The following is a 72089-nucleotide window of genomic DNA, read 5'->3' as shown; positions in this document are numbered from 1 at the left end:
ATCATAGCACAACACAGAAAACCACAAAGCAAAAACAACATACAAAATGAATAATATGGCCTGTTATTATTACATGATTGTGAGGTTCAAGTAAAGAATGGTAAAATTTGTGTTCATGTAATTATTAAATTGCTATAATTTTTATTTCTATAAAATTCTGATTAGAGGATTAGAATGGTAATTTTCTGGAGTTTTAGTTGACAACCAGGTTCTATTAATATGTAGTTTATATTTGAACATTTAGTAGAATAGGAAAAAAATCAAATTGACCAATTAATAATAATAAAAGGTATTCCACGACACTTTTATAACAAATTAATTTTTCTCTTCGTGTAATCTATTTAAGGCTACAACATATTTTCAGCTTCCATGTCAAATAGTACACTAAAATAGTGTCGATAAACCAAACAAACATATGCATAGGAGTTGAAATTCAAATTAAAATTCCAAATGTTTGTTCACTTTCCAATAAATTAACCCCTTGAGTTGACGAATTTAATTTGTAATGCCAGCCAATTGGCTCATTACTTCTTGAGAAATGTTAAGAAGACTCTCTTAAAAGTGAGACTATCCATAAACTCTTTGCCACCTCTTGAGAAATGTTGATGAGTTGAATGTGTGGAGGTGGGAGTGGAGAAACATAGTAATAAACCACAAATTGTCAAACTTTTACTAATTGGCAATTATTCGATTGAATGGTTATCATTATTCTACTAATCAAATTCCTCCACCAAAATCTTTTTATTATGGTTACAGAAATTCTATGGTTACAATTTCCTTAGATCATAAGATCTAAAAGAATGGAATTGTTATGCTAAAATACACAAATAGTTTAATTTGAATTGTAAATATAGGAGGTTTCTAAATGTGTTTCAAAGTATTAGATACTCAAGGTCTTTTAATCGTTGGTTGTTCAGTTAAAAACAAACAATTAAGATCTGATGGTTAAAACATCTAAAATACCCTATATTCTGGAGTATTATAGAATTTTTGGTGAATATAATACAAGTAAATATCAATGGTAGTGTTGTATTTTTGTAACTCTACCCGTCAACTAAAACCTTTCTAATTTACTCCTCAACCTCTAAATTCTACTTTTACTTGAAAATAAAAAATTAAAAAATTAAAAAATTAAAAAATTAAAAAAATAAAAACCACTTCCCTAAAAATTCCCCAAATTTAATGCCGTTTCTGTAAACACACAACTAAAAATTATTATTCTTGAAAGTTTCGGGTCGTTCGTTACACTTGATCTGAGAGGCTTCTAATTATTGTAGAAAAAAAGTATATTTTTGGCCATATTTTTTTTAATGAAAATATGAAAACAAAATTGAAGAAGTGCATTTTGTATCTCGGATGAAGTTGTCCTAAATATTTGGGGTTATCGTTTTATTTTCTTTTATTTTTTGCAAGGAAGAGATTTCCTCAACACTCTTTTTTTCTTATGTTCATTTAGCTGAACAAGTCAAATAAAAATCAAGGAACGGAAGTAAAAAACGAACAAATTATGCGTAAAAATCGTTTCTCTTTTGAAGACACGAAGAATGAGAAGAAAATAGGGAACTTTAACGAAAAACTCCCGGTACTGTTCACTTTAACGAAAAACCACATTTTTACACTAAAAAGTCAATCCTAGTACTATTCACTTTACCATTTATTTTGTCCTTATCGTTAAAACTCAAAGTTTTCAAGCATTTTTCATTAGTTTTCCTAAGAAAATATGGTGGAGTGGGGGTGGGCGGAACCATGTTTTGGGCTCCGTTGGGATGTAGCCCATGGAGGTATTTGGAGAAGAAAGTAAATAAAATATGTGTTGTTGTTTGAACTGTCTATTTTTAAGGTCTCACATGGTGTTTGTTAAAGTCAATCCCTTGCTTCTATTTTCTGTCTATTTTTTGTCTTTTATGTAATTTGTAATGTTTTGGATCCCTGATCTTTTGCCAAATGTATGGCTTAGATTTGTGTAAAATGGTTGACTGTTGTCTTTTTTAATTGACCCATTTCCTTATCAGTCGACCTATGTGCTGAGCCATAAATATCAGAAAATATCTCTGAATGAAAAGCACTCTGTTTTACAAAAGCTCTCTACCTTCTTATCTCTCTTGTGCCTTGCTGCCTTCATATAAAGATTTCCATCTTGCTCATTCTTATTCAAGTTTTATTAATGATGAAGATGCTCTAAAATCCAACATGGTATCAGAGCCAATCTGATCAAAGAGTGGGGCGTTTTTTTATTCTCAAAAGGGGGAAAATTCTAAGTGAAACCCTAGAATCAAAATTTTCAAATTCATGGCTAGTTCAAGTAACAGTGGAGAGATTCGAACTCCTATCTTCAGTGGAGAGAATTATGACTTCTGGAGGACAAAGTTGAGAACAATTTTTGTATCTCATGATTTGTGGAGCTTGATTGAAGATGGCTATGTGGTACCTTTAAGTACTGTGGCTTTGACAGAGGCTCAGACAAAGGAACTGAAGGAAAACATCAAGAAAGATGCAAAAGCTCTTGGGGTCATCCAAAATGCTATCTCAGATGAAATTTTTCCGAGAATTTCGAACGAGACATATGCCAAATTAGCTTGGGATGTGCTGGAGAAAGTCTACAAAGGCTCTACTAAGGTAAGTGTTGTCAACCTCCAATCATTGAGAAGAGATTTTGAGTACATAAGAATGAAAGATGATGAATTGCTAGATGATTACCTGAGTATATTGTCTGAGATTATTAATCAAATGAAAAGCTATGGTGAAATCTTGTCTGATGAGAGAATAGTACAAAACTCTCTAATTAGCTTGCCAAGAAGGTACGACAACATATTTTCAATCATAGAGGAGACTAAGGATATGTCAACTTTGAGTGTTGAAGAATTGATTGGTTCTCTCAAAGGTTTTGCTCAGAGACTATCTAGGCATGACAACAATGATGTAGAAAATGCTTTCCAAACACTTACAATGAATCCAAAAACTCAAGCTAGTTCAAGTCAAAGCAAAGCCAAGTCCAACAAGAATTGGAAAGGCAAAAACAAAGTGTGGGAAGGAAAGGGTAATTTTGAAGAGAAGAAAAAGGTTGAGAAGAGTTCATACGTTTCGAAGTGCAAAATTTGTGACAAAGCTCATTCCGTTGAATGTTGGTTCAAAGGAAAAGTGAAATGCCACAAGTGTAGCAGATTTGGGCATATGCAAAAGGATACAACTGTCCAAGAAGAAGCTAAAGTTTGGTTTGTGGATAGCGGCTATAACAATCATATGACGGTGAATAAGAACATTCTCCATAATGTCGACACTACAAACCTAACCCGAGTGAAGATGGGAAATGGGCAGCTAGTCGATACATTGGAAAAATGTACTATTGTCGTGCATACGAAGAATGGAAAGATGTTCATTAAGGATGTTATGTTAGTTCCTAATTTGAAGAAAAATTTGCTAAGTCTTGGACAACTCATTGAGCATGGCTACTACTTGTATTTTGGAGACAATACTTGCAAGATATATGATTGGAGGAATCGTGAACAACTCTTGGCTAAGATTGAGATGAGGAAGAGTAGAAGTTTTCCTCTTACAATTGAGTATGCAACTCAATCTGCACTCAAGATGGAAGTGCAAGAAGATTCAAAGCTATGGCATAAAAGGCTTGGCCACTTGAATTTTCAAAGTCTCAAGAAGCTACAAGAAAAAGAAATGGTGCATGGGTTGCCGAGTATCCAAGAAAATGAAGAAATCTGTGAAGGGTGTGCACTTGGGAAGCATCATAGAGATTCATTTCCACATGGTAAAGCTTGGAGAGCAAAAGCTTCACTGGAATTTATTCATACAGATGTTTGCGGACCCATGAAGATCTCTACTCAAGTAGGAAGCAAGTATTTCCTAATCTTCGTGGATGATTATTCCAGAATGACTTGGGTATACTTTCTAAGACAAAAATTAGAAGTGTTCTCAATCTTCAAGAAGTTTCAAGCTATGGTTGAGCGACAATCTGGTTATCTAATCAAAGTTCTTAGAAGTGACAGAGGAGGAGAGTACACATCCACAGAATCTGATAAGTTTTGTCAAGATATTGGCTTGGAAAGGCAGCTTACTGTCAGCTATACTCCACAACAAAATGGAGTAGCTGAGAGAAAAAACAGAACCATAGTCGAAATGGCTAAGGCAATGTTGCATGACGAGGGAATGCCTCAATATTTGTGGGGTGAGGCAGTTAATACAGCGGTCTACTTAATGAATAGGCATCCAATAGTGGCAGTTGAAGATAAGACACCATTTGAGGCATGGAGTGGAAGAAAGCCTTCCGTGAATCACTTGAGAGTGTTTGGGTCAATTTGCTTTGCTTATGTTCCGAAAGAACTAAGACAAAAACTTGATGAGTCAAGTGAAAGATGCATTTTCGTAGGCTATGCTTCACACACAAAAGGGTACAGACTCTACAATTTAAAAAAGAAGAAAGTTGTGGTTTGTAGAGATGTTCTCTTTAGTGAGAAATCTTCGTGGGATTGGAATTAAGCAACCATCCGAGAGGAGTCTGCACTAATCAGAATTGAAGAAGAAAATCAACCAAATGAAGAGGAAATTGAGCCAGAAATTCCACAATTGTCACCTGAAAACAGTCATCAAGTTCACTCTCCCTTACTTTCGAGCCCAAGTTCAACACTGGTTCAGTTAAGGAGCTTAAATGAAGTCTATGAAAGCTGCAATTTCTGTGTTGTAGAACAGAAAAACTTTGATGATGTAGTGAGAAAAGATACATGGAAAGCTGCAATGCAAGAGGAGATCAATGTCATTGTGAAAAACAAGACATGGGAACTAATGGACAGACCTTGTGACAACTCCGTCATTGGAGTGAAGTGGATTTATGAGACTAAGCTCAATCAAGATGGTTCCGTTCAAAGGAACAAAGCTAGATTGGTAGCAAAGGGTTATTCTCAAAAACCCAGGATTGATTTCCAAGAAACCTTTGCACCAGTAGCTAGGCATGAAACAATCAGAGGCCTTATTTCTGTAGCTGCTCAAAAGGGGTGGTTTCTACCTTGATGTCAAGTTGGCTTTCCTAAATGGAGTTCTATAAGAAGAGGTGTTTGTTGATCAACCTCAAGGATTTGTTCTTAAAGGACAAGAGCACAAGGTGTACAAGCTTAAGAATGCACTTTATGGCCTGAAACAAGCTCAGAGAACATGGTATGGAGAGATCGACTCGTATTTCAATGAAAGGGGTTTTCAAAGAAGTGAGAATGAACCTACCCTCTATGTCAAAACAGAAGGTACTTCAGATATCCTTATTGTTTCCTTATATGTTGATGATTTGGTTTATACTGGAAGTAGTGATAAAATGATCTTGAATTTCAAGAATGACATGATGAGGAAATATGAGATGAGTGATCTAGGCATGTTGCATTATTTTTTGGGAATTAGTATCATTCAATCAAATAATGGTATCTTTATTACTCAAAAGAAATATGCAAAAACACTTATAGAAAAGTTCAAAATGGTTGGTTGCAAGCCTGTTGCAACACCTCTAGTTGTGAATGAAAAGTTTCAAAGAGAAGATGGTAGTGGTTATGCTGATGAATCTGTGTATAGAAGCCTAGTTGGGAGTTTGTTGTATTTGACAGCGACTAGACCCAATATTATGTATGTTGTAAGCTTGTTGTCCAGATTTATGCACAAGCCTACTTGCATTCACTATGGAGCTGCAAAGAGGATCCTAAGATACATACAAGGTACACTTGACTTTGGTATTATGTATGAAAGGAATGTTTAGCCCAAATTGTATGGGTTCTGTGATAGTGATTGGGGAGGTAGTGTGGATAACTTGAAGAGCACATCTGGCTATACTTTTACACTAGGGACTGGTGTATTCTTGATAGGGATTTTTACTACTTATGTGAACGGGCTTAAATCTCCTATTTTACTTGCAAGAATCACAAGGTTATTGTAGTATAAACGGATTTCGCAAGGTCATCTCCACAGGGATTATTAAATAATTCGAACTAATCAGATTCCATTTAATTATTGTAAAGTAGAAATTGAAGTGATTGATTTTATAACCTAATTAAAATAAAAACGAATTTAATGAATTAAAATAAACAATCTGCAATATTAGGACTAGAGAGAAGAAAACAGTTCTGAGAAAATCAAATTAAGAAAGCACTAGGGTTCCACCATCACCTAGCAATCCTATGAATTTTTACCCATTACTTATGATCTATACATGCTACTTTGAAGGTTAGATTTTCCTAATTCATATTCTACTTGGAATCTCCAACATAGAACGTATATCTAACATGCAACCCGTCCAGACGTTCGGATCAAATCTGAACATGAAAGACTCATTATGCTTTATGAAAATCCTTTGAAAAACCATGCAATCCTTAAGACGTTATATTCATCCTAAGTGAAATTACAATTATTAATCACAAGAAGCCAGTGTCAATTTCAGGGAACCTTCCGACCAAAATTGCATCAAATTACTTTTCTAAAAATCCTAATGGTGATCAGGCATTAAAACAATTAGATAGTTTTTATCCCGGTGATTAACAATTCAAAGTACGCATGCAATCAATCATAAGAAATTAAATAAAAATCACATATTCATGCTAAGGCTCAAGGCTTCGCCCTAGCAACAGAAATTAGTTCCGCATATTCATAATTGAAATCATAGAAATATCTCTTAAGAAAAGGATTGAAAACACCTTCAAGTAGAAAATCTTCAAAACCCTAGCACTTCTCTCTGTCTCCAACATTGCATAAAATAAAGCGTCCCGTAATAAGGTAGACGGCCAAGCAATATCTGCCAAGCCTCCTACACAAACCCTCGCCAACTAAAATTAATATAAACCCTAAATAAGAATAGTAAAATTCGTCTAAAATCTGAACAGTTACGTTTTGGCCCATAAGCTGCTCCAAAACTGGCCCAATATAGCTGGATTTAATGTTTGGAATATTCTGAACACTTCTCCAGAAGGCCACAAACCCATCCGAGGTCATCTTGGGCTCCAAAAACGCAATTTAAGCCTAAAAACGTCATTTTCCAGCACTGCGCACTGCTTCTTTATTTCATCGCCAGAAAATAACCGCTTGGTGGAAAAATCCCAAATTTTGATACGATCAAGCTAAGTGACTCACGAACGTCCTCCAACTGGAATTACTCCAAAATTCGTCCATTTGGTCCTGTTTTGCTCCAGAGGAAGTCGAAAGTCCTATATTGAAAATACAATTAAAAGTATTAAAATTCTTCCAATATATTAACCAAAATATACTAAGATTAGGGTAAAATATATAATATAAAATCTACTCATCAATTCTCTAGGGCATCTAAGAAGCAGAAATCAGTTGCACTATCAACGGCAAAGACTGAGTATGTGTCGGCTTCAATTGCAACTTCTCAAGCAGTGTGGCTGAGAAGAATTATGCAAGATTTTGGTGAGAAACAAGAATCAGCAACTCATATCCTTTGTGACAATAAGTTAGCTATTGCCATGAGCAATAATCCTGTCTGTCATGGTAAATCAAAGCATATTGCTCTGAAGCATCACTACATCAGAGGTGCTATGGAAGACAAGGAAGTGGAAGTAGTCTACTGCAAGACAGAAGACCAAGTTGCTGATATCTTCACCAAGGCATTACCAAAGGACAGATCCATCTACCTAAGAGAACTTTTGGGAGTGAAGCAGCAAAGCATTAAGAGGGAGTGTTAAAGTTAATCCTTTGCTTCTCTTTTTTGTCTATTTTTGATGTCTTTTGTGTAATTTGTAATGTTTTGGGTCCCTGATCTTTTGCCACATGTATGGCTTAGATTTGTGTAAAATGGCTGACTGTTGTCTTTTTCAGTCGATCTATTTCCTTATCAATCGACCTATGTGTTGAGTCATAAATATCAGAAAATATCTCTGAATGAAAAGCACTCCGTTTTACAAAAGCTCTCTGCCTTCTTATCTCTCCCGTGCCCTGCTACCTTCATATAAAGATTTCCATCTTTCTCATTCTTATTCAAGTTTTATTAATGATGAAGATGCTCTAAAATCCAACAGTGTTGCCAAAAATGCTCTCATTCTAGAAATGGCAATCCGTTTGATTGTTTAGAAAAAAAAAAAGAAAAAGGCCATCCATTTGGCTCAATTCCTATGATTACGTTCTTGGTTATTTGTCAGAACGTCCCCATTTACTACGAAAACATGACGAAATTGTTGCAGTAAGCATGTTTTACTAACCGTGTATTTAGAACATTGTTCTTGCAAGAAATTTTATCTGCGGTGATCATGTCTCCCTAGACATGATCAAACGAAACCCGTTGTTCTTGGTAGAATTTTTCTATCCAGCCTTCTATCAGCTTAATTTCAGTTTCCCTTTGCTCAATAAACCACTTAGGATCTTCTTTTGTTGGAAAACGCAGATCTAAGTGATGTGCACCTGAGAAACAAAAAACAAAAGAATTTTATTTTTAATAGAAGAATCTGGGCAGTTTCCCGAATGGGCTTTTTTCATATTTGCCCGAATTGGGTTTTTATTTTTATTTTTTATTTTTTTTTATTTGCCTGAATGGGCTTTTTTCTTGTTTGCCGATGGGCTTTTTCCTATTCGACCGACTAGGTTTTTTACTATTTGCCCTGATGGCCTTTAATTGCTTTATGGGATTGTTTTTGTCGGCCGATAGGATTGTAGTCCTGCCCGACGAGACTGTTTAGTCTGAACTGCAATAAAATAATTTTAAAAAAATTATATGTTTTATTTCAACCTACCTTTCTTTCCTATATGCATTAAAAAAAAATTATATGTTTTATTTCTACCTTTCTTTCCTTATATGCATTTTGTCTTTCTTTTCCTTAAAAATTGGACTCCAGGTATGCTGTCCCGGACTCTTATATCTCATTTGTGTCTTTTTTTTATTTTTTGACAAGTGTATCTTACTTGACACCAACATCTAACATTGTTAAGTTTTAATAAAACTAATTAATAAATATATAAAAACTAAAAACCCAGCCAGCGTCCCAAGAAAATTAGGAAAATAGGAACAATCCCAAGAAAAAACGCTCCCACTTTCCCCAGTCAATAAAAGTTAATCCCAGAATCCAAAATCCAAATCAAACCCACCATCGATTTCATCCCCAAAATCCTAACATTACAGTTCCGATTCTTCCAAAAATTCCAAATCCAAAAACAATGGCTCTCAAACCGCTGTTTCTGATCCTCCTAACGGCACAATTCCTACCGTCTTCTCTCTCTCTGATTTCCGCGCCGGAGCTCTGCCCTCCCTACGCCACCCCCAGAGCCATCTATGTACGCCCCCCTCTCTCTCTCTCTCTCTCTCTCTCTCTCTCTCTATCTCTCTCTCTCTCTGTGTGCAATTGGAGTTTTTGGGTTCGATTGGTTGATTGATTGATTGAGATTTGGTTGGTTGATTTGCAGGATTTGAAGGAGGCGATCTTGAAGGGATTAGGGTTTCAAGCGGAGGATCTAAAGGTGTCGGGGTTCGATGTGAGGGACGTGCAGGTGGGGCATTCAGTGGTGTACGAGTTTGACGTGGAGGTCGACAACAAGGTCCTATCTTTCAAGCTTCTGGAGGACGTCAACCGCCTGGGTTTTTAGTTTTTATTTATTTATTAAAACTTAACAGTGTTAGATGTTGGTGTCAAGTAAGAGACACGTGTCAAAAAATTAAAAAAGAGACACAAAGAAGACATAGAGTCCAGGACAGCAAACCTGGAGCCTAAAATTTGACATTTTACCATTGATATTTGTATTTTACCATTTAAACCAATTTTCCTAATATCTTTGTGTATGAGAGAACTCATTTTGAAATGTTGTTACCCAAAAACATTACCTGGCTCTTCGTTTCCCTCTTTATTTCCCCGCCTTCTGTACAATGAAGGTCGAACGGGACAAAAGCTAACATTCCTAGAGATCCATTGATTCCCCAAAGTAAACTCAAACCCCATATCGCTCCTTACTCTCATAGAGACATTTTCAACATCTGAAGCAAATCCGCGCCAGCTTTATAATCCTAGGCCTTTCCTACAACCTATTCACCTTCTTTTAAACATTAATAGGGCTAGCCACCTAGTTAAGGAGGATACTAGTCCCGTCTCCTCCTTTAGGCTCATCAGTGTTTTAAAAAATGCACCTTAAGACGCCCCTAGGCGACTTCCAAGGCGGGGCGAAGATGAAAATGCCTCTGCCCAGCGGGAATAGTCTTAAACTCGCCTAGATGTGGTCGAGGCACACCTAGGCACCTGAGGCATTCAACTGCACGTGTCCTTTTTTTTTTTTTTTTCTAAGTTGCTGAATTTTGACTGAAATCTTTTTAGTTGCAAGGCTAGTTGCACAGCGAAAAAGATGAAGAAGACGGTGTCGTAACGAGTAGTAGTTTTTTTTTTTTTTTTTTGCTGAGTTTTCATTTTCTTTGTAGTTTATTTTCCTCTTTAAACTGACCCCACTTTTTAAGACATTTATTCCCCCACCATCTTCCTTTCTATTAATTTTTTGTTTTAATATTTTTTTTTGCTCATATACAAGATAGATCTCAAAAGATAAGCATAACTGGCTAGCAAGAAAAAAAATATAAGCATCTTTGTGTTTTTATTATTTTTTTGTAACGTTATATTATTCATTTCTTAAAAAAAATGTTTGGCCTATTTGACTGAACTGTATAAAGGACAAAGAGCGAGAGGTGTCGGCGTAACAGAGAGAGAAAAGAGATATGTAATTCTGAGGTGTGTGTTATATTACCCCTTTATGCTTTTATTTATAGTAGTAGGATAGGTTTAATCCTTACCCTAATAGGATTACATCTCTAATAGGAATTAAACTACTAAAGGGAATATACAAGATACTCCTAGATATACTAGGATTTACACAATCACATTCCTAGTCCAATAAGACTGCAACACTCCCCTTTGAGTGTGTAAATACTTCAACAAAACGTCGCATCAGATCTTCAGCAAATAAGGTAAAACAGTTGATGAATTCGTCGGCACAACAGGTGAATGCGAGTCTCAGATATAAGAAAGTAAGTATGCATTGGTAGTAAAACTCACAAAACCTCACTATGGTAAAACCCAAGGCATGGGGAAAACCCATAAACTAAGGAGAAAAGTGAGAAGTATGCATAATGTCTAAAACAAACGTCAAACAGGACAAAAGTAGTGAACTTAACGGAGTATGATCATCCTAGGATGGGTGCCTCGTCAAAACTTCGTTAGGTAGAAAAAACCTAGTGGGAAAAATGCTCCTAATTGTAGGGAAAAAAAAGTACATTAAAATCAAGTGAGTATGCTTCATGATACTCCCTCTGAGTTAGACATAACTTTCAAATAAGAGAACTACAAGCTATTCAACATAGATAATTTACGAAAGCCGATTCCTTGGACAAGCTTTTGAAAAGTAGACTTGGGCAATGACTTGGTAAAAAGATCGGCCAGGTTGTCTTGGGAACGGATTTGCTTGATTTCAATGTTCTAATGTTGTTGTTACTGGTGAGAATAAAAGAACTTTGGCATTATGTGCTTGGTGTAATCTCCCTTGATATATCTCTTCTTTAACTGCTCGATACATGCTGCATTGTCTTCAAAGATCATTGTACAAAGGTCAACAACGGAAGTAAGGCCACTAGTGTTTCGAATGACTACTCTCGACCAAAAGCACTTTCACAAGGCTTCATGCAGGGCAAGAATCTCAGTATGGTTCGAAAAAGTTGCAACTAGTGTTTGCTTAGTAGACCTCCAAGATATAGCGATGTCTCTAACGGTAAAGACATAACCCGTTTGAGAACGTGCCCTATGTGGGTCAAACAGATAACCAGTATCTACGTAACCAATGAGGTGGGAATCAACCCGAAGACCGAGAGGGTGGCTGCTCTTCTCAAGGATTCGTGGGTGTAGAACAAGCCCAAATCCGTCGTACCTTTGAGGTAGCGAAAAATATCTTTAACACCATTCCAGTGTCTGCGTGTAGGCGTATTACTGTATATAGCCAAAAAATTAACAAAAAAATGAGGTGTCGGGTCTAGTGCATTGAGCCAAGTACAATAAAGCACCAATTGCACTTAGGTATGGAACTTTAGGCTCCAAAATCTCTTCCTCATTCTCCTTGGGATGGAAGGGGTCTCGTTTAGCATCTAGAGTTCGAACGACCATAGGAGTACTCGTTTAGCATCTCATTTAGCATCTGAAACCTCCAGAGTTGTAGTAACATCTTTGAGATGTTCACAAAGTTAGTCTCACGACAAGAATGATATTTGGCAATAACCTTGGGGGTAGCTCGGCATACGTGTGACCAATGATCTTTTGATCCACAATGGTAGCACATGTCCATTTCAGTGGAATCCGATTGAACGGTAGATTTTCCCTTATTCTTGAAGTTTGGGGCCTTTGGGGCAAAGGGTTAGCGCTTCTGGGTTAAATTTCCTCCCTTAGATGGGCTTCTGTTTGGCAGAACTTGGGCCCGTGGTGGGCCTTGCTACCCATTACCATCACCATGACATGGTTTCCGTCGGTTGTGGCTGCTAGAATTGCTCACATACATTTCAGGCGGAGCGTTCGAGCCAGTAGGTCAAGATTGATGATTCTTCATCAAAAGCTGGTTCTACTTTTTAGTGAGAAGTAGAATAGATATCAAATCCAAAATTTTGGTGAACTTTTGTGCCCTATATTGTTGATGCAGGACAATATTGGTGGCATTAAAGGTTGAATAGGTCTTCTCTAGGAGATCCTATTTTGTTAAGTCCTCTTTACATAACTTAAGCAGTGATCAGATTCTACAAACTTCAGAGTTGTATTCGTTCAAAGACTTAAAGTCTTGGAAGCATAAACGTTGCCAGTCGTGTCTTGCTTCAAGCAAGTGAATGTCTTTCTGGTGATTGAAATGATCCGCCAAAGCGAGCCAGAAGGTACGTGGATCCTCCTCTGGAAGGTACTCGGTCTGTGGTGCATCATAGATGTGTCTTTGGATGAAGATCATAGCAGTAGCTTTTTTAGCTTCATTGGCGGGTTCATCATCGATTAGTTCCTCGATAGTAGCTCTAAGACTCTTTGCAGTGAAATAGAGTTTCACATCTTGAACCCACTTCAGGTAGTTTCTTCCAGAGACTTCCAGAGTGGTGAAATCGAGCTTGTTCAAGTTCGACATGTCCCTAAACAAAGGGTACAACAAAACGTGGTTAGTCATATGGAAAGCCATAGACATACATTGTAGAACATTCAGGTTCTATAGACATGTATTGGTTTAATTTAAGCATGAAAGCAACGTGGTTTCATGTGGTAAGTTTTGAATAAAAACTTCGGGTTTCAAAGGCACTAAATTCGAAACGACAGGTTCAATTTAATTTATATAAGGGTACCTGCAAGAACCCATAATACAATATACAATAAAGTGTAGTGAATTGGTGGATTGCTTCAGGAACCCAAGTGTAAGTGCGTCAGGATTACGAAAGATAGTCAACGATTTCAAAGAAACAAAATAATTTATTGAATCGTTAATGCCAAAAAGTGGACTTTAGGCAAATAATTTTGGATTAATTGTCAGACTAATTGATTGCTGGTCACTTTAATTAATTCAATAGATTGGACCATATAAGGTCGATCATAGAAGCAAAAATAATTATAACATTTGGGTTAAAATTATAAAGAATACCAAAAATAGCATTGGATTTGAAAAACCATAGCCCAATAGCAGTGGGCTTAGGTGTCATGAGAAGAGCAAAGCCCTAAAGGGCATATTAGGCTCGAGTGGCCATAGAAGCAGCCCAATACATGGCTGCAGGCCACGGGCCGAGAGATGGAAGGCTCAGTAGCAAGGCTGCTGGCAATATAGGCTGAGACCAGTGCATGGGCCAAGCCCAATGATGAGTATATTTTATATTATATATTTTACCCTAATCTTAGTATATTTTGGTTAATATTTTGGAAGAATTTTGATACTTTGAATTGTATTTTCAATATAGGAGTTTCGACTTCCTCTGGAGTAAAACAGGATCAAATGGACGAATTTTGGAGTAATTCTAGTTGGAGGACGTTCGTGAGTCACTTAGCTTGATCGTATCAAAATTTGGGATTTTTCCACCAAGCGGTTATTTTCTGGCGATGAAATAAAGAAGCAGTGCGCAGTGCTGGAAAGTGACGTTTTTGGGCTTAAATGACGTTTTTGGAGCCCAAGATGACCTCGGATGGATTCGTGGCCTTCTGGAAAAGTGTTCAGAATAGTCCAAACATTAAATCCAGCTATATTGGGCCAGTTTTGGAGCAGCTTATGGGCCAAAACGTGGCTGTTCAGATTTTAGACGAATTTTACTATTTTTATTTAGGGTTTTTATTAATTTTAGTGGGCTAGGGTTTGTGTGGTGGCTTAGCAAATATATTGCTTAGCCGTCTACAGTTTTAGACTACGCTTTATTTTATGCAATATTGGAGACAGAGAGAAGTGTTAGGGTTTTGAAGATTTTCTACTTAAAGGTGCTTTCAATCCTTTTCTTGAATATATTTTCTATGATTTCAATTATGAATATGCGGAACTAATTTCTGTTGCTAGGGCGAAGCCTTGAGCCTTAGCATGAATATGTGATTTTTATTTAATTTCTTATGATTGATTGCATGCGTACTTTGAATTGTTAATCACCGGGATAAAAACTATCTAATTGTCTTAATGCCTGATCACTATTAGGATCTTTAGAAAAGTAATTTGATGCAATTTTGGTCGGAAGGTTCCCTGAAATTGACGCTGGCTTCTTGTGATTAATAATTGTAATTTCTCTTAGGATGAATATCACGTCTTAAGGATTGCATGGTTTTTCAAAGGATTTTCATAAAGCATAATGAGTCTTTCATGTTTAGATTTGATCCGAACGTCCGGACGGGTTGCATGTTAGATATACGTTCTATGTTGGAGGTTCCAAGTAGAATATGAATTAGGAAAATCTAACCTTCAAAGTGGCATGTGTAGATCATAAGTAATGGGTAAAAATTCATAGGATTGCTGGGTGATGGTGGAACCCTAGTGTTTTCTTAATTTGATTTTTCTCAAAACTGTTTTCTTTTCTCTCTAGTTTTAATATTGCAGATTCTCTTATCATTAATAGTTAAATTCGTTTTTAATTTAAGTATTTTATAAAATCAATCATCTAAATTTCTACTTTACAATAATTAATTGAAATCTGGTTTGTTTCGGTTTATTTAATAATCCCTGTGGAGAATGACCTTGCGAGATCCGTTTATACTACAATATCCTTGTAATTCTTGCAAGTAAAATAGGAGGTTTTTATCGCATTCACATGAGTTGTAAAAATCCTATCACCCAACCAAAGGCTAGCTTGTGGGTGATGCGAGGAAGCCCCAGCCGAAATTGGGTTTTCGGGTCAACGGGCCGCATGGACAAGCCCAGCAAGCCAAAGGCAAGGCAAAAACCCAGCAAACAGTGATAGGTCATGCTACCGTGGACTCAGGTTGGACCGCAACCTTCAGGCCCGTGTGGTAGTCAACCCAGGCCACACATGGTCCAAGGTGTCAAAATGACAGCGTTCTCCATGCAATTGGTTTGTAGGCCAATGCGGTGGTCCGGCTATGGTTCCACGGTGGTGCAGTAGCAGTGCTGCAAAAAAATCCCAGTTTTTTTTTCCTTTTCTTTTTTTTTCAAATTCTAAGGTTAAAAACCTTAATTGCTTCTAAATTAATTTCGATGCTTTGACTCACAAATTTCACATAGCATAATTGTGTATTGCATGAACAAGTATATATATTGACAAAATATATGAACATATATATAATTGAAAGGAAAATATAAATATAGGGAGTTCATGCATCAAGGTTTTTTTTCAAATATCTTATATGAAGAATTAGATACTGACATATATATGAAAGTCCCAGAAGGACTTAAGTTTTCTAAAACCCACTAATCATCATCTCATCTGGCGCGAAGAAAAAAAGGGGGGCCTTCCTTAACTAACAAACCACGAGATATGTTCTCAATTAAATTAAAGCGATCATTATATGGGCTGAAACAATATGGACTAATGTGGTATAATCGTCTTAGTGAGCATTTGATCAAAGAAGTATAATCGTCTTAATTTATTTTAGAAGAATCTGATTGGTAGAAAACAATTGAAAGCCTTAGATTTTGTAGAAAAGAGCCTCCTCCTACGATCCTTCAGTTCCTTAGCTTCTGGCAAGAGCGTGTTGATAACGTGTTGTAGGCCTATTTGACTGAACTGTATAAAAGACAAAGAGGGAGAGGGGCAGGCGCAATAGAGAAAGAAGAGAGACATGTAATTCTGAGGTGTGTGTTGTATCACCCCCTTATGCCTTTATTTATTGTAGTAGGATAGGTAGAATCCTTACCCTAATAGGACTACATCTCTAATAAGAATTAAACTACCAAAGGGAATATACAAGATACTCCTAGATACACTAGGATTTACAAAATCACATTCCTAATCTAATGGGACTGCAACACTATAATCCTTATTTCTGTCGACTGTACGTATCCCACCAAAGTATTATGTAAAACTCTCGGATACATATAAATAGGCACTTACGTAAGACTCTAATTGTTTAGTTTCGACTCTATTTGTGTGATTGATGATTAATTTGATTGCTTGGTCAATTGATTGATTGTTGATTAATTTGATAGTTTCGTTGATTATTGATTAATTTGAAGTTGAAGAATGCTTGCTTGGTTGAGTAATATGATTGCTTGGTTAAACGTGTTTGTGATGTGAGTTAAACTTGTTTGTGACTTGTGTACTTTTGACTGACAATGGATATTTGTTTTACAAAGTATTATTATACTTAATATATATTTAAAAAATTTAGGTCTATCCATGAAATGCCTTGCCTACACCTTTGCCTTTTAAAACATTGAAGCTCGTACATCCTTCGTCTCATTCCTAGAGGTGTGGAGAAATTGGAGACCATCCCTTTGGGTGGCAAAGAAGAACCAATTGGAGGCCATCATAAATTGTGTTTGTTACTTTGTCAAATTTGAAATTCCATGCTTAAAATCTCTAATATTTCCCTTCAGCATCGTCATTTACAATTCCATGATCAAAGCATATTCCTAATCTGAAACCCCATTTGTTGCTTTGTCGATTTATAACATGATGGGGGTGCAAGAAAATGCCTTGGGCGACAAGTTTACTTACCCTTTTGTGTTGAAGGCTTGGGCAAGGGAATCGGCTATAGACAAAGGGAGGGAGGTTCATGGTGTGGTTGTGAGAGTTGGGTTTATCGTGTAGTTGTGAGAGTTAGGTTTGATTTCAATAGGTTTTTGTGTAGTTCTTTGCTGAACTTGGTTTGTGAAAAAATTGAGAGTGTAAGGCAGGTGTTTGATGGATTCACAATGAAGGATGTTGTTTTCTGGAATACTATGAAAATGGGTTATGCTCGAAACTGGATGGTTTTTGAAGCTTCTGATGGTTTTAGGGAGATGGTGGAAATGGGAGAGGTTAGACTGAATGAAAGTGCAACTTTGGCATTGATATCGACTTGCATATATAGTATCAGAAAACTTGAAATTTGGGAGAGATTCATGAGTTTTTAGGATATATGTGAGTTTTGGGTTGAGTGTGAAAGTGGGAGCTGCATTGGTTGATTTGTATGCAAAATTTGGCTGTTTTGACTATGCATAGAGAGTGCTTGAGGGAAAGCCTAAGAAGAACACTGGTGTGGAACACTTTGATATGTGGCTATTCCTTTAACGAGCCTTCAAATGAAGCAATTGATCTTTTCAGGGAAATGTTTTGTTTGCATGCAAAGCCCCATAATTTCATGATTTTAGGCTTCTTGTCTGCTTGTGCACAAATGGGTGCTATTAATATAGGAAATTTGGGTTCGAATAGTCTGGGATATGTTTATTGGTACATCTTTGGTAGACCTGTATGCAAAATGTGGTTCTATTGAAGCAACTAGAGAAGTGTTTGATCAAAAGGATAAGAAAACTGTTGCGACATGGAACGCTATTCTTTCTGGATAGGCATCATATGGGCAGGCTGGATCTGCAATGAAGCTTTCTGATGAGATGAGAAAATCAACTGCCATCCTAGATACATAACCTTCCTTTCAATTTTACATGCTTGTGCACATGCTGGTTTGGTTGGGAAAGGTAAGCAATACTTTGATTTGATGGTGCAAAATTATAAGATAGCTCATAAAGTTGAGCACCATGGTTGTATGGTTGATCTTCTTAGGCGAGCTGGATTTCTAAAGAAGCAAGGATGCTTATTGAGAGGATGGATAGTGAACCAAATGTAATTGTATGGGGATCACTGTTTAATGCTTGTAGCATTCATGGTGATATTGAGGTAGGAGAGTGGGCGGCTGACCATATATTCGACTTAGAAGCGATAGGCGGGTGCTCCTACGTGCTCTTAGCAAATATGTATGCTGAAACACGAAGGTGTGACAGGGTAAAGCAATTAGAAAGGCAATGGATAATGTGAGTATTTGTAAGCTACATGGATATAGCATAATCGAGATTGGAGATGTAGGTCATGAGTTTCTAGTTCCTGACAAGGCACACCCTAAATCAGAAGAGATCTACTAGGTGTTGGATGGATTAAGCAACAAGCTCAAGATGGCAGGCTTGATGCGATTGTCTGCTCTAGATCAAGGGTATCTGGAAAGCAGCTGAGGGACAATATGTTGGGGGTTAAAAAGACTTCACTACTTTGGAGATGTTTATCTCACAAAGAAGAATGTAATGCAGCGGAATTGATAGGCAAGAGAAAGAAAGAATACTCAAAGTATTACACAAGATTTTTATTCACTCACAAACGTAGTACAAAAGGAAACACTCAAACACTCTTAGAAGCTTTGTTGCTTCTTCTCACTTCTCACTTGCCACTCTCACTTCTCACTACTTGCTCTCTTGGTTGTTACATCACATATCTTAGCACCTCACCTATTTATAGGCAAGGTTTGACTTTGGCATTGCTAGAACTTTCTAGCTAATGCTTAACAACCACACATTTTTACAAGATTCTATATCTTTCTACAAAAAGCCTTAGATATTTATGCATGCATTCCACCAACTTGAACTTTGCTAGAACTCTCTAGCATGTGCATGGATCTTTTTTTGTGTATGGGCCGGATCAATTGTCTTGAGCCAAGACAAGATTACAATTCAACACAATGAACTCCTAGAGAGATTTCCTAAAAATGGGAAGATCGGAAAAGGAGGTAAAGTGATCGGAGCAGTTTCCTTTCTAGGGGCATTTGGATTTGTATGGAACATTCCAGATTCCGGAGATGGACGAGTGATCTCAAAGATTATTTGGAGATTCATTTCAAGGTTCAGTTCTTTCCTTCATTCATGGACATGTTTTGTGAATATCTGTCACCGCATTTTTGTTTTCCTTCTTATGTCTTAATTATTAAACTCATGCAGATGGCCTTCTAATTCTTCATGGAACATGGTGTTATTGCAGAACAATTTTATTATCATTGACATTTCGTTTAAGGTATAAAGTTATATCTCAAATATATCCATGGTTTCTGTCATTTATACTGTCAGATCGTTTCCTGTAGTTCTCATTTTATGTTTTGGATTAGCGTTTCTAATATTTTTGTACTTGTTCATGAATTGTTGCAACAGTGTTGCTGCCGAGGTTAGCATTGTGATTAATGAAAAACTTGAGAAGGACAGGTAACTGAAAGTCCACATATTTAGGCCAATTTAAGAAACTAATTAGGTGTACTGATTAGTTTCTGAATTTTCTGTTTGTTTTGTTTATAAGTGTACTAGTTAGGTCTATTGTGCATTCTTCAATGGCCTGATAATTTTTTCCAGATCACTATCCAAAAGCTCGAAAGAGGTATGTGGACTGGAAACGAAAGGAGTAAAACCATGGTTGATACTAGGTTCTAAATTGTCTGTATGGTTGATAATGAATTGAGAACTCAGAAGCAACCATTGCAATTGCTGTATCTATTAGGGATCATATGCAACCATTTAAATTGGAATTATGGTTTTGAATTGGGGGAATCAGAAGTTGAGGGACCAGATGTGGCAGGCTGGCAGCTATGTTATACTTCATGGGTGGTGCAATCTTTCCTCATAATCCCATTACAGTGATTCTACGACTTGCAGTTTCTTACTCTCTTATTCCCATATTTGTTTTAAGGAGGGAGGGATCGACTCTTCGGAGTCTCCCTTGGGTGTCCTCCCCTTCGACAGATTAACCTGCCAACGATCGCGCCTATCACAAGATATTACGGAGTTTGGTCTGTACCCCCGTTAGCATACATGGGTCTCTCTTATAAATAGTCAAGTTAAATAAGAAGATCAGTTATCACTATTTTCTATTGAAACTCCATCTTATTCGGTTTCTCTCAAACTATTTTTTTACTCGGGCAACGAAGGTCCTTTGGCAGACACCCTTCTCTTTTGACGAAAATTTACATTCACAAAACCAATTATGTGTATCTTGCATGAAATAGTTGTTTTATGATTCACTTGTATTTTTACTAAGGATTGGTTCCAAAAACACTTTTACCAAAAACCTTTCAGTCATTTTAAAAACGTTTTCTTACAAAAATTTTGGAACATCTGTATATTTTAGCTATGTAACTCCTGTGAAACCTTGGAGATGATTCTAACACACAAAAAGACAGAGGGGAAGGAAGAGACACGGTCGACGAGTAAGGGATTTTATCTATTTATTCTTTTATGTAAATGATTGAGGCTTTGTGTGTCACATTCGTCGGCAAACTATATCAAGAAAAATAAAAAATAAAATCCGTAGACACTTGTACAAGAATATCGAATCATGCCTGCAAACGTGCTCGTAAATTTATAAGTTAAACAAAAAAACAAAGCAATCTTAAATTTATAAGTTAGATAAAAAAATAAAAAAAATAATAAAAAATAAAAACCAAGGCAACACCCGCTGCTTTTCAATGTTCTCACTTAATTAACCTTTCTTTCATTTTCTTATACCTTGGACATTTCAACCAGAATATCAAGGGCATCTGAGAATGCATGATTGTGGTGGTTTGACCATAAAATAATATGCCAAATAATTTGAATGCCTTAAAATATAATCCATGTCGACATAAAGGCATGAACATTTGACCTAATACGTCTGTCTTTTTCATTATCTGCAAATTCTCGCGTCATTGTTATAAATTCAGTTGACTTTTCTGTATAATTTACGACATGAGATGCTTAGGCCATTTCTAATCGAAGGGTCCAGAAGGCCAGAAAGTAGAAAATAGTCTAAAAACAATCTCCAACCGAGAGCTAGACCAGAGGGCTCGTGGGCCCCACGGAATCTAAAAGGGCCAAAGGGTTGGCCACAAGCAGCCAACCAGCCAGCTCGAGTTGGGCCAGAGGGATGAGTATTCCTGTTGGTTATAACCGACAAGAATACATTTATATACAACCGACAGGAATGCTTAAACAAAAAGCTAGGCATTGTATTCAAATTTTTTTTTTTTTGGTTTTTTGGGCCAATTTTTTTTTTAATTCTTAAAAATTCAAAAAAAAAATTCCTATAAATACCTAAACCATTCCTTAAATTTAAGTTCTATTTTTGTTTTTTTTTGGGCCAGTTACCGTTGTAGTTTTTAAATTTAAGTTGTTGTTTGATTTGAATTTAAGTTGTTGTAGTTTTTAAATTTAAATAATAAATTATATTTGGCCCTCGGTTGAAGACGGTTTTTTGAGACAGGGCTAAAACAAGCCCTATGGTCATTTGGCCCTCAGTTGGAGACGGAGGCAAATATGGCCATGTACTATTCATTAAAATATTAATATCTTAGAGGGTTAGAGGGCTAAAACGAGCCCTCTAGCCAGCCCTTGGTTGGAGATGGCCTTAGATGCCCAAACCACTTCAAAGCATACGTGGGATCTATGGAGATGATGTAGATGCTTATAGAATTTTTTTTTTTTATAACAAACGATATTATCTATACAAAAAAGTCAAGGAAGTAGGCTAAGTCTCACAATGGGCTAGCAATAATGTGGTTTAAATTCGTCTTTGACAAGAATTGAACATAAGACCTTTCACTTACAAGTGAAGAGGAAAACTAGTAGAACGTAGTCTAATTGACATAGTTATAGTTTATTTGTAATCTTTCAGTCATTTGTTTAGCGGCTATGCCTAAGAGATCAACAAGTATAATTCATTGCTTATTTAGAGGGAAATCTTAACGCCCAAGTTATTGCCCCCATAACCTCCACCACATTACACACTAGCAGAAAAAGGGCAGAGGCCACATATAATTTTGCCACGGTGGGACTTTTAGAAAACTTAAAGCTACTTTTTTATTTTAGTTTTTAAAATTTGGGTTTTAATATTCACTTTTTTTTATTAAAAAATAAAAATAGTTACCATACAATTTTTTATTTTTTATTTTCAAAACATGAAACTAAAAATTAAAAATAAAGTGATTAACAAACGACGTCTTAGTATTTATAATAATTATTTATTAGGACAAATGAGATCAGGATTTTATTATACAAATGAGATTAGGACAAATGAGATTAGTATTTATAATAATTATTTTTTAGGTCTTAAATTAAATTCGATAAGGATCCGGTCCGATCTGATTGGATTTGGATCGACAAATCATATTCAATGATCTGAATAAGTACGAAATTCGTTAATCCAATTATAAATGAATTCAAATATGGATAACGGCTCGATTAGATTCGGATAAACAATGTTGACTTCGTTTATTTGGCTATCTTCTTTATAATTTTTTTTTTAACAAACGGTATAATCTACGAAAAGGGGATAGGCTTAGCCTCATAATGGGCTAACAATAATGTGGTTCAAATTTCACATTTGACGAGAATCGAAACTAAATCTCTCACTTACAAGTTAAAAAAATACCACTAAACCATTGTATTAAGTGGTCTTTTCTTTATAATTAATCAAACCTCAATAATCCAAGACAGGATGGAGCTAACAATTGCCACAATCATTCAAGGCCCGACTGATGGATTCAATCACACACCCTTCATAGGTGTTTATTTGACTCCTGATAACTTTTTCGAGACCTTAGATTTGCTTGAAATAAACCTGTCGGTTAATATTTACATCTCATCCACGGATTTCATACAGAAAGGGATTAGGGATTCCGTTTCAACATGCATTACCACTTAGGCCTATGGCTTAAGGGTTGACGCTGTTTGATTTATGCGATTTTATTATCTTATTTATTTACATTTACTTAGTTAATTTCCATGCATCCTAGTAATTTAAGTTATTTTCGTATCATTGTAGGTTCAGTTGGTAAAGAGGACAATAAATAGTCAAATTGAGCAATTTGGAGCAGTTTTGGACTTGGATTGGATAGCAGGCATGGATAGCATATGGGCTAGACATTTTGGTGTTTAAAAGGTGTTAAACATGTGCTAAAACCTAGAGAAATTAAAGTTGAGGCTTGAAAGGTAAGGAATTACACAAGAAAGAGGAATCCTAGTTGGAGAGAAGTATAGTGACTTGTTTTGAAGTCCAAATAAAGAATCAAAGATGAATCTGGCTTGTTAGAAGACCAGGAACATAATGGGAAATGAATTGGGATATCTAGCCTAATTTGGAGGTGCCAAATAAGGCAAAAAACGTGCAAAATAAAGGCTAAGTTGTTGGGATCACTTTGGAATATCTTGCAACCTCTTTTACCCCATAAAACCTTACCTTTTAGCCACTTTTACTTGCCCTTTTTATTCTGGACGAATTACACAATTCCGATTACCTATTTTTCCTCTCTTTTCATTCACTCTAAAGAAAACCCTAGATGTGCCCTATATATATATGAAGTGTTCTGCAATGTTGAAAGGGGTGCCGCGCCAACCATTCATCCATTGAAGTCGTTGAAATTTTCAGAGTTCTTTCTCTCTTTATTTTAAGTTTCAATGTTTATTTTAGATTGTTTTTCAGTTATGATGAACATATGTAACTAAGTTTATTTTTAGTTAGAGGTGAATTCGAAGCCATGATCATATGTTTTATATAAATTGATTACATCTAGTTAGTGTTTCATAAAACATGAATGTGATTTACTTATCTGCTTTATAGAAAACTTTTTCTTGTATGTTTATTAGGGATGCATACTTAGTTTGTATGCAGGGATTTGATGCTAGAATATAAGGGAATTTCACCAAATCATTATGAACTTATATTTGTAAGTAGTAAAAGTCACTAGTCATGATTGAGTTAAGTAAATCCTTGACAGGAGTATCATACTTTTCATAGTTACAAATGCTTTGTCAATGCTTATTATTTTCACAAAACTTAATGATCTTCGAGATGTATCTCTATCATGCTTTTCATAATTACGGAACTTGAGAAGAATAATTTAGTTGCGTCGCTGAGTCCAATTCAATGAATTTAGGAAAATCTGAGAGTTAATTAGTGTTGTACATAGTTAATTTGGGGCATTGTCATTCATGGTTTTTAGGAAGAATAACTGGAAATTGATTTGTATGCATATGATTCATGTGTGGAGAAGAATCCTTTAGCTATCCTTTCATCCATATTTCATTCACAACTTAATTTACTTGCTGCCATTTACTTTTGTTTTTATTAAATTCGTCCAAAATCCCCCCAGTCATTGTTTTGTTGTTAGTTTAACTTTGTTTTTAGTTTTATAAGTTTAATTTGTGTTGATTAGCATCCCTTCTAATCAGAATAGAACAATCCCTACTTACTCGTACTACAATTGCATAATTTATAGGGTTTAATTTGTGTGTTAGTTTCTACCACATCATTGTTTCACACTTAAGAGGAATCATGCATGCATAAGAATGTCTTCTACTCTCTTTAAATTTTATGTTCTTGCTATATATGAATAGAGTTTAGCACATATTAGAATGCTATTGTGAAAGCAGGGGCAATCATATATATATATATATAAACACCAAACTCAAGAATACTAAGAGAATTTGTCGTACTGAATATTCCTCTTCATTTCATTACACACTTTATCACAATGTATCTTTGGTATATATAGCTTTGTACCAATCATGACAATTACAAAAATACCCTTAACAAATTAACTAATTACAAGATCAATCTAACAAACTAATTTTAACAGTTACATAATCAAACTAACTTTATTCTCTTTAGGTTCCTCTAAAACCACCTACTATACTTAATAGAGAGATACACCAAATCACTATTAAAACAAATTATTCTCCTACCATAATAAGTCTCATCAAATAGATATTATGTAATTAGTTAATCAAAGTTAAGACTTTGTTATTCTATTCACATTGAGTCACAATATCACTTGAATATTGAGTCACTTAAATAATAAGTTACTTGAGAATCAAGTGGCTTAATTGACAAGTCATTAATATTCACAACAATTCTTATAACATATTCCGTTTGCATTCTAGAATCCCATTGGATCTAAGATATAATTTTTAGTCTATAATATATTCTATAAAGATTGAACTGTTCGCTTAATAAAGCAATACGTGAGCTCAGTTTAGAACGTCGATAGTTGATTTTGAAGTCCGTTATCAGACTATGACAACATATCAACCAGCCACATGGCCAACTTAGCAAACCCATTGCTACTGAGTGATAGCATGCATTACAGATAGGACATCTTTATAGAAGCATGCAGTCACATAATCAACTAGCATCCATGCCATGTTTCGTATCTTGGATCGATGGTCGTGGCATGCTGATGACCGATTGACCATGCCCATGTCCATGTGCCTTGCTGGCTTGGATCATGTGTGCTGAGTGCACACACAAACACAGGCAGGCAAGGATGCTCCTCCACCAGCATCAACAACTTTATAACCAATGCGACTACTCCTTCCTATTTGTATAAGAACCTTATAATAGTAGGACCCTGTTGCCTTAATTAACTTTGTGCCCTAAATAGCCGGCATATCAATCCTTCCAACCGTTTTTTGCCCCTTACCCCAACCAGCTAGTCAATTTGGCAATGGCTCCCCACGCCCAAGTGTCCCTTGCGGGACCTTTTCACGTGATTACTTTCCAAACTACTTAGTACTAATAAAAATATTTTTCTAACTGTTATAAACAATTTCTAATAGTCAAAATCGCTTCTAATTATCTTTGGTTGAAAAACCTATAAGCATTTTAGAGTAGCTCATGCTAAACGCTATACTCCCACGTGGTTTTTAGGTTGCACTTGGATTTATTTTATTTTATTTTTTATAATTATAGGTTTTATGGATGATAAAAACATTTATAGTATAAGTGTTTATGAGTAAAAATAATAACGCACAGTTATACGTTTTAACTTTTTAAATAACAATAGTGTTGAACTTGAAATGCAACATTCTCATTGCACACGTGTCTTTCTTTTATATTAGACAGAACTTCTACTAATCAATAATTGCGCTCCATATCTTTTGACAATTTGGTAATTTAAATAGGTATTTTACTTGAGTAACAATTCAAACATGATAAACCATGTTATCAAACAAGTGATAAACCATGTTAACTGACTCACCTCTATCTCTCCAGTTGATTGAAAGCAAAGGTAGTCACCATTAGTGAGGGATGACAGGGTTGTATGCTTTCACAACTTTTCAACTTAAGCATGATGGCTATGTGGGAAAAGGCTCACCCAACAAGTCTTACGAAAGAGAGTTCTAGTTGGGCAAGCCAAAGCTTTTTGCCTTTTGCTTTATCAAAAGTCGGTGCGTTTGTTGATACGATGTCCTCTAAAATCTAATACCTAATAATACATGTTTACTTCAAAATAATATCACATTATTTATAATATATATACATATTATATAATATATATATATATATATATATATAATCCCCTTCAATACAATTAGATTCGGATAATGTTATTTACACATTTATTTTTACCTTACACATACTCTTATTAATTTTTTATCATTAATCTTCTACACTTCACTTGTCTGCACGTCAAAAATTAAGAGATGTATTTACGTGAAAAGTAAAAATAAATGTGTGAATTATACTATCCTTAAATTCAAATCCCTATCTCACGACAAATTAAACATCATGCTCTATTTTATTAAGTAAATGACCCACGAGAGAGTATTCAACTTCTTTTTTTTTTTGTCAAGGTAATATTCTTATTCATCTTAACTCACTTTTTGTGAGTCATGGCACACCTGCTAGACACAAAGACATCGGTATTCCTTTACCGCCATACTTTATATAGAAGTACTAATAGATGATACTGACACATGCACACTTGTTATTAGAAAACAAATACATACATGTATACTATCCACAATTCAAGTTGCCATCAATTTAACTTAATTTAATTTATTTTTCCTTGTATTTTGTGGGGGTGTTAAAGGTGAAGAGAACTTGCCTCACAAGTTAGTACAAATATAATTTCAAATTCTAAACCACCGATTGACGGAGAATGAGAATATTAACCCATTATAACCCTAAAAAAGGATCCCATTTCAAATTCTCACACTTTCTCTAAGAAGATCACAGTCGAAGACTAATGTATTGGCAATTCGATGGTCAAAGAAATATTAAATAGTAAACTAGGAGAAAATTAGTGTTGTGAGCTTATGATTGTTGCACAAATTTAGAAATGTCATATAATGTCATAGAATCGTTGTAGATACAGTTTGCAGATAGTCTGCAACTCATGGATGCAGTGATGAAGCTAGAAAGTTAGTTGATCGGAGATACAATCAAGTAGTGGTGAATGCAAGATTATTTTCGTTGCATTCTCACAATAGTGCACGTCACGCCAATTTTTTTTTTCTTCAACGTTTTCGAGTAAAATTAATTATGTATAAGGCTGGGAGCTCAAATTAACTTCTTAGACGATTGGAAGGAGGGTGAGTTAATGGGTATTTTATTATTTTTTTAAAAAATGACTAAACTTTTAAACTTTACTAAAAAAAGGGTATTATTTCCCTAAAAACATATACATTTTTCTTGGTGATCCTAGATGAGAATTAAATGATAGGGTAAATATTAGTTTACTACCCTCATATTTCGTGGTCTTCAACATTTAGTACATCAAATTTTTTTCGTCCCAGAGTCATACCTAAAGTGTAAATTTTGGGACAGTCTCATACATCTGTTAGTTAAACTGTTAAGTCTCCCGTTAAATGATGACGTGGCACCCATGTGTACAATGATTGGGTGCCATGTGTCATTAAGGGGTCCATGTGGAATTTTTTTTCCTTTCTTTCTTTCTTCTCTTCAAAGGTGACGTGGATATTTTTTTTTTCCTCTCTCTCTTCTTCTTCCCCAAACCCTCACTTCCTTCTTCCCTGCAACTCTCACCCTCCCCCAGCCTTCCTTCACCACCAGTCTCCCCTAACCTTCCCCCACTTTCCTTCTTCCCTCTGTAATTTCTTCCCTATACCCCTCTCTCTAAAATCTAAAATCACTACAAGCCTAACCCATGTGAATATTTCTCCTCCTACCACAATTTCTTCCCCATTCCCCTCTTTAAAATCCCTATCTATTACCTGCAATCTACCATCTCCTCTAACACACTTAAATTATAATTTGTAAAACCCTAATTTCTACCCATTTCTCTCTTAGCTGCTCCAGAAAAAAAAAACGTAATTTCCATTGGTGAAGTGACAAGAAGAATTGAGGTTGCGGAGGAATTGAAGATCGAAGCTGGAGAGGGGTAGATGCATGTCGCAAGAGTGAAAGAAGGAAGGTGAGGGTTCCTGCACTTCATATTGCAAGTTGGCCAGGGATTCGACCCCTTCTTGAAAGCTCCTTCCTTTCTTTCAATCTCTCTCTTGGCTTGCGTCAGCAATGAGAGCTAGATCCCTCTCCCCAAACTACTCTCCGACCGCCTCTCTCTCGAGGAAGACGACCGTCGCGACGATGACAATGACCAACCCGGGTTTTTCGAGTCCGAGTCCATAGCGTACTGATTAGAGAAGGTTTTTCTGGTTTATGCATTGGGATTTTGAAGAGAGTGGGATGGGGAAGAACTTACAGAGGAAAGAAGGAAGGTGGGGGAAGGTTGGGGAAACTGGTGGTGAAGGAAGGCTGGGGGGAGGGTGCGGGTTGCAGGGAAGAAGGAAGGGAGGGTTGGGGGAGGAAGAAAGGAAGAAGAAGAAGAAGAGAGAGAGAGAGAGAGAGAGAGAGAGAGAGAGAGAGAGAGAGAGAGAGAGAGAGAGAGAAAAGAATCCACGTCACCTCTGAAGAGAAGAAAGAAAGAAAAAAAAAATTCACGTGGACCCCTTAATGACACGTGGTGCCCAATCATTGTCCACATGGGCACCATGTCATCATTTAATGGGAGACTTAACAGTTTGACTAACGGATGTATGAGACTGTTCCAAAATTTACACTTTAGGTATGACTCTAGGACGAAAAAAATTGATATACTAAATGTTGAAAACCACAAAACATAAGGGTAGTAAATTGATATTTACCCTAAATGATAAGTTAGTATTGGAGATCTCGATGTTATTTAACTTTTGTTAAACTCTTCTGTTTTATGAAAATGAAAGTATATATTTTTCTAAACAAAAAAAACTTACTGGGGGGCACGTGTCCCCTGGCCTTTCATCATATTGGACAAGGATTGTCTGCCCTCCCACTTCCGGTACCCTCCTGTTTTGTGTGGTCACGGTTAAGCCACATCAACATTTTATATTGTTTTTTTTATAGAGATAATAAGACAAAAATTAATAGTAATATAAAATGTTGACATGGCTTAACCGTGACCACACAAACAGAAGGGCACGGGAGGGCACTGGAAGTGGAAGGACAGACAATCCTTGTCCTATCGTATTCGTCCCTGCATGCATGTTGATTTTCCTGGTAAACAATGCACGACATGTTCTTTAGTTTACCTGTAGCTAGTGCATGAAACATTTTTGCTTAAAAAATTATTGATACATGGATTTGGATCCATTTAAACATTGCCCCATCCATACTCTACGGTTTGTTGGTCAGTGATTGAAAACATTTTGTTATATATATATAAAAAAATAAAAAAATAAAAAATAAAAAAACTATTATTAGCACTTCAAAAATCTCATTCTACACTCCTCTCAAGTGTATTTTTTTTTCTAATTATAGAAAGTTTGGAGTATCAGATGAGATTTTTGGAGTACTAATAACAATACCAAAAAAAAAATAGCATACAATATTAGCTATAATTTCTAAAACAACTTTAGTATAATATCATTTTCTTCATTTTTTTATTTTTTGCCTACTTTCTCTTTAATCGGTTCTATATTGCCACACGTGTACGGTATTCCAGTCCTAGGACCCAATATATGAAACTTTGTACTTAAATTTATCTAGCGATAGTAGATGACACACCCCGATCCCGAATGTCCACATATAAATTTAAAACCTAAAAGTGCCTAGGTATAAGAGTGTGGTATGAGCAGAAATGAACCCATTTCACACGTGATGTCAGAGCATAAGTACAGTACAGTAAGATAGGGTGAGAATTATATCATCGAAGGTAATTGTCTACACCAAGATTTGCCTAGAATCCAAGTCGATATGGAAGCTCAACTACTAAAACCTGGAGGGGCGAAAAACAAGGGTAAGTGGGCCTGAAAATAAAGTTTTATAAAAACCTTTCTGAAAACATTGTAACCCCTTACCGTAAAACAAGTATAGTTTCCAAAATATATTGACTACGTATAGTATAAAAATACTTACCGTAGCCTGTAAAATCTCATAGCATCAAGAGTCCTTCTGATTCGTTTCGCCTAGAAATGAAACCATTTAGACAAATATAACGTGCTAATGAAATTACATGTTTTTGTACAAAATATAGCTAATAAGGAACCATCATACAATGGTCGAACTTCGGAAAACAGATGGCGGATAAGGAATCAGCACATCGAAATACGCTAATGAGGGTCCACAACCCTACACAAGTCAATATAGGACATCCGCCCATGGATTTTTGATCCATAACTTCCCAAAGTCCACACTATGCTTCTAAAACAACATGCTAAAACTTCTTTACGATCCAACGATTGGATCTCAGCCAATCGCAAATTTCAAGTGGCGGTCAAAGTTGGATTTTACAAACTTTAGAAATTCAATTCGAGAAGATTCATAAGTTGGATTTCCTATCTGTAAGTTCCTAATGTCTACAAATATTACTTACTATCATGTATTAAAGTTTGGTGATAATTCAACAGTCGGATTATCCATTCATATAATAACCAAGTGGTGGCCAACTAGGCGGTCCACTACGAAACTATATTAAAACATCAGGATGTCACTAAAAGGATGTCAATTATGGAATCAGGGCATCAAATTAGCCTAGGATGGTCAAGTGGGGTCTCGGCCCACGAACCGATGCAAGCGGCCGGCCGTCTCGACTCGCTGGAGAATTTAACTATTTCCCAAAATTCTCAAATTTTGTAGGAATGAAGATCTCAATGAGTAGAGCAAGTTTTATACCTGAGACCAAGTCTAATTTGGCCAGGAAAAGCTCCAATTTCCCTCAAACTTGCTGGAAACCCTAGAAATTGGTGGCCTCGATCCGTCACCTCCAGCACTTTACCGCCCCTACAACTGATTGGACTTTGTTCCAAGCCTCAAGAGGAATGTTTTGATCGTGGTAGCGGTAGACATACCTTTCATGATTAGTAGATTTCAGCCGTGGCACCCCCTGAATCGAAGGGTTCAGTTTTTCACGATATGAGGCCAAAACCCCAACAATCTTGGTTGTAAACTAAAAAGGGGATGATGGTGATTGATTTCCAGGTGGTGGCAAGCCTTGGATCACCGGAATTGGCGTCGAAACTAAAAAATTTCCTATAGATCTAGGGGTACATCTATGACCTGACCCACTGGGCTTCCTATCCCTCTTCTCTTCTTCCCTCCTTTCTCACATTTCCTCTCTTCCCATTGGCCCATCCTCTTCCTTTCTCCTCTCTTGATTCGGTTAACCTCCCTTATTTTCCCTCATGTTCTCATCCTTCTCTTTCGTCCCTCTCTCTCATTCTCTCAACTAATAATAAAATAAAAATATAATAATTATGAGAAGTATATAAAATAATAAATAGTAATCTTTACAAAAGTACTTTTTCGGATTGTAGTTCCGTAAAACCCCTATCGTAACTCCGGTTTCGATTCAGATTACACTTACGCGATCGTCCCGTCGAGAACTTCAAGAGTACAGTAAAATAGTAACTTGCACACGTTACTAAATGATGGTCAACAAAAATCAACAATCTCACTAGTAGGGGCATTTTTTGTTAATTCACACTTTCAGAATTAATACAAACGTAAAATTAAGGACGGGGTTGTCATAGGAGAAATAGTAAATTGATAATGAGATAAACTAAGATGCTACTACAACACATATATAAAAGTTGTCTAAATAGAAACATAAAACCCTAAAATACTCAAAATATTCCAAAACATTCTTAATTAAAAAAAATCTAATTAAATAAGGTATGATATAATCATATATAAATAAGTCGTTTCATTTCTTTTTTCAAACAAATATTTTGCTTGATTGTATCTTGTAATTGTTTCATGCCCCAACACTAGCTTGATGCCATTTCTTGCGCCCTAATGTGTCACTTAATGATACATCGGAAGTCATGGTTTAAGAATCACGAACGGTCACCCTTAGATAGAATTTGGATTATCAGAGATTGTGAGATAAGCTCTTGTTTTTTTTCTTTCTGAATTTTATTGAATGAAAGATGCCCAATACAAGGCCTAAGAACATATTATAAAGGCTTGCTCACCTAAATGGCACAAGAAAACTAAAAAACAAGCAATAAAACCCTTGAATCCTAAAAGACAAACAACAAAGAGCCCCATTTATTAGTAAATTGCAGATGTTTGCAAAAGATGGCTCAAGCCACTTTTGTGGGAAAAGGGAGAGGATTTTCTACGAAAGATGGTTCAAGCAAGTTTTGACACCTCTCATACGATTGCGCCAGTCTCCCTTTCTTGAAAACAACTCATCCCTGAGTGATCCAAATACAAAGAAACATTATGAGAATGGAAAACATAAAGATTGACAACATTGAAAATGCTTGAATTCCCATAGAGACGGGTTAATCGATGACATAAGCATTTTCGTTGATCTTGTGCATGATGTTTTATTGACTATACTTTCGGGATGTTTTATTGACTATACTTTTGGGGTTGCATCTTGTTGTAGGTCCCTACTGGAAATTCTTTCCTTAGGAACACCATAATCAAGTCACCCACGTTAAACACTTTGGAGCTTTGTTGATCGGCAACAACTTTATACATAGCATTAGTAGCTTCCAAGTGTTTCATGACCTCGTATTTGATAGTTTGAACTCGTTAAGCCATATGTTTGGCATCAATATTCACTTCAGGCCATCTAGTTAGCTTCACAAGGTCAACTACATGCCGAGGAACGGTAGTTGTGGAGTCTAAAATAATTCCAAAAATCCTAGAGGTGACATGTGAAATCTTGCTCGAGAAAGACAAGATTGCTTTCATTAAATGAGCAAGCTTCTCAGATACTCCCAGACGCAGCTTAACACCCCTGAAGGTCCAAGCAGCTGAATACGACTGCCCATAGGTCACCTGCCCATGACAAGGGAAAGTCAAAGGATTAAAGATATGGATTAATTACCCAAATCCTATCTTTAATACATTCCCAATTGAAGATTGACACCATTCAAGTAAGTATTCCATATTTAAATCAATTAGGGATATTGGTTAATAGGATGCCGCCATGTGTAGGGTAAAACCCTAACACTACGGCCGGCCCCTCCTCCTATAAATATTTCCATCTCTACCAAATTTGGTAAGCTTTTGCTACCCTTAAAAGCCCTAAACACTTACTCTTTTCAGGGAAACTAACTTACGCATCGGAGATCCATTGGCTTAACCCCTCCCCCCAACCTTGTGGGTGCGTAAGACTAGGGTCTTTGTTCAAAGGTGTTGATTGTTTTGCAAGTGCATTTTCGTCAAGACTAAAGATGGCGGAAATTTGCCTCAACAATGGTAGAGACAATAGAAAATGTAGACATGTCAGTGGCACTATGCACATCACTGTTATAAGCAAACTCCACATGAGGAAGAACAAATCCCACTGTTTTGGCTTGTCTCCACAAACACTTTGAACCATATAGCCCAATGTCTTGTTTGTGGCCACAGTTTGTCCATCTGTTTGGGGATGCATTGTACAAAGAAGTTCCAAACAACTTTCACAAAAGTGACCCAAAAGTGGTTGAGAAACTTCGAAGCTCTATCAGTAGTTATTGATTAAGGAACACAATGGAGGCGCACAATTTCACAAAAAAACAAATGAGTAATGTGAGCTACATCTAATGTTTTGCAACAAGGAATGAAATGGCAAATCTTGGAATACCTGTCGACCATTACAAACACCAATCCACACCAAGTTGGGTTTTAGGGTCCCAACACAAAATCCATGGACATGTCCAAACAAATATCACTATGAACATGAAGAGGTATATAGAGGCCAGTGTTTTAAGACTGACTTTTGGAAGTTTGATAAACAAAGCACTTACAGACTATTAAAGCAGATACTGAAATAGATAAACAAGCTGTTAGTTAGCTAAAATTGTAAAACTTTAGTTGTGGTTATTGTGTAATTAGTTGTAAGAGCTAAGGGCATTAAGGGCATTAATGCATCAGGTCTCTAGCTATATATACTCTCTTGTACTGATGTAATTATTCAAGTAATGTGAATCATTTCTTACAAAGAGTTTTTTGTTTCTTTATGGTATCAAGTTGCCCACCGCCTCACGGCTCTCATTCACCCACCGCCTCGATCCTCTTCCGCTCTTCGTCTTGATCGAATTCTGGATTGATTTCTTCCGATTTCTTGATCGATCTGTAATTTTTGTCTTAGATCTGTAATTTCCTCTGAATCGTCATCTTCGATGGATTCACCGCCATTACCAAACCCTAATCTCTCTGAAGTTCTCCCTCTCCAAATTCGTATCTCTCTCTTACAATTCAGAACATTGGAAGTATGGTCCCTATCAAGCTCAAGCGCACCAACTATCTCCCATGGCGTGCCTTGTTTGCTCCTATTCTTCGTCACTACAAGCTCATCGGTCTCATTGATGGTACTGAGCCATGTTCGGCTCCTCTTCTCCCTGATCGCTCTATGAATCCAGCATTTGAGCAGTGGTTTGAGAAAGATCAAAATGTGTTAATCTGGTTGAATTCAACGCTCTCTGAAGTCATTCCTTTCACGGTTGGAGTATCTACATCTCGAGAGCTCTGGTAAAAACTTGAACAACATTTTGGCCGAGTCTCTGATGCTCATGTTCATCAACTTCGCTCTCATCTTCACTCTATTTAGAAAGGTCATCAATCGATATCAGAATATCTTCAACAAATCAAGGAAATTTCTGATTCTCTCAGTGCCGCTGGTGCTCCTATCTCTGATCATGACCTCATTGCAGCGATGCTTTATGGCCTACCTAATGAATTTGAGTCGTTCACTGACTCCATCATGCTTCGATTGTCTTCTACCTCTCTTGATGAATTACATGGCTTGCTACTTACTAAAGAATTATCCATGGCTCATGGCAAGCAAACTGGTTCCTCTTCTGTCATTGAGCCATTTCAGGTATTTTCTGCTCAGTCTCAGGCCCCATTGTTGCCTACACCTGCATATCATCCACCACTCCAAAATTCCTTCCGTTACAACTCTAATTGTGGAAGGAAAAATCATACCTTCAACAAAGGCAATCGCAATCGCAATACCAATCGTGGCTCTTTTAATGGCAATCATCGTGGTTCTCAAAATCATTCTCAAGGCTCCAGATCCAATTATCAATGCTTTTCCTCCTCGTCTGGCATCAAAACTCCATGTCAAATTTGTGGTTCCACTAGCCACGAAGCTATTGACTGTTTTGATAGGATGAATCCTGACATCTTTGGAAGAGTACCACCAGCCAAACTTGCTGTTTTATGTGCTCATTATTCTTCCAAACCCTCTCCCTCTTAGCTATTGGACTCGGGAGCTACATCACACATTACCAATGATATTGCAAATCTTTTTGTCTTTTCTCCCTACACTGGTGTAGACAAAGTCTACATAGGCGATGGTAAAGGTTTGTGCATTAAAAATATTGGTTCCTCACATTTACATACTCCTCATACTGCCTTCACGTTGCGTAATGTCCTACATGTTCCACATATGAAACACAATTTACTGTCTGCTTATCAATTTCTCAAAGATAATGATTGTTCTATAACTCTTTACCCTGATGGATCTACTGTAAAGGATCGTGCCTCGGGGAAGACGCTTTTCCGGGGCCGAGTTGAAGATGGGTTTTATCCCTTGCACGGTTTAAAAAACATTGTCATTTCATCACCATCAGCTTTCGTTAGTGTCAAAGCTCCTGTGAAGATTTGGCATCGCAGATTGGGTCATCCATCTTCTTCACAGTTTCGAAAGGTTTTATCCAGGAATAATCTTGCTGTACAAGGCAAGACCACTGCTAATTTCTTCTATTCAGATTGCGCTCTTGGTAAAAACCATAAACTTCCATTTGGCTCTACAAGTTCTACTACAAGTCACAGTCTTCAACTGCTTCACTGTGATCTTTGGGGTCCTACATATGTTCTCTCACCTAGTGGTTTTAAGTATTACATGTTGTTAGTTGATGACTATAGTCGCTATAGTTGGTTGTTTCCTTTAAAGGCCAAATATGATGCCTATTATACTTTTGTTGTATTCAAGCAGTATGTAGAGACCTTACTTGGCAATAAAATCAATTTTGTACACTCTGATTCAAGGGGTGAATTTACTAGTACTCTTTTTCAGTCATTTCTTCGTTCTCATGGTATTGTACACCAATTAAGTTGTCCCCATACCCCTGAACAGAATGGTTGTGCAGAAAGGAAGCATCGACACATTGTGGAGACTGCTCGCACTTTACTTGTTGCATCTAATGTACCTCATCTCTATTGGGTGGAGGCATTCTCCACAGCTGTGTATCTTATCAATAGGTTGCCACTATCTGGACTATCTCAATCTCCTTAGGAACTACTATTTCACAAACCCCTTGATTACTCCAGATTGAAGGTATTTGGCTGCCGTTGTTTCCCATGGCTTAAGCCTTATGTTACTTCCAAGTTGGATCCTAAAAGCAAAAGTTGTATTTTTTTGGGGTATAGTTTACAACACAAAGGCTACAGGTTTCTTAAACTCAAACTGGGCGCGTATATATCTCTCGACATGTGCAGTTTGATGAAACTACATATCCATTTCGTACTATCTCTCAACCAGCTGCTGTAGTCCAAGACTCTAATTCACCTTCTATGGATTTACATTTCTATGTTCCACTTTCGAGAATCTCCTCAGACTCTCCATCTTCAAAAACCATTATTGGCACATCACTCAATCATGATTCTTCTGATCTTATTGGAGCAGCATTAAATCCTGCATCTTCAAGTCTTTCATCCTTTCAAGCACCTCCTAGTAACATTTCATCCCATGGTGACTCGTTCCAAAGCTGGCATCTATAAGCCTAAAGTTTATGTAGCTACCAAGCATCCCCTTCCATTAGATATTAATGTTGTCCCCACTACATATCTACAAGCATCTAAACATGTTCATTGGCGATCTGCTATGCAAGATGAATTTAATGCCTTGCAATCTACATGAACTTGGATCTTAGTACCTCTCTCTCCTACTCAAAATGTTGTCGATTGCAAGTGGGTTTTTAGAGTTAAGAAGAAGTCTGATGGTACTATTGAAAGATTTAAAGCACGCTTGGTTGCTAAGGGGTTTCACCAGCAGGAAGGCATTGATTTTCAAGAGACATTTAGTCTCGTGGCTAAACCAGTCACCATTCGAGTCCTTCTATCACTTGCAGTACAATTTAATTGGTTTTTGAACCAATTAGACATCAGTAACGCTTTTCTTCATGGGGATTTAAAGGAATCTATCTACATGCAGCAACCTACTGGCTTCATTGATCCCAGCAAGCTTCACCATGTCTGTCAATTGTGCAAATCTCTGTATGGCCTCAAACAGGCACCCCGAGCTTGGTTTGACAAACTTTTTCAAGCTCTCATTCAATTTGGATTTGTGCAATCCTCTTCCGATGCTTCATTATTTGTTCTTAAAGGTCTATCTCCAGTCATTGTTCTTGTTTATGTTGATGACATCTTAGTAACTGGCCTTAGTTCCTCTAAGTGTAATTAGTTCATTCAAAAGCTTAGTACTATTTTCCCCGTTAAAGATCTCGGTCCATTGCACTATTTTCTAGGATTAGAAGTTCATCGGTCTGCTGAAGATCTCTTTCTTCACGAAACCAAATATCTACTGGATCTTTTGAGAAAAACTAATATGGATGGTGCTAAGTCTTGCTGTACTCCTCTTGGTTCCACAAAACTTGATCACACAGGCCCTCTTCTTTCCAATCCTACTGAGTACAGATCTATTGTTGGTGGTCTGCAATACTTAACCTGGACCCGTCTTGACCTCTCATTTGTAGTAAATCAAATATACCAGTTCATGCATGCTCCTCGAGAACAACACTTGTAGGCTGCAAAACGAGTTCTTCATTATCTCAAAGGCACCATATCTGAAGGAATTTGGTTCACAAAGGGTTCTCTCAATCTTACTGCTTTTTCAGATGCAGACTGGACAGGATGTCCATTTGATCGACGTTCCACCAGTGGTTATTGTGTCTTTTGGGGTTCCAATCTTATTAGTTGAAGTGCAAAGAAACAATCTACTGTTGCACACTCATCTACTGAAGCTGAATACCGGTCTCACGCCCACACTGCTGCAGAAATTACATGGATCTATAAAATTTTCCGTGATCTTGACTTCTCTCTTTCACAAGTTCCCAATCTGTGGTGTGACAATATTTCTACAATCTCCTTAGCTTTTAATCCAGTATTTCATGCCAGAACAAAACATATTGAAATCGACTATCACTACATTCGCGAATTAGTCTTGGTTAATCTCTTCACAGTTCAGTTTGTCTGTAATCAAGATCAATTGGTTGACATTCATACCAAGTCTTTGTCCAAAAGCCGGTTCAGTTATCTCAAATCCAAGCTTCCACTTGGTTCACTGGTTGATCCTAAGCTCAGCTTGAGGGGGTGTATTAAAGCAGATATTGAAATAGATAAGCAAGTTGTTAGTTAGCTAAAATTGTAAAACTTTAGTTGTGGTTATTGTGTAATTAGTTGTAGGAGCTAAGGGCATTAAAGGCATTAATGCATCAGGTCTCTAGCTATATATACTCTCTTGTACTGATGTAATTATTCAAGTAATGTGAATCATTTCTTACAAAGAGTTTTCTGTTTCTTTACGGACTACATTGACAACATCCCACTTAAGTTGCGGTCAGTAATACGGCTTATCTAAACCTAGCAATGGTCTTGTCACGGCCAAGATGGCCACCTAATCATCCTCCATTTAAAATGGGTGAGTTGCTTCCGCAAGGAACCTAGAGGAATGTATAGTTTGTCACTACGAAAGAGGAAACCATTGGTTATATGGTAGTCCATCGTGGGGTGATTTCTTGCACAAGTGGCCCAGATTTCCCCGCTAGACCTAGCAACCACATTTTGCTTCTTACTTTTCCAAGTCACTGGTTAGATTGGTTAGCTGCAATTTGTACGACGATAGCAGGTTTAAGGTTAGAGAAGAGATAGGTTGAAACCTGCTCTGATGCTAAGATAAAAGTTGATTTAGGATTTTGCATATTTTTCGTCTTATTTTTCTCTAAATATATACAAGTACAAGGTTGTTTGTACATTGAATCCCTATTATGGGAAAATTGATTCGATATTCTAGGTACATTGACTCAAGTCAACATACATTGGATCCTTATGATGCATTGACTCATGCCAATATACCTTGAATCTCTATGGTACATTGACTCACACCAACAAAAGATTTAGCTCTAACCCGAACTTGTCCCAAACTTGTTTAGCAACATGGTAGCCAACAAAGAGAGGATTGAGTAGGGTTGTACTCATGGATTTTCTTTGTAATATTTTCTCAAAGAAAAACAACGTTCTCTTAATAACTGACGTTTGTTAGTTAAACGTCCCACATATTTTGCTTACTCAATACCATGATTTAGAGTTTAGAAACATTACAGTTTTACATAGAGAATCCTCTAGTCTAAAGGAGAAAGCAAGCCTGTACACATGGGTAGTGAGAGCAGTAAGATATACGAAGGAAGATTTTCTCCCTTCCTAATCTCTCTCCTCTTTCCTCTTATCCTACTTGAATGGTTACGATTAAGCAATGTCAACATTTTATATTGATTTTTTTAAGATAAAAAACAAAATATGAGAAGAGGGAAGAGAATGGAAATAAAAGTTGAGTGAAATATGGTCGGCTTGGCTTCAAAGTTTAAAGGGAGAAGAAGAGGAGACATCTCCCTAAAACCTCATCCCAAATTCTCTCCCTCCATCATTGCCAACTTCTACGATCCACAATCATCATCCGCCCCCAATGGAATCAAATGCCCTATCATACCAAATCATTACTGGAGCCTTCGTGTCCTAACCATTATACACATCTACGTGTCGCCCTCTGCCCTCCACACGATACAACAAAATATATTATTTTTAATTTAATTGAGTAAGAAACTGAATAGTATTATAGTTTAAGGATATTTCTCTATACTTATAAGTGAGATGTCTCATAGATCTTAGATTTAATTTCTGTAAATGATAACGACTTCTTATATTTGTATCTGTGAAGATTTGAAGATAAAAGAGTCACATTTTATTTTATCAATAGATCGAAAATCATTTGGTATCTTTTGGTGAAAACTTAACTTGAAATTTAGATGTCAAGACTTATAAAATTATTGTGTGGGCTTGAAAATTTTAATACGTACAAACGGAAGCATTACTCTACACTTTTGGTAGCGTTCATAAAATTAAACTTAAGACTTAAAAAAAAAAGGTTATTGTGAATAATTTTCTTTTCAATATTGGATGAAGGCTTAAGTTAATTTGAATTTCTTTCTTCTATTGATAATAAAACAAAGTTATTGTGAGGGTATTCATAGTGAAACTCACATCGAGAAAAGAATGGACTTTTCATGTGTTTATATGTAGTTGGGTTACGTTTCATACTGTTAACTGGTATTATGGTTGTTTTTTTTTTTAATACATCGATATTTTTAAACTAAGGGGAGGAGGGTTCGGCTAAACCACACAATGGGTAGCCTAATTTGGTATAGAATTCGTTATCCACGAGATTCGATCCTAAGACCTCTCACTTTCAAGTGAAGAGGAATATTACCGGACCATAGTACTGAGTGGCAACTAGTATTACGGTTGAACATCAACTTTTTTCATGGTATCTATCTCACGCATGAGACCCAGCGCCACATGTTCTCTATGTCATCCTATTTTATTGTTCTCGTATTAGGCTTGAAAATTCATCACTTTGTGGGATGTGTTGAGAATTCATGGAATAAGAGACCATGCATGGACAACTAAGTTAGACTACTTTTCGTATTGCTTAATTAGTTTAATGGTGAAACTACAATTTTTTTTCAGTGTCTCCTAGCCTCATCCCCACCCCTTAGGTATATAATATTTTTGTAAAAAAAAAAAATGAAAGAGGAAGGGCCGGGCAAGTGTAGTGTGGCACATGATCGACAGCCATCGCAAGTTTATTTGGTTTTATATCATTTCTGTACGAATTAATTAACTAATCAAATCAATTCAAAATTTGTTTTTGTTAACGGGTTTTATCACAAATGATCCCTGAAATTGATTCTCACCATCAAGATAATCCCTGAAATTAAAAATCAATCAATGTAGTCCCTGAAAATATGTCGCAAATCAATATGGTCATTCCGTTAGAATTCTGTTAAAAATTCTGTTAGGTGCTGATGTGGCACACAAATGAGTCTCATAAGTCCTTTTTTTCTTCTCACAAATGGTCCTTAAAATTGACCCGCGACATCAAAATTGTCACTGAAATTGACCCACAACATCAAAATTGTCCTTGAAATTTAAAATCAATGAATGTAGTCCCGCAAGTAAGTGTCCCACATCAATGTAGTCGTTCTATCACAATTCTGTCAAAAAATCTATTATGTGTACATATAAATGGGTCACACAAGTCTTATTAAATTTTAAAAAAATTACAAATAGGTTTAATAATTTAATAGTTAATAAGAAGATGTCAACCCAAAAACCTAGTCCTGTAATCACCTCCTATCCCATTCCACATTCCTCAACCTCCTTCGTTGTCTATTCTCTAAAAAAATAAAAAAACTCAATACAGGCCTCTTTATACACTTTGACACCCTTCACCGAATTAAACCTAGATTGAGATCACCTTTGATGACAACTTGGCTGATTGGCAACGATTTCTAAGACATCATCGTAATCTTGGAGAGTTTGTTCGACGTGCCCTACTATAAGAAAAAAAATACCATTGTGCAAAAACATATTTATACAACTATTTTAATTAATTATTAAACCCACATCAGAACATAACAATAGTTTTTTTACAAAATTGTGGCGGAATGATCAATTGATTTGCGACACCTATTTTCAAGGATTACATTCATCGATTTTTAATTTTAGAGATCATCTTGATGTTGTGGGTCAATTTCAGGGACCATCTTGATGGTGTGGTTCAATTTCAGTGACTATTTGTGACAAAAATCCGTAAATTTTGTGGGCCCTATTTATATGCCACATCAGCACTTAACAAAATTTTTAACATAATTGTGACAGAATGACTATATTGATTTGCGACACCTATTTTCAGGAACTACATTGTTTGATTTTCAATTTCAAGGACTATCTTGTGACACCTATTTTCAAGGATTACATTCATCTATTTTTAATTTTAGAGATCATCTTGATGTTGTGGGTCAATTTCAGGGACCATCTTGATGGTGTAGGTCAATTTCAGTGACTATTTGTGACAAAAATCCGTAAATCTTGTGGGGCCTATTTATATGCCACATCAGCACTTAACAAATTTTTTAACATAATTGTGACGGAAGGACTATATTGATTTGCGACACCTATTTTCAGGAACTACATTGTTTGATTTTCAATTTCAGGGACTATCTTGATGATGATAGTGAATTTCAAGGACCATTGGTGATAAAAACCCTTTTTATTAATTTAATTATTTTAAAGAATTTGTGAATGTGCCCCCAATCATGCATTTAAAGTGAAAGTTATAAAATACATACGTTAATTTATCTTTATCATTGGATGCATATATAAATTAATGGTTTAATCTCAGTTTACTACCTTAAAGTTTCTTGGTTTTCAACATTTGGTACATGAAGTTTTTTTCATCCCAGTTTGGTACCTAAAGTTATAATTATGGGACACTTTCATACATCCATTAAGTTTTCCATCAGAACCTCTGTTCATTGATGACGTGGCATCCACATGGACAATGACTGGACACCACGTGTTAATATGGGCCCACGTGAATATTAAAAAATTAAAAATTAAAAATTAAAAAAAAATAGTTCTTTTTCCTACAAACCCGATCCGTCTCCTACCTCACCCCCATCTCCCCCAACCCCTACCTCTCTTCTCCCTCCCTTCTCTCCTTTGCACCCACCCATCCGCTCTATCCCTTCTCACCTTATCTGCACCCACCTATCCACTCCCTTCCCTTCTCTCTCCTCCACCCTCTTCACCTTCATCCTTTGCAAAACCCAACCCTAAAATCTGAGGAACCTAAATCTGAAATTGATTTGGAGCAGCTCCTGTTCGCGAGCCACCCGAGGAGAGAGAAGAATCGAAGCACTGAAGCAAATGAGCCACCATGTGTTGGTGCCACCGTCGCCAAAACCCAAAAGCAGACCATAGACGTTCTCTCCTTCGAGGTCGCCAATGTCGTGTCCAAGACCGTTCACCTTCACAAGTCCATCACTGACTCTAAGATCTCGAAGCTCTAAAATGAGATCTTGAAGTTCAGGAAGAAGATTGCAGGAAATGGAGTGGGCGACGACAACGAGGAGTTCGGATGAGAGGAACACAAGGTTAGAGAACATGTGTTGGCGGATTTGGTGGAGTTTGAGGGTATTGATGTGGGATTGAGCTTCTTCAATTGATATTCTTGGTGGAATTAGTGGTGGATTTTGGTTTGGTCCTTGGAAGAAGACAGATTGAGTTTGCAGAGAAAAAGAAATTTTCTTTTTTCTTATTTTTTTTTAATTTTTTAATATTCACGTGGGCCCATATTGACACGTGGCATCCGATCATTGTCCACGTGGATGTCACATCATCAATTAGTGGATGTGTGGACGGAAAGCTTAATGGATGCATGAAAGTGTCCCATAATTATAACTTTAGGTACCAAACTGGGACTAAAAAAACTTCATGTACCAAATGTTAAAAACCAAGAACCTTTAAGGTAGTAAACTGAGATTAATCCTAAATTAATTTGATATTCTCAAATATGACAAAGTCATTGGCTATCAACTTCAAGTCCAAGTATTTAGCCACTCGGTAGATGATGAAAGTTTTTTGGCCTTTGGATAATCTTTTCTTAAATATCCTTCCTTACGTTTCTCAAGCACAACCAAAATAATAATAATAATGTTATAAACTTCTTATTTAAGTGTGATTGTGTAAATCATAGATTAGATTTGATTTTAGTTATTCTTCCCTATTAGGATTTGTGTTTCTTGGAGAAGAAGGATTTCCTATCTCTCTTATTACTGTAAATAAAGGCACTGCGTAAGAGCAATACACATCATCTACACAACCCTACAAACACATCTCTCTCTATATTTTCTTTGTGCCCTTTTTCATTAAATATAAGTCACAACAAATAATTATATTTTCTAGCAGAAAATAATAATAATAGTTTTGACATTGACAAAACGACCATGCTACTCAATTATAAATTCTTTTGTAGAAAAAATTAAAATATAAAATAAATAAAATAATACATGAAATTAAGGGAGAAGTTGAATGACACACCCCGACCCATAATGTCCACCTGGACTCCGAATCTAGCTGTGTTGGCCAACACCAGGAGAGTGACAAAGCCATAAATGTAGTGATGTGGAAAATGTAAGTAAGTTTAAACCTAAAAGTGCCAAAATATAAGAGTGCGCTAGTGAGCAGAAATGACTCATTTCACAGTGATGTCAGAGCATAAGTACAGTACAATAAGATAGGGTGAGAATTATACCCTCGAAGGAAATCATCTACACCAAGATTTACCAAGAATCCTCGTCGATACAAAAACTCAGCAATAAAACCTGGAGGGGAAAAAAATAAGGGTCAGTGAGCCTAAAAACAAAGCTTTATAAAAATCTTTTTGAAAATGTTATAACCCCTCGCCGTAAAGCAAGTATAGTTCCCAAATATACATACTACGTATAGTATAAAAATACTTGCCATAGCCAGCAATTTTTTAAGGATACCATATGCCACAACTTTTGTAACCAAATACAAGATGTCCGTAATCACATATTTTTGCCTAAATAAACATATCACATCGAATGCTCATCAATAGATGCTGACACACGAGTTCATGCAGAGGTATTCTGACATGAACATAGGCTTTAGTACTACAAGCACATGAAAACTGGGGCTATGCGCAGCACATACGAGTCGGAATTTCTTATTGCAACCTGTACGACAGGACTAGCACCTACAATGGATCCAAGGTGAGCATACGGTGCGATGTGTACATACACATGAAAGCCTAGCCTTGGCCCAGGTGAGTACTAACACCGGTGCAACAATGATGAGCAAATAACTTAAATATAATCATGCCATAGTAATTTCAACAATTCTAGTCAATACAATTCTATTCATGACTGTAGATATAATTAAGGCATCCCCAATAATAATAAGCTTACATGTGCATCCCGTAGGATTATTTCATCATTTCCCGACAATAAGGCATTTCTTATAAACGTTAATTTAATCATGGCAATATGTATAGAATTTATTAATAATTGTATATATTGAAACTAAATAAATATATGTATATATATATATATATAAGACCCACTCACAATTCATGTCGTCGAGTCAAACCCGCTTCGCAGCATCGAGAGTCCTTGCGATGCGTTTCACCTAAAAACGAAACCATTTATGTAAATACGTAATGTACTAACGTATAAACGTGTTTTCATACAAAATATGGCTAATAAAGAAACTATTTTAAAATGGTTGAATTTTGGAAAACGGAAGGCGGATTCGGGTCCGGCACGTTGAGAAACCTACAAAGGCTCCACAAGCAGCCACGAGCCGCACTCGCCGACCATCCCACCCATCCATAAGGGCCTACGCGAGTTTTTACAATTTTGCAGGTTTTTGGTCCAACTTCCAGAGTTAATCAAGCTCGATTCTCTACCAAAATCAATGATTCAAAAGCTATTTTGAAGTTAGAAATGTAGGGAACAAAACCATACCAAATTAGGGCTGAGTTAAGGTCGGTGTTGGCCAGAAAAATGGCCTGAAAGTGGCCAAATGACCACGAATTGTAGTTTTCCAGAAATCTGGGAAATTTCATCCCAAATTTCATAGCTATTTTTAGCTCGCTACCTAACCATTTTCAGTGTTCAACCTATTATTTGAAACTCGTAATGAAGGGAACAGGATCATACCATGAGGTCAAAACACGGTCGGAGCCGACCAGAAAAGTGATCTGAAAGTGGGCCAATGGCCACTGTTCATTTCTTCCAAAAATCTAGGGAAAAACTCCCCCAACTTGTTTTTTGCACTCAATCACCCCCAATCAACATTTTAAGGTCAAAAGCACAATATAAGGCTTTAGAATATGAAGGATGTGAAGGTCTTGAGGCTCACCATGGTCAGGGAAAAAGGATGAACAGTGCCATGGCCACTGTTCATTGCAAATTCCATGATTGGGTTGCCTTCAATGTCTGAGCTTAACATAAGTAAGGAAGGACAAAGCACAGTGATGATTTGATGGTCTGATTCGCCTAAGTAGTTAGGTAGTGGTGGTGTGGTGCTACTGTGCACAAAGAGTGCAGAGAGAGAGTTTTTAGAGAGTTTGAGGGAGGGATGCAGAGCAAAAGAGAGACAGAGAGGGACATGCCATGGTGGTTTGGTGTGGTAGGGATCGCCAGAGGGTTTTGTTGGCTGTTGTACAGAGAGGGTAGGACGAGAAAAATAGTGAAAATGAGAGATGAGGGATGATAAATGAGGAGGAAGGAGAGAGTTCTAGAAAAATGAAGGGGACACGGGAGCATGGGAGAAATGAAGTGTGGGCCCCAACGGCTTACAAAACAACACACATAAAAAATCTCCTAACCTAAAGTTACCAAATTGCCCTTCACGTTCATAAAATCTTCACCATATCTCCAAATCTAATTCCGTTTGAGTCCACATGTTCATCTCGCTAACTACTACCCAAATATGTTAAAAGAATGGGTCGTATGTCTCATTAAACGATGGTCAACAAAAGTCAACTATCCTCACATCAAGGGCATTTCCGTTAATTTACTCTTTTTAAATTTATAAAATTGTAGAACTAAGGACGGTTTGTCACATTGAAACATACCAAAGACATATCTGTCATGACCAAACTTTATGCACTCATGAGCCATGGTGCAATGATTTTATTTTACTAGACTATTTCCAACTCAAGAGTGGGAAATCTCAAAATTTAGTCTCGTATATTAAATTATTCACCTCTTCATATGAGGTTAGTCAGAGTTTGGTTGAAAAACAGGGCTAAAAGCAAGAACCTATGTACTCACAAAAGGAGAGCTTGAACCTATGTACTTGTGTAAACCCTTCACAATTAATGAGAACTCCTCTACTCCGTGGACGTAGCCAATCTGGGTGAACCACGTACATCTTGTGTTTGCTTCCCTGTCTCTATCCATTTACATACTTATCCACACTAGTGACCGGAGCAATCTAGCGAAAATCACAAACTTAACACTTTCTGTTGCACCGACGTTCTCGCTGATTTTGTGCACCAACATTTGGCGCCGTCTGTGGGAACAACACTTATTCCCACTCTCTTCAGCTTTGCTAAGCTAGTTTCCATCATTTGTACACTCTCTTTTGACCAGGCATCCCTTTCCAACATGGGGAGCGAAGAAAGCCACAACACACAGAATGACACCCCTCTTGCACCTAGTGCGAAGAAACGAAAGAATGAAGGAAAGAGGGTTGCTCTTCAAGCTAAAGTCGATGAGCTAGAAGCTCAGAACAACAAGATAGTAATGAAGAATGAGGTCATCCAGGAGTAGTATGAGAAGCTCTTTGAGACGCTCCACAAAACTAGGTGTACTCAAACAGTTAGTTCGTTGCCCATGTGGACATCGACCATCATCTGGGTGCCCCCCCAACACGGAGGGTCACCTCCATTCGACATGGGTATCCCTGATGAAGAGCGAGCTAATCATCAAAACATTGATCAACATGAGACTTCTCTCAACCCAGATGCTTCGACCCAAAGTAAAAGAAGTGGAGGAAGACACCTCCTTGCAGAAGGGTTGGAAAGATCGAAAGCCATTTATCGTGACTTCCAAGACTTCCTAAAGTAACGTCGAGAAAATCCCCTCCACATATGCTCGAAAATCAATGACCCAAGGGTTTCTGAAAGACTTGGTCCCCTCCCACACCCAGTCCAGCTGCGAATCTAGGGAAAGAACGTGAAGGTACGAGGGACTCTGAGGTATTCCGATAGACTCGCCCTAGAAGTCAGTACGACGAGTCCAAAAAAAAACCACACGCCCATGCTCAAACTTTCCTACTTCCAAGAGGCAATGGAGACTTACGAAAGAAAATTCCAGTGGTATATAACTCTACTCATGACCCCCTTATCCTACAGCTTCTTGGGGAAGTAAACAAGTTGAAGGACGAACGTCAGGCCAAGATAGCTGACTGGAACCAACCCAAGCCTGGCCCTCTCACAAGAAGGATCCTCGACACCCTCCTTCAAGCGAAGACAAAGCAAAAGCTTGGTTTACAACTCTATACTGGAAGGGAGGACCTAATTGAACAACTTAACCTCTTTGAGTCCACCATGGCATATCGGATGTATACCAACGAAGAGCGATGTCTTCTCTTCCCCTCCACCCTCTCTGGCGGAGCTCTAAACAGGTATTGCCATCCTCCACCTGAGATAGTAGACTCATTTGAGGAATTGAGGAAACTGTTTGTCTCTCAACACATCTTCCAGACCGATCACTTACATTCTGCAGATGACTTGTACACTATTCGCCAGAAGCCGAACGAGTCACTATGAGAGTATACCGATCGCTTCAGCCATGAGTATTCTTACTACGCTGAGGCATATGACAAGACCGCCCTCAAAGCCTTCACAGCAGGCCTACATGATTGTTTCTTCAAGTACTTGATCAATGCCAACACTTGGAAGACTTACTCTGAGGTGATGGCACATGCTTACAACCACGCCTCCGCCGAAGCAGAGACATACCAAGGGAACCCCCATATGGTTAATCCCTATCAACAAATGGGAAGTGGAAGTCAAGTTCTACCAAGTGTGGAGATATTGGCCATTCAGACACCCATTACATCATTTCCTGCCTCATTTAGCTACTCGCTAAGTCACCAAACGTATATATCTCTTCGTAAGAGGAAGGATTTTTACTCTCAGCAAGCCCATTACAACAAAAGGGATAAAAGTTCGCATCAAGATAACCAGGGGTGAACGTACCTTCGACTATTATGACTATGGGGCCAAGCCTCACTTTTTCAAAGTGGAGGACTAGGTACTGAAGGAAATGCTATTATACGAAGGCATACACATTACAAATGTTTTGACTCTCAACTGCTTGAGATCTTTTGTCACACAAGCCATTCGGTAAATATTTAAAGAAGAAGGAATTCAGACAATTTCTTCTGAGTCTTTTGCGTTCCTAGCACTGGAACACTTGGTCTACGCTGACCTACCCTTATACTCTAACTCAGAGCTTCAATATGCGTACTTTGACACAAAGTATGTGATACTAAGAGTTACAACCAACATGGTTCACATATCAAAAGCATGGATCCTTTAATGCATAGCAAAACATTCATAAGCATCACTCATATCAATCAACATAAACATTATACATTCCAACACATTCATACATAAACATCATACATTCCAACACATCCATACATAAGCCAACTGTGCTTCGAAAGGGTTCAACATACTTTGTGTCTTCGACACTTACCACAATGTGCCTCGACACCTTGCCCTTATTCTCACCAACTAGGTGATGAAATGTAAAGAAGAAACTCATCTTCATGACACCAACCAGGTGATGAAATGTACAACCCGTACTCTCCTTCATGCCACCAACCAGGTGATGAAATGTACAACCTGTACTCTAATATCATTTGGCAAGTTGCCACTCATGCCACCAACCAGGTGAAGAAAGAACTCATCTTTATGCCACCAACCAGGTGATGAAATGTACAACCCGTACTCTCCTTCATGCCACCAACCAGGTGGTGAAATGTACAACCCGTACTCTAATATCATTTGGCAACTTGCCACTCATGCCACCGACCAGGTGAAGAAGGAACTCATCTTCATGCCACCAACCAGGTGATGAAATGTACAACCCGTACTCTCTTTCATGCCACCAACTAAGTGATGAAATGTACAACCAGTACTCTAATATCATTTGGCAACTTGCCACTCATGCCACCAATCAAGTGAAGAAGGAACTCATCTTCATGCCACTAACCAGGTGATGAAATGTACAACCCGTACTCTCCTTCATGCCACAAACCAGGTGATGAAATGTGATGAAAGGTGATGAAGGAACTCACCTTCGTACCACCAACCAAGTGATGAAAGTAACTCACCATTCATTCCACCTACTAGAAGACGAGTGGTACAACTTGTACATGTGAACTCCTAGCATTTACAAATAATCAAAAACCCTTAAGCTTGACAACTTAACTAGGGGAGCACTTATGCTCAACAAGAGTTATAGTTACCAACAAAGTCTTATTGCAAGCCAACAACAACTTCAGTACATGGCGTACGAAGATCAAGCTATTCAGCCCTTTTGCATCTATTTCAGACATTTCCCCTCTGTAACAATGCAAACACTACAACTCGTAGAAAGCTTCACACTCTTGATCAAGATAATGTGAAGCAAAACCAATTTATGATGCCAACAAGAGCTTCATCAAAGGAGTTCAACCACAATTCTCAAAAGTTTCACACTCTTGATCAAGACAGTGTGAAGCGAAACCAATTTATGGTGCCAACAAAAGCTTCATCAAAGGAGTTCAACCACAATTCTCAAAAACTTCACACACTTTTGATCAAGACATTGTGAAGCAAAACCAATTTGTGGTGCCAACAAGAGCTTCATCAATGGAGGGCAACCACAATTCTCAAAAGCTTCACACACTCTTCACACACTCTTGATCAAGACAGTGTGAAGCAAAACCAATTTATGGTGCCAACAAGAGCTTCATCAATGGAGGGCAACCACAATTCTCAAAAGCTTCACACACTCTTGATCAAGACAGTGTGAAGCAAAACCAATTTATGGTGCCAACAAAAGCTTCATCAAAGGAGTTCAACCACAATTCTCAAAAGTTTCACACACTCTTAATCAAGAAAGTGTGAAGCAAAACCAATTTATGGTGCCAACAATAGCTTCATCAATGGATGGCAACCACAATTCTCAAAAGTTTCACACACTCTTGATCAAGACAGTGTGAAGCAAAACCAATTTATAGTGCCAACAAAAGCTTCATCAATGGAGGGCAACTACAATTCTCAAACCTTCGATGCAAATTTAAGACTGTTCGAAGCAAATTCAATTTATATGGTTCATCCAAACCTTCAACTACTACAAGGTGTGGCTTGCATCACAATCTCTTGCTCAACAGTGTGGAAGCAAAATTTGTATATGTTGTCTCTCCCACATTTTCAAAATTTCTAGTTTCCCAAAAAAAAAAGGAAATTCAACAATGCTTCATCAATGGAGGACAACTACAAATTCTCAATAGTTTCACACTATCTTGATCAAGATAGTGTGAAGCAAAATCAATTCATGGTACCCAACAAAAGCTTCAACTCTAAAGCTTCACCTACAAAGCTTCAACTCTAAAGCTTCACCTACAAAAGCTTCAACACAAAAGCTTTACCTACAAAAGCTTCAACACAAAAGCTTCACCTACAAAGCTTCAACTCCAAAGCTTCACCTACAAAGCTTCAACACAAAAGCTTCACCCACAATAGCTTCACCCATAAAAGCTTCACCAACAAAAGCTTCACCACAAAAGCTTCACCAATGGAGGAAAACTACAAATTCTCAAAAGCTTCACACTATCTTGATTAAGATAGTGTGAAGCAAATTCAATTCATGGTACCCAACAAAAGCTTCAACTCCAAAGCTTCACCTACAAAGCTTCAACTTCAAAGCTTCACCTACAAAGCTTCAACACAAAAGCTTCACCTACAATAGCTTCACCAACAAAAGCTTCACCCACAAAAGCTTCACCCACCACAAAAGCTTCACCCACCTACAAAAGCTTCGCCCATAAAAGCTTCACCTACAAAAGCTTCACCCACCTACAAAAGCTTCACCCACAAAGGCTTCACCCACCACAAAAGCTTCACCCACCTACAAAAGCTTCACCCATAAAAGCTTCACCTACAAAAGCTTCACCCACAAAAGCTTCACCCACCACAAAAGCTTCACCCATAAAAGCTTCACCCACCACAAAAGCTTCACCCACCACAAAAGCTTCACCCACCACAAAAGCTTCACCCACAAAAGCTTCACCCACAAAAGCTTCCCCCATCACAAAAGCTTCACCCACAAAAGCTTCACCCACCACAAAAGCTTCAACACAAAATCTTCACCTACAAAAGTTTCACACTATCTTGATCAAGATATTGTGAAGCAAAATCAATTCATGGTACCCAACAAAACTTCACCTACAAAGCTTCACCTATAAAGCTTAATATATATATATATATATATATATTTTTTTTTTTTTAATTTTTTTTTTCTGAAATTCGAAAATTTAAAAATTCAGAAATTCAAAAATTCAAAAGAATAAAAAAAAAAAAATTGCCTAGGCCTCCTCTTCTTTAGGCCTAACAACTTTCATAACAAATATATATGAAGGATGAGTTTTGGGCTACCACTTAGAAAGGAAAATGGTGAAGTTTTGTTACTTTGGAAACTTGGCTACTAGCAAGACACCTCCTTCGTCAACTCCCTCGACCAGAGACTTGGGGGACTCCTACCATATGCTACTGCACCTTGATACTCGAAAGTCTTACGACTACTCAGTAACTTGAATTTTTTCAAGTCTCCAACTGAGAAGCTTTCCTCACTCGGGAAATTAAGGGAGCACTACCTCAACCTACATGCTTCACTCACAAAGCTTCAACATACAAGCTTCAACAAAAGGAAAAATTCAAAGAACTTAGTGAAGAAGGCCTTGGTGTATTTAACACAATAGATTGAAATGAAGCAAAGCTTGTTTATTGATATCTCTGATAAGTTACAAATATGTACATATACATGAATCAAAATAAACAAACAAGAGGGAGCCTTCACAAAGGTTGCTCAGGAGAAGTCTCAGCAGTCGGCAGAGCCCCAGAAAGATGAGGCACCAGAGGGTGATTATTCAGAGTCTCAGTATTAGGCAGAACCCCAAAATGAGGAGGCACCGAAGGTTGATCATTTGGAGCTTCATTACGCGGTACAACCCCAGAAGACGAAAGCAATAAATGCCTTTAGAACAAACCCACAAACCTCTGATGATCAAGTAAAATCTGACCATCAGATTCCTGCAGCTGGTCGAGCTTCCTCTTCATGTTTGTAACATAGTCATGTGTGAGCCTGTGCAACTATTTATTCTCATGCTTGAGCCCCCTGATCTCCTGTTTGAGACTTATCACTTTAGCTGCCAATGTTTCAACTTGGCGGGTTCGAGCAAATAGGCGTTCGGCCATATGAGACAGATAAGGCAAGTGAAAATGATACCACACTTCGGTACTTAGAAGTTTCGTGATTACTCAATGGCTTGGATCTTGCAAGTCCCCAACCAAGGAGTTTCCCTCACTCGGGAACTTAGGGGAGCACTGTTTGTACCATACTTGACCAATCCCGAAACTACTGAGCACCGGTCAACGTTATACCGTCAAGGACCCAGAAGAGTTTCCTTCCAACCAGGAGGCCAATCACAGCGCGACACGTGTCAATATCAGAAGCCAATCATAGCGCGACACGTGTCAACATCAGAAGCCAATCATAACACGACACGTGTCAATGTCAGAATGAAACTAGAAACTCTCTTCTATAAATAGAGATCATTCTCTCACAATATTTCCTAATGTCATTTGTACTAAATCATTCACTAGTACTCACAAAATGAGAGCTTGAACCTATGTACTTGTGTAAACCCTTCACAATTAATGAGAACTCCTTTACTCCGTGGACGTAGCCAATCTAGGTGAACCACATACATCTTGTGTTTGCTTCCCTATCTCTATCCATTTACAAACTTATCCACACTAGTAACTGGAGCAATCTAGCAAAGATCACAAACTTAACACTTTCTGTTGTACCAAAGTCCTCACTGATTTTGTGCATCAACTTATCTTATTTTTAGGTCACACTGGATCATGTTACGAATAGAAATGATGCTATGTATGTAGGTGTGGCATGAGTTGCGAAGAAATTATTATATAGAACAAATAGTTTTACCGGACTAGAATGTGATGCAATCTTAGGTTCATTAAATTGGTTAAAGCAGTGTATTTTACCATATGCATCTAGGTCTGAAGCTAATTTCAAAATAAATAACTTGATTATCAAAAAACAAATAAATTGAGTGATGAATATTCTTCAAATATACATAGCATAACAATAATGCATATGTAGATCATATATTGGCATATTGATAATCACTTGTCTCGAGCTTATTCGACAAGTTGAAAAAAAATAAATAGTATACTGCCGATTTGCCCCCTGAACTATCACCCAACTTTCGATTTCCCCCCTGAACTTTTTAATTGGAAAATTAAGGACTTAAACTAATTTTTTTGGCCGATTTGCCCCCTGCTGTTAATTTTTCATTCATTCCATCCAAATTTTTGTTAAATGGAAGCATATGCACAACATGTGTGGGTAGTTCGGTCGCTTCATTCTTTAAAATAATTGAAAACCTTAGATTTCTAAAATATAAACCTATGCAAATATGTGTGATTCTATAGCTTTTGTATCTAAAGGTCTAGTGAAATGACACTTTTGTCCACAAATGAGAGTTACGTGGTTTGCATATGATAAGAGTTAACGTTAATTTGGATGAAATCTATGAAAAACTAACTGTAGGGGGGAAATTGGCCAAAAAAATTAGTTTAAGTCCTTAATTTTCCAATTAAAAAGTTCAGGGGGGAAATTGAAAGTTGGGTGATAGTTCAGGGGGCAAATCGACAGTTTACTCAAAAATAAAATATATATGTGTGTGTGTGTGAGTGTGTGAGTGTGTGTGTGTGTTAGGTCTCTAAAAAGTATTTTTATTTAGAAGCGTTTTTCATAAAAGCATAAAATATATATGTGTGTGTGTGTGTGTGTGTGTGTGTGTGTGTGTTAGGTCTCTAAAAAGTATTTTTATTTAGAAGCGTTTTTCATAAAAGCACTTATATTAGAATAACTCCGTTATTTTTAATAAAATGCAAGTGTTTCTTGAAAAAGTACGTACTTAAAATGTTTCCAAAAAAAAAAACATAGTAGATGCTTCTTCTAGAAATTATTTCAAATGTTTTTTTATAACTCAAATGCATTTCTAGTTTTTTCTTGTCAAACATTATCATAAACATCTTGATAACCTAAAGCGCTTTGAAGTTATTTTAAGGGTAAATTACACAAAACTACCTCAACTATTGGGTCATTAATAGTTTCGTACTTCGTCTTTAAAAAATTTCAATGTCATACCTCATCTACAAATTTGTTGCAATGTCATACCTTCCATCAGTTTGTCTGTTAATTCTCTGTTAAATGCTGACGTGGCTGGAAGTGGGACCCACTCTTTATTAAAAAAATTAATTATTTATTTAAAAATTAATTATTTTTTTTAATTCTCAAAAAAAAAAATTTGGGGGACCCACCCGTCCACCCGTGTCCCCCCCTCTTCTTCTTATTCTTCTTTTGTTCTTCACCATCTACCCGTATCCGCCTCCTACCCCCAACCTTCCATCACCACCCTACCGCCGCCCTCTCTTCCCCATATCCACGCCGACGAGGAACACCACATCAACAATCCACCCAAAAAGTCCTTTAAACCCACTAATCCATCCAAACACTCCCTTAAACCCCACCATCGCCTCCTCCAACCTGCAGCTCACCTCTGACAGCACATCCGGGTCTTGAGAGTGCGTCACCGCTTGCACAATAAACCTTGTCCGCTTCACCGGGTCACTGCTCTTGAACACGCCCGACCCAACAAACACCCAGTCTAGGTTCGAGTCGATGTTGCTGTTTTGCCAGCTAGGGTCCAAATCGACAGAGGGAAGGAGGATCCATGGGTGAGATGGAAGGAGGTGGAGATGGAGGAAGAGAGGGCGACGATGGGGTGGTGAAGGAAGGTTGGGGGTGGGGAAGGGGACACAGGTGGATGGGGAAGAACAGAAGAAGAAGAATAAGAGAAGGAGGTGGTGGGTCTGGGGGGAAAGATGTTGGCGTGGGTGGGGAAGGGGTCGGGGGTTGTAGGGAGGGGATCTGGGTTTTGGGTGGGATAAAGGGGCGGTGGAAGAAGAGGTGAGGGAAGGGGTGGTGAAGGAAGGTTGGGGGTGGGAGGGGGACACGGGTGAATGGGGAAGAACAGAAGAAGAAGAAATAGAGGGGTGACACGGGTGGACTGGTGGGTCCCTTAATTTATTTATTTATTTTTTTTTTTTAGAATTAAAATAATTCATTAATTTTTTAATAAATTTTTAATATTTAGTAAATTTTTTTAATAAAGAGTGGGTCCCGCTTCAGCCACGTCAGCATTTAACAAAGGATTAACAAACAAACTGACGGAAGGTATGACATTGCAACAAATTTGTAGATGAGGTATGACATTGAAACTTTTTAAAGACAAGGTAGTTTTGTGTGATTTACCCTTATTTTAAAAAACTGTCTTTATTATTTGGGTCTACATTTTGAAAGACTTATTGAAATAGTGGCATGTGCACCATTGAACAGAGTTGCATGTATGGCATTTCAAAAATCATGTGATAATGAAAGTATTTAATAATTAAAAAATGTTAGGAAGACCAAATTTTTATACCATTTTTTATAGATGTATGATGTGATGGTTCATGACTGGCCTCATTTTTTAATGATTTAAAGAAAGAGTCCACCATCAACCTTTACATCATGTAGTTTACAAAAGATAGTCTAAAAATTTGATCTCTTTAACATCACCCATAATTAAAGAATCCCTTTGAATTCTTGACGATTAAGAAAGTACTACTTTCGATCATTTTTCAACTTGAACAGGTAAAATCAATTAGAGAAATGCTAAGGGGACTTTCACAAAGTAGGACTTTATGGATTCTCTACAATCTCATTGTTTAACATCAATTCCTATCCCAACATTGCAAAATATTGTGTCAAAAACATAATGTGACAAAAATCCATATATATATGTATGGACGTTGTATTTTGGTGGATCAATACTAATGTTCCTGCAAAAATTTTGTACCAAAACGTAATGTGACAAATAATCCATATATAAGTGTGGACGTTGTATTTTGGTGGAGCAATACTAATGCCCCCGCACTATTCTCATCAATGACTGGTCAGTGGGGCCTTAAATAATTAAATAGTACTCCTCCTCCTCTCAAAGCCTAATTATTTGTCCTTAAAAAGATTATAATTGGAGTTAATAAGCATGCATGCATTAGAAGCTTGAATTGCTGTTCTCTTGCGTTGCATTATTTTAGGGTTATCATGTCTTATAGGTGACCTAACTACTCATCCCGCTCATCAGCATCGATCGTACGCCGACAAAGCAATATTATTGAGAGAGTCCTTAATTATTATAATTATGATTTTTTTTTCCTTTTTATAATAGGTTTTGTTAAATTAGATGTTAGATTAAACATCGACATGATTTGAACTCACACCACCATGCAAAGGCTCAATGCATTTTCACCATTATAGTAAAAGGTCATATGCAATAATAATAATAATAATTATTGTTATTATCATCATCATCAAATGTACATGAAGAGAGAAGAGTAGGTCCCACACACTCCACATCAACTTTCTAGTTAAGCAAAGATATCCGGATTCTTGTTGATGAATTATATTCTCGTGGCACCATTATAACTCTTTTGAATTGAATTCTACTACTAGCATTACTCCTCCAATGGTGCATGTTTTCCACCTACTTTTCTTTTTCCCTTTCTCTTTTCCTTTATCACAAAACAAACAGAGAAAACAAAGGAAATTACTGCTAATCCAACACTAATTACATATGCAATTCGAGAAATATAGTGGACATCTCTTCTAATTAATCTATCCCAATTAATTAACCAACAAAACAAATTAAAAACCACCCACCATTCTATATATCCACCCATCTCTCTTTAAATAAAAGTTAGAATTGCAATATTTGGTAAGCAAGGAGTTGACACTATGTGATGCACGTCCATCTCTCTTCTCTAGCCACATGAATTAAGCAAACATGGAGTGGGAGACAGTTCATGTGGGCTGATACAACTAAAAAGAACTTCTTAATATCCAATCATGATCTTCTCATTTTTTTTTTTCTAATTTTATTTCCTTTTCCAATAAGATAAAGCAATCTTTGAATGAGCAAAATCCCACACTAGCTTATTGGGCATAATTAAAAGTCATATTTCCTCGATTATCTAGTGTTTAAGAATATTTGATCACTCACAGTTGTATTTGATGGATTGAAATGATTATATTAAAAATAATTTTATTTAATATACACTCTTAATATCAAATTTAACAACAAAAATGATCATACATTTGTAGTGACCAAGAGAACATTTATTTCTAATGATAATATATATGTCACGGAATACTTCTGCTGAGACACAAGTAAAGATAGCACAGAGCAAAAGTGTGCCCAATAATTGAAATACATGTAAAGTGAGAACCTACTAACGCAAGAGGAAGCATATAACCCAATAATTGAAATACATGTAAAGTGAGAACCTACTAACGCAAGAGGAAGCATATAAATGAAAAGAAAATTAAAGTAGTAGCTAGCAATAGTTAGAATTGGTACGTTAATGGGTGGCGAAGCACAAGCGAATCATCCTCTTTGATGTGTTTCCCACTGCCATGGGATTCTAGCAGCAAGCATATATGTGAGTTCTATTGTTTTGTTGTTATAATAATGGAATGGAGATTATGCATGTAAGAATATATATTATATGGTAGTGGGACTCAAATTGTCAACCTATGTAGAGAGATAGGGAGGTACCTTCATAATTTCACAATGCCCCAGATTCGTTTCTCTACTCATTCCTTCGTTTGATTAATAATCATAGCCACCCACCCACCCACCCAGCGCCCCCACAAAAGTCTCATTCCTAATTCTCTCTCTCTCTCTCTCTCTCTCTCTCTAAAACTCATAACACACACCCTTTTGCTCCCATAACTTCAACCATATATATTATCTCTCCCAACCCCCCATTTCACATAACAAACCCCCAATTACATCTCCTCCTCCTCCTCCTCCTCCTCCTCCTCCTTCTTCTGCCAAATGGGTTTCGATGATCATGCTTGCAACACAGGCCTTGTATTAGGGTTAGGTCTGACGTCGTCTGCTCCTCAGGAGAGTTGTAACCTTACAAAGTTTGCAAAGAATAATATTAAGCCTTCCCTAAATTCTGCTCCAACAAGTGGTGCTTTTGAGCCATCTTTAACTTTAGGTCTTTCTGGTGAGCCATATCATCAACAAACAGTAGCCTCCAATATTTACAAGGTTGGTAATTCTTCTCAGGATGAAGCAATTGATTTGTACAGGCAAGCTGCCGCAGCGTCCTCTCCTCACAGTCATAGCGCAGTCTCTAACTCCTTCTCTAGTGGTAGAGTGGTCAAGAGGGAGAGAGACCTCAGCAGTGAAGAGGTTGATGTCGATGAGAAAGTCTCCTCAAGAGTGAGTGATGAAGATGAAGACGGTTCTAATGCTAGAAAGAAGCTCAGGCTCACCAAGGAACAATCTGCTCTCTTAGAGGAAAGCTTCAAACAACATAGCACTCTCAATCCTGTAATTTCTCTCTCTCTAATCATTTTGTTAGGCTATTTGATTAGAGAAAGATTTATGCACATCGCTGTTTATTTCTGTTATCTTGATTTTTTTTACAAACGATGTTCACATGTGGCGAAAAAATGTACGAAAATCATTTATCTTTTATTACTATTATTATCTCTATGAAAAATAATATTACGAAAATCATTTATCTTTTATTAATATTATTGTCTCTATGAAAACTAATATTAATTTCATTGGTTTATTTCCAGAAGCAAAAGCAAGCTTTAGCCAGGCAGTTAAACTTGAGGCCAAGACAAGTGGAAGTATGGTTCCAAAATAGGAGAGCCAGGTAAATATTAAAAATTAATTTCCAGATAAAATTTTTGGGTTATTTTCCAAAAAGGTCCAGATATTAATTAATGCAAAAAATTTGATTATACTGGCTTTGATTTGTTAATTCGCAGGACAAAGCTTAAGCAAACTGAGGTAGACTGTGAGTTCTTGAAGAAGTGCTGTGAAACACTAACAGATGAGAACAGAAGGCTACAAAAAGAGCTGCAAGAACTGAAGGCACTCAAATTAAACCAACCTTTGTACATGCATATGCCAACAGCCACCCTCACTATGTGTCCATCTTGTGAAAGAATCGGAGGTGCTGGTAGTGAGGGATCATCCAAGAGCCCATTTTCTATGGCTTCAAAGCCTCATTTTTACAATCACTTTACCAATCCCTCAGCAGCTTGTTGATTAGAATATTAATTACTATTTATGTTAGGATTAGATTTATAAGAAGAAAAAAAAAGAAAGAGAAATCAAACCCTCATGACCCCTATATTTTTGGTTAAGGGCTTTGTAGTGGACTCTGAAGGACTAGTGTAATTAATTTGTAGAAAATATAGTTACTACTGATCAATTACTTTTACTTTTTTTATTTATATATTTTTGTAAATCGTCAAGAAATATATCTATGAAGGGATTACTATTATTTGTTTGTTTGTTGATTGATCTATGTTTTTTTTTAAATTTTTGTTTTCTTGGAGTTCATTTTTGTACCAAGCGTGCATAGCTTACGTATGAGCATGAATATTTCAGTTAATCTATGAAAGTTTAAACAAACGACAACACTCACGCATGACTTAATTAGTTGAAGTGAAAGAGGTTGGCATTGATGTATGAAATATAAGATAAGATTGAAATCTCGAACCACTCGACCAAACAAAGGTAATGTTTTTTTGATGAATCGTAATTATCTGAATAAATACAATACAATATCTACCACAAATGCATTTTCCTTTCGTATCTTTTAACACACGCACACAAACCAAACAGTGTATACGATAGAAGTATTAATTCTTAAGTAAAAGCAATCACTCTAAACCACGCATGTCAAGTAAATCCATATATTTTGTGTCATTTGAGAAAAATTAAATTTTCAGCACACTTTTTGAATTAGTAAACTCATTAATTCAAGTAAACTATTGTATCATTTGTACCGACCACTTGGCACTTGCTCATATACCTACTTATTTTGTTATACATGCTCATATCCCATCATCCCTTCTTAATTCGTGTAAATAAGTGTATTTTTGACACTTTTGTAAGTTATAAAATCAACAATATTGTCTGGAAAAGCAAGCATTATTACCCATGATACAACGAAGAACAATTGATTGATGTTGTTAAATGTTTTCTCTTGAAATTATCACACATTTGACCAAGAAAACAATATTGGAATGAATGATTACATAAGAAGTAAGTGTGGGGTTAAGGGGTGGGACGTTAGCTCACATGTATTTGTCTGTAATTCAGTTGCTTAGAGATAGATAGAGGTCGACCACCACTACTACTAAAATGGGTGGTGAGAAGCGTGACGAGAAAGAAAGGAATGGATGGTTCACTAAAACAAAAAAAATACAAAAACTAATAATTTTAGTAAAGGATTATGGTCACGTGACATGCCATGGTTTTACTAGGACCAGTAGGGTCACAACCCACGTGATATGCCAATGGCTCTCTTGCCTTCTTTCTTTCACAAAATCTTATCATGAGATTTTGTATCAAAGTCAGACTCCTCTTCCCATATGATGCATGGACCCCAACCCTAACAAGGACCCAATCCACCTTCCGTTCATATGGATTAAAATTTCTAAATCCCATCTGAAAAATATATATTTCTCAGTTCCCTTTTTTGGCCCTTAGTTCAAGGAAAGAATGATTACTTACCATTTGATATAATGTAAAGTGGACAAGAAAGTAAACATCAATAGTTAAAAGACCGCATTTGTTGGATTAGATTAAACGGTAGGTGATAATAATTTCTTTAAATTATATGATTGAGGAGAATGAAACTCGGCATACTCTACCTTTACAATATAGGAATACCCATACACAATAAATAAGGTATAGTAGCTTTAGCTATATACTCAGATAAATGGACGGTCCAAATTGATTAGGACAAACAAAAACTACTACATGTTTACGTTACAGGCAAGCTATGATGAATGATGAGAAAGGTTGTTCTAAAAACAAGCCACACATCACACATAATGGATGGTGTAGACTGTGGACCAATTAAATCATGAGGGGAACTTTCCAGGAAAAGAGTACCCTTTCCGGGAAAACCTCTTTGTCTTATGGTCTCATCATCACTTTCATCACCCATTTTTTATGTCACGATCATCACCTTATGGGAACCCTTCAACCCCTTTGAATTCCAAGCTCGAAATAATTATTATTTTGATTGTTAAAGAGTGTGAAAGCTATCTTATATGGGTTGTTTCGCATTTGTTAGTTTTTCCCAGTTTTGCCTTTTCGGGAGATTTTTTAGGGTTGTTAAATGCTATTTTGGGAGGATTGCTTGTTGTCTACTATGTGAGGATGGTAAGGGGACAAAAACTTTATATTAAGAAATAATAATCAAATTATTTGAAGGCAAAAACCAGTAGCGTCATATGCTTTATAACAAGCATTTAATATGTTAATTAATCTTCCACTAATTATAGATTCCATGTCTGCGTGCGCACATACGTAAGTAAATAAAGAAATAGACCAGAAAACACATGTCTTCCATTGGATGATTTGTCGGTCCGTCGACTTATATATAAGGAATTGTTTTATATTATTTCGGAAATTACCAAATCACACAAAATTCTACATCACTTTTCGCAGGAATTATATATTACACTAGTGTTTGAAAGTGTGTTTATTCGGTTGGTTCAGTGACCAGCTACCAACTATATCTAGAACTAATGATAGGTTTTGAACCAGTTGAGGAAAAAAAAATAGTGACCCGTTATATATTGGTTTCCCTAGATGTTTACTGGCGAACTTTTTATCTGATCATAAATTTATGGTGCTAATTTAATTAAAAGTTTAACACGTCATTTACTTAGTTTGATACTCGCCTCGCAAATGACGAGTTCGATATGGATTTATATTGTCTAGGTCTGTATTCTTTTAACCCTTATCAATAATCGCTTAATAAAAATACACCATTGCATCGGAAAAAAAAAATTTTAACACGCTATAATTCTTTTTCTTTCTGTTTTTCTTGATGCTGATATTTTCCCTTCATCATTTTGCTTGATTGTGATGATAATCAATTATTTTGTTATACTTTTCTTATTTGTCTTCTTCAATAACTAAGTGTTATATTACTTGATTATAATTTTACTTGTATCAGGAAATCAAATCAGCGGGAGAGGGAAGATTGAAATTTAGTCTTAGACGCAAGCAATGTTCACTACTACTTGAGCTAAAAGTAGTCATTTTTCCTTGTGAGATAACGTGTTTATGAATATATGTTAGGCTAAAATTCGATTTGCTTCTACTTTTAATCTAAAGAAAAAAGTGTGAAGACAACTTTATGTTTATACACTAAACACTCACATATCAAATAGTTCTATATCACATAAGTCTTTTTCAACTCAAAACAAAGATAAAATTCTTTGTGGAATTGTGTTTTTTTTAATGATTCTACAACATTTTAGGGTTGAACTAACTAATTTAAAAAATAATAATAATGTGGTTATTAGGATGAAATGATGATTCTATAAGTGCGAGAGATCAAGTTTATCATTCCAAATTTAGTTGTTGATCATTTTAGCCAATCGCACAAATTCTTTAAACTTATGAAACAATTTTTCTATAATAAATATATATATGCATTATCCTCTGATTGCTGCACCAAAACACTAAACTTTCACCGGAGGCCTTATTTTAGATTGTAAAATTATAGGGATGATTTTTCCTTTTTAAATGTGATCCGCGCTGGGACTCGCCTCAAATGAGAAAGGTATGCAAGAAGAAAATAAGGGATGGGGACGAGGATGCAACGGCAGATCTATGATTTGAATCTTGGAAGGTCCCAGTATTGAATACAAGTTTTTTAGATAGTAACAAAGTGAAGCGTGCAAAAAAAATTTAATTTATTAACTTGGTGGGTTTGTTGTGCACATGTCAATAGATATCGACATATGCCTAAGTAATATGATGAGTGATATGTAAGATAATATAAATGATTATGATCATAATACACATGTAACTTCAATCAATTAGATAATACCCAAATGCATCAAACATGTATATCAATAAATAAAACAGTAAAAAGGAAAAGGTAAAGAATGATCTAGCCTGTGATATCAAGAGAGGCGTGTTGTCACTGTCCTAAAGTCGTAGACGCCTCCCTACGTGCCGGTTATAACGGCTATCTACAACTCCAAGATACAACCCTTGAATCTCGCAGAATGTCTAATCCATAAGCACGATTATGGTAGATGGGGTGCCAAGTAGTGATCAATTGCCCATTGATGATCAAGATGAGGAGGAAGATAATAAGGATTATATATGAGTACTGTAGTAGGGAGAGAAGGAAGACATTTTAATCTATGTTAACGTTTTTGTTCTGTTTATGGAGTTCGCTATCTATAAAACTATACATACCCCTTAATAAAAGACATGACTTCTCTAATGGATATGACTCTTCATATTTTTTATTTAAAATAATAATAAATAAAGTTTTGAATCTTTAAGAAAATAAAATAAATAACCAACAATCCCCCACAAGATTCAAAACTCCATAGAAATGTAGAAGAAGTAAATATATAGATATGAATGGAAGAAATTTGGGCAACTTGTATACCATGCAATAGGTGTAGGTGTCTTTTGGACTTGAACCTACACTTAGTGTTAACAACTTTCATCTGAAGGAATCATAGTGAACTATGTCTTGAACTAGATTTCTTTTTTACCAGAATACTAAATGTAACACACATGGTATCGATCAAAAACTTGGCGCAGGTTAGCGCTATTTATGGCCATGCGCTTGAACTTGATTCTCATGAGAGTTATTAGACAACAGCCCAATCCTCACAGTTGCGGCCTCACAACTACTCTCACTTAGGTGAGTTCTCCAAGAGTACATGTGACATGTACCCTGCGGGAGATTGCCCGCCTCAAAACTCATTTAGGGTTAATACCCTTCCTAACGTCACATAAAATTGCACTAATGTCATAGGGATGAGTGGAAGAATATCTCATGGATATCTTCATTATAATATGAGTGCTATAATGAGTCACGCAATATGGATTGTTTCTACCACATTGAACTTCCTTCATAGGATCTCCAATCACAGAAGTTGGGTTTCTTCTTTAGGTGACTCCCTTACGGGCTTAAGCACATCCCCCTCGACAATTTTTCATTTAGCCTCCGCGAGGCATGCAGATAAATGACTAACAAGTCATTTTATTAATTATTATTGCCTTCACAAGGAATATATATAAGTTTTCTGATCATATATTTGCTCATCAGTGCTCTTAAACCTGCACGTTATAACTAACTGCAAGCTAAAAAATATTTTAGTCATAATTTCACATATGAGTTGTTTAAGGTGCATAATTAATCATGCATAGCTTCACTAGAATAAACATGGGTACGAGCAATGAAACATACCCCCACATTATGGCACTTATTAGAAAATTAATTTCATGAAAATCTCAAATCAATTTCATTATATATAAGATATTAAAAGTAAGAGTAATTATATGCACATTGAAAAAAAAAATTCAATATTATTTGTTTGTTCTAGTGAGCATTGACATAAAAGAATTAGGAAATATTGTTAAATAACCAAGAGAGCATCAAACAGTAATCTATATTTTCATAGTATGCTTCATATAGAATAGTATACACACGTAACTATTTTATAATTGACAACAGATTCAATCTCATAATAAATCTCACAGCCACATATATAAATATGAACATCAATCGTAAAGTAACTACACGTACCTGCATAGAAGTTTAACATGTTCGCCATTTTGTCTCATGCTAAAAATCTCAATAATTTCACATGTGTAATCTCTAAGATGAAAACAAAATAACCGATGTTACTTAAAAATGATATACACGGCCCTTTTGTTGTTTGTTTTTTCTTCTTATTTCTTTTCTTTTCTTCTTCCTTTACTTATTATATATATATATATATATATATATATATATATATATATATATATATATTGCAGAGAATGCATATCAGATCAGACTAATGGAAGTCAAAAGTATGAAGTGGTGAAAATACAATAATTCAAGAGAGATATGCAATCCGCAAACTATTGTTAGGCATGGGACTAAAGTACTTACATGAAATAAATAATATGCAAATGCAAGTAATGTGATAGTCTAGGAATGGAACCATTTCTTGATTAAGAGAAAATATCAAATTGAATAATCCCGCTTCTCTTCTAGAGAGAATTATCAATAAACCCAGATCTTAAATAATCAAATAACTTATTAGTTTTCCAGTAAGAAATTCTTAAGCAAACACAAAGTCAATATATTATAAGTTAAATCACAAAATGCATAACAACTCATATGCCGACAATCTCATTTCAAATTTTGACAACTACTTAACAATGAATTTTGTTCCCTTTGCCTCAACAATGTCGAGACAATATGCATAAGGAAATTATGCATATACATGATGATGAAACGATATTTCAATTGCCAAATGAAAACAAAATTCAGTTTCTAGGTCAAACTTCATTTACCCTTTTATACATTTGTAAATTATAATCTGCAAGAATATGATAAGATGCAATCAAACTGAAACTGAACTTTCGGTCATTAGCAAACAGGTCTAGTTTTATACTGCAATTTCAAGAATGAGATATTTAAGTGACGTTTGTTCAGTTTCTATTTTTTTTTCCCAAAACACAATGCACATTTAATTTGTTTCAGGACAAAATTATATATGCAGACTCATGCATATTTGTTGAAAGAAGAAGCAATCACATCAATTGGTTATTGTGTGCTATACATATATATACATTATTTCCTCATAGATTCAAGCCATACAAATGCAAATTGGAAAATTAAACAAGTAAGGTGTTTATAAAATGCACAATAAACAAATCCATGCAGTTAAAACGTTTTCTGCGTTAGTAGATATGCATATAGGTAAACCAATCGCATCTACCAATTAACAACGCATTCATTCAAAAAATTGTGACTGTAGTGATGAAAGTTAAGGAAAAAGATGCAAAGATTCAAATATGCAATATACACAGTATTAACTATATATTATTTCTTTGCAACTACATTAGTGAATAAAACCCAGGTTACCCTGTACAGCTAGGTTTGATATAGTAATTGTTATACACATTTGCCTTGCGTAGATTTCTGGATTGTAAAATAGATATGAATAAAATTACTCCAATGGCAGTAACGCCTACAAGGGAACAATGAAATGGATTGTAAATTCGCAATTATATCATCATATGATTTACGACTTTAGTTGTAGGATAATATAAATGATTATGATCATAATACACATGTAACTTCAATCAATTAGATAATACCCAAATGCATCAAACACATATATCAATAAATAAAACAGTAAAAAGGAAAAGGTAAAGAATGATCTAGCCTGTGATATCAAGAGAGGCGTGTTGTCATTGTCCTAAAGTCGTAGACGCCTCCCTACGTGCCGGTTATAACAGCTATCTACAACTCCAAGATACAACCCTTGAATCTCATAGAATGTCTAATCCATAAGCACGATTATGGTAGACGGGGTGTCAAGTAGTGATCAATTGCCCATTAATGATCAAAATGAGTAGGAAGATAATAAGGATTATATATGAGTACTGTAGTAGGGAGAGAAGGAAGACATTTTAATCTATGTTAACGTTTTTGTTCTATTTGTGGAGTTCGCTATCTATAAAACTATACATACCCCTTAATAAAAGACATGACTTCTCTAATGGATATGACTCTTCATATTTTTTATTTAAAATAATAATAAATAAAGTTTTGAATCTTTAAGAAAATAAAATAAATAACCAACATGATATAGAGAGAACTTTTCAAGTGCCGTCGACGCAACATGTCGAGATATGCCTAGATGCATTAAATCAAACATTTAGTAGGCACAAAAGAGACCCGTATGAAACATTCGAAGAGTCCTTGAAAGATCTTCACATGTATATTTTCCATATTCGAGTGGTCTATGAACCACCTTTGTCCCTATTTCCATCCGCTCCTGCAAGGATGTGCAGAGACAAAACACGTTCGTCTAAACACTCGACCCTAGGATGTTGTATTTCTCAAATTGGGTTTAGGGATCAAAATGGGGACGGCAAATCCAACCATCCCCAACCATTGCTGTTTCTATCTCTATGTGAAATATGTCAACTTGTATTTTGTGAAATATTATTTCAATATTGTAGCTTTTAGAACGTAAAAGAGGAAGATAACCGGAAAAAACACGAAACTACATCTTTTATGGGCATATATATTGTTGATTTTCCCCTTGAACTTGTGTGGAGCTGTCAATCTTTCCTCCTAAACTTTACTTTTAGCAGATTACCCCCTTGAACTTTTATAATTAGCCAATTTCTTACTTGAACTTTAATTTTAGCCGATTACCCCCCAAAATTTTTATAAAAAACCAATTTCCCACGTGACTTTAGATTTTAAAAATTTTAATCCATATTGATCACGGAAACAACACATGACAACTGTATAAGGGTAAAAAGGATGAAAATTTGAATGAAAGTTTTAAAAATCTAATATCAGGGGGATTGGCTATTTATAAAAGTTCAGGGGGGCTAATCGGCTAAAATTAAAGTTCAAGGAGGAAATTGACTAATTATAAAGGTTCAAGGAGGTAATTGGCTAAAATTAAAGTTCAGGAAGAAAATTGGCAGCTGCATACAAATTCAGGGAACGAATCAACATATACCTCTATTTTATATTAGGGTTGTGTTTGATAGATAGTGCATGAAGATGACATGACATAAATACACCTAAACACGATGTTCCCACAATTCTAAAATTGCATAGATCTCTATTTGTGTTTTTCCCCCTACTAATTATCTTAGGAGTTAATACTGCTAATTGCATAATTTAGTCATTCGAAAGCAACTAAGATGATATAGATATTAAAAATAAATAAACATTAATTCAAACTTGAGCGTGGCTGCATCATGGGTATAAAACAACACGAAATACGTATGCCATGGTGCCCATCATGCATGAGTCAGCAGTAAGAAAAAGAAAAAGAAATTAAACATGGCTATCAATCATGATTCATAGGCAGAACAGCTTGTGACTAGTTCGTACACGCGTGAAGGAATACAACATGCCACATTAAAAATTAGCCAAATTTCTAAACAGATAAGTTAAGGTTCCTTTTCCTAGAGATCCAGGAGATTTTGTAATCATATCCGTTCATCGTATATCGTGCGATCAATTTTCATTAGGTATTATTTATATTTAATTTTAAATTTTAAATTTTAAATTTCAAATGATTTCTAACCGTACGATGTATGATGAACATACATAATTGCGAAATCCCTCGGATCCTCAAGGAAAAGATCCGGCAAGGATCTTTTTCCCCTTTTGACCAATAAGTAGTAGGTAGTATAAAATAGTTTTACCATTTGAGAAGTTATTTTGTAGTACCTGAACATTTGTCATTTGTGACACACCCCAATCTAAGTCAAGGCATGCTGGCCGTCACGTGAGGGTGACGTAGCCATGTGCACAATGCGGAAGTAATAAGGATAAGAAATATACGAATAAATAAAAACTGAAAGCTACTAATATGCACTAATAAGCAGAAAGTGCTAGGAGTGAGATACAAGAGTAAATACTCCTAATCAGAGCATAGAAAGTCTAGGCGCAATCCAATAGGACAAGTACTAGTGTTACAGTACCAGAAAATATCCTACGAATATTTTAGTCTTTCAGAACCGCCGAGATCCTCAATGCCACCAACATCAAGTCTACCTAAAACCTGGAGGGGAAAAAACAACGTGAGTGGGCAAAAACAAAACTTTTCAAAATCATTTCATTTATCAAATGCTCTAACCCCTCGCCGTAAAACATATATACTTTTTCCAAGAAATAGAATATAAACACACACATATATATATATATATATATATATATATATATATATATATATCAATCCAAATCATTCTTCACAATATTCATAATCATGAGTATGCCATGCCAAGATATAAACAGAATAAGTAACTCAGGTGAAAATAAATTCATGGAAGATAACACATTAGCCAGAAGTCTGTACGGCTGAATTCATAGCTCATTAGTCAATCTAGCCAGAGTCACTACAAGTGACCTATACGGCACTACACTGCACATGAGTCGGAACCACTGAAAGGGTCTGTACGACAAGATTGAGTGTAATATACTTATGCTCAATACTACTCTCTCATGGTAGCTGTGTGATAAATCGCTAGTCACCTACGAGTCAGAACCACCTATAATGGTCTGTACGACAAAAATGTGCACCTAAATTGGATCCGATGTGAGCATATGGTGTGGGATGTGACATTATATACAGGCATGTGCCATATCTCTGGCTAATCACTAACACCGGGGTGCAGGTTTATGAGCTCAATGTTCTCAATTAATCACAATCATTCAATACACATTCACAATTCATAAACTCACCTGGAACTTACCTGAGCGCCCACATCACCAAATCACATTTATGCATACAATTCTAACTCATGGTTTACGCATAAATCAATAGCATGGCATTTTCAAAGCATAACTCATTTAAATGCATTTTCTGGGAAAATATCAAGTATATAAGTATATACTGAAAACCAAAAGCCCACTCACTAGTATGTCGAAGGGTCGTAGCCCCCGAGTCGTCCTTGACTGCGCTCGTCCTTGGGATAAGTCTCCCCTAAATGCGAAATAACTATAAAAACGTTAATTTAAAGTACATAACCAATACTAGCTAAAAACTTCTCATACATTACTCAAATGAGGTATATAAATATACCATTGAGACCTACACAACTCAACGAACATCCCCATATTTTTAAAATAAATTTTAGAGCCTTCATGCGCTGTCACGCACTGGCAAGGGCACGGCCCTACGCGCGGCCACGCGCAGGGACCTAACGGAATCCCTTAACCCCGTTAGGAATATTCTGTTAAATAGTAACTGAACCAACACCGTTAGGAATATTCTGTCAAAGTTGACAGAATATTCCGTCATCCCCTACCTTCGAACTCCGGCGACCATCGCCGTCGCTGGAAACTAGGAATTTTTCAAACCTTCATTTCTCGTCCGATTCTCAACCAAATTTCACGAATTATATACCAAAATGAAGCTTAAGACAAGTAGAACAAACCCTTACCAGTTTTAGGACCTAAAATTCACGGGATCTCGCCAGAAAAATCCACGATAATCCGGCCAAACTTAAAACTCACCAATCTCAGGTTCCAGACGTCCAATTTACTTGGTTTTTGTCCTCCGAGCTTCGTAGGAATGTCCTAAAGCTTCCTACGAGCTTAAAATCCCCTGAAACATCCATAATAACGACCATGTGAACAATACTCAAATCGGGGGTGATGGTTTCTCGAGTTTCTGAGGGTTTCATGATTTAAAAATGGCATATATGAACTCAAGGACTTGCAAGGAGTTCGAATCTTACCTTCTTGACATCGATCCGTGTGTGAAATGTGAGTTTGGCGTTCGTCCGTACAAAGTTGATCGAA

At 36.6% G+C, this 72089-nt stretch overlaps 1 protein-coding gene, 2 long non-coding RNA genes and 1 pseudogene across 4 annotated transcripts; 2 read left to right on the top strand and 2 right to left on the bottom strand.

The window, feature by feature from the left end:
- Window positions 1–17068: 17068 nt before the first annotated feature.
- On the top strand, window positions 17069–20361 carry LOC126601777 (pentatricopeptide repeat-containing protein At1g08070, chloroplastic-like; annotated as a pseudogene).
- Window positions 20362–44756: 24395 nt separating this feature from the next.
- On the bottom strand, window positions 44757–46997 carry LOC126613753 (uncharacterized). Of its 2 annotated transcripts, XR_007620184.1 has the most exons (4): window positions 46661–46997; window positions 45865–45925; window positions 45030–45099; window positions 44757–44924 (listed from the first exon to the last, which is right to left on the bottom strand). It is a non-coding gene; the product is annotated as an uncharacterized LOC126613753 (long non-coding RNA). The 2 variants fall into 2 exon arrangements; XR_007620183.1 differs by having other exon boundaries at window positions 44757–45099.
- Window positions 46998–58894: 11897 nt separating this feature from the next.
- LOC126613752 (uncharacterized) lies at window positions 58895–59331 on the bottom strand. The gene is made up of 2 exons (XR_007620182.1): window positions 59276–59331; window positions 58895–59141 (listed from the first exon to the last, which is right to left on the bottom strand). It is a non-coding gene; the product is annotated as an uncharacterized LOC126613752 (long non-coding RNA).
- Window positions 59332–59398: 67 nt separating this feature from the next.
- On the top strand, window positions 59399–61034 carry LOC126613751 (homeobox-leucine zipper protein HAT22-like). Its single transcript, XM_050281336.1, has 3 exons — window positions 59399–60064; window positions 60319–60398; window positions 60514–61034. The coding sequence occupies exons 1-3, from the start codon at window positions 59558–59560 to the stop codon at window positions 60794–60796; spliced, it is 870 nt and encodes a 289-aa protein (XP_050137293.1). The 5' UTR covers window positions 59399–59557; the 3' UTR covers window positions 60797–61034.
- The last annotated feature ends 11055 nt before the right edge of the window (window positions 61035–72089 follow it).

This window comes from Malus sylvestris, chromosome 2 (assembly GCF_916048215.2).
Source record: "Malus sylvestris chromosome 2, drMalSylv7.2, whole genome shotgun sequence".
Classification (NCBI taxonomy): Eukaryota; Viridiplantae; Streptophyta; class Magnoliopsida; order Rosales; family Rosaceae; genus Malus; species Malus sylvestris.
This window is presented reverse-complemented; position numbering and strand designations above follow the sequence as displayed.

Bases quoted from the DNA above. Each gene is read 5' to 3' on its own strand.
- LOC126613751 (XM_050281336.1), top strand. From the start codon at position 59,558: ATGGGTTTCGATGATCATGCTTGCAACACAGGCCTTGTATTAGGGTTA. The intron at 60,065-60,318 runs GTAATTTCTCTC...GTTTATTTCCAG, and splicing joins AACATAGCACTCTCAATCCT to AAGCAAAAGCAAGCTTTAGC. The intron at 60,399-60,513 runs GTAAATATTAAA...GTTAATTCGCAG, and splicing joins TTCCAAAATAGGAGAGCCAG to GACAAAGCTTAAGCAAACTG.